Source organism: Moschus berezovskii, chromosome 16 (genome assembly GCF_049115385.1).
Source record: "Moschus berezovskii isolate FMDL1 chromosome 16, NW_MosBer_1.0, whole genome shotgun sequence".
Taxonomy (NCBI): domain Eukaryota; kingdom Metazoa; phylum Chordata; class Mammalia; order Artiodactyla; family Moschidae; genus Moschus; species Moschus berezovskii.
In genome coordinates, this window is record NC_142475.1 from 25,397,401 (window position 1) to 25,469,489 (window position 72,089).

The 72,089-nt window shown below is 37.2% G+C and overlaps 1 protein-coding gene across 2 annotated transcripts; it reads right to left on the bottom strand.

Moving 5' to 3' along the window:
• Positions 1-6,833: 6,833 nt before the first annotated feature.
• On the bottom strand, positions 6,834-60,225 carry EIF3E (eukaryotic translation initiation factor 3 subunit E). 2 transcript variants are annotated; one of them, XM_055431739.2, is made up of 14 exons: positions 60,069-60,195; positions 56,033-56,140; positions 54,421-54,535; positions 52,478-52,595; positions 48,702-48,744; positions 47,049-47,153; positions 41,004-41,129; positions 40,215-40,339; positions 26,303-26,429; positions 25,072-25,173; positions 23,666-23,775; positions 8,479-8,581; positions 8,064-8,198; positions 6,834-7,011 (listed from the first exon to the last, which is right to left on the bottom strand). In XM_055431739.2, the coding sequence occupies exons 3-14, from the start codon at positions 54,476-54,478 to the stop codon at positions 6,973-6,975; spliced, it is 1,191 nt and encodes a 396-aa protein (XP_055287714.1). In that variant the 5' UTR covers positions 54,479-54,535; positions 56,033-56,140; positions 60,069-60,195; the 3' UTR covers positions 6,834-6,972. The 2 variants fall into 2 exon arrangements, with proteins under 2 accessions (XP_055287714.1, XP_055287713.1); XM_055431738.2 differs by lacking the exon at positions 56,033-56,140 and having other exon boundaries at positions 60,069-60,225.
• Between the last annotated feature and the right edge of the window lie 11,864 nt (positions 60,226-72,089).

Below are 72,089 nucleotides of genomic sequence, written 5' to 3' on the forward strand. Positions count from 1 at the left end.
CTGGTCTGAAGGATCCCACAGGCCCTGAGGCAACAAAGCCTGTGCACCACAACTGCCGAGCCCACAATCTAGAGCCTGAGATGCAACTCCTAAAGCCTGCACGCCCCACGAGAGAAACCTCCACTCACCGCAACTACAAAGTCTGTATGCAGCATAAGCCAAGACCCCACATGGCTATTAAAATTTCTAGGGTGACTGCTAGAAAACTAGAATGCTTAGTCACCCAACTAACAGAAGATGAAAGAAAAATGGAACCTTAAGAAGGCAAGAAATGGAGGTGAAAACAGTCAAAGTGGAACATACAGAAAGTGTTATAGTAAGATGGTAGAAATAAACTCATATATTATAAGCACAAGGGGAAATAGATTTAACATTTCAGTTAACAGACACCTGACTGTCAGTCTAGTTTCATAAATCCCAGGTAAGAAGCTGGAAACACCCCATGTTCATCAACAGTTGAATGAATCAGTTATTGCATAATCAGACCAGAGAATACTACAAAGCAGTGAAAAGGAATGGACTATACATGAATTTATCAAATTAACATGGGTAAGTTTCAGTGTTGACAATGCAAGCCATAGAATACAAAGCATTTCAATTAAATATACATCAAAAATATGAAGGAAAAAATAAGTCTTTTTGTAGGGATATACAAAGAAATAACACAAAGTCATGGTAATGGTTACTTCTTAGGGCCAAAGAGGAAAATACAGTTAGTGAGGGGCTCACAGGCTCTTCAAGTTAAGAGAACCACTCAATTTCTTAAGCCAAGTAGTAGGTAGGAGATATTAGTTAATGGGTATAGATTTTATTTTTCTTTACACTTGAGATGTTAAATACAGTCTTTTGTATATTTCATATTTTAAAAAGCATATACATTTATGAATATGAAGAAACTTTTAAAAAAAACACACAAGCAACTATTTAAGTTTCTTTGACGTGTTCCCAGTGCCTGTAAAAGCTGCTGACACAAATTAGTGCCTATTATTGAATGGAAAAAAATAAACAGCACAAAAATATTAATTAGTACATCATTTGTGGTCAACATCCTACTAGGACAGTTTACCTGTTATCAAAACCTAACGTTAAATCCAGAACCAAGTAATTTGTTTTTATACATGCTTCAAATATACATTTTATCAATAAATACATTTTGGAATGTGCAAATATGACCATTAGTTATGTACAGTTTTTTCCTGATTGATACTGGTAATCCATAGTGACATCATCTTTCAAATTCAAAGGGCAGTAGTATTTGAAAAGTAAAGTAGTAAAATACGAATATTAACTTTAGGCAAAGTCAAATGGGAAGTGGTCAAACAGGAGATGACATTCTAGGAATCAGTGAACTAAAATGGATTGGAATGGGTGAATTTAACTCAGGTGACTATTGTATCTACTACTATGGGCAGGAATCCCTTAGAAGAAATGGAGTCGCCATCGTGGTCAACAAAAGAGTCCAAAATGCAGTACTTGGATGCAATCTCAAAAACGACAGAATGATCTCTGTTCGTTTCCAAAGCAAACCATTCAATATCACGGTAATCCAAGTCTATGCCCCAACCAGTAACGCTGAAGAAGGTGAAGTTGAACAGTTCTATGAAGACCTAAAGACCTTCTGGAACTAATACCCAAAAAAGATGTCCTTTTCATTATAGGGGACTGGAATGCAAAAGTAGAAAGTCAGGAAACACCTGGAGTAACAGGCAAATTTGGTCCTGGAGTACAGAATGAAGCAGGGCAAAGGCTAATAGAGTTTTGCCAAGAGAACACACTGGTCATAGCAAACACCCTTTTCCAACAACACAAGAGAAGACTCTACACATGGACATCACCAGATGATCGACACCGAAATCAGATTGATTATATTCTTTGCAGCCAAAGATGGAGAAGCTCTTTACAATCAGCAAAAACAAGACCGGGAGCTGACTGTGGCTCAGATCATGAATTCCTTATTGCCAAATTCAGACTGAAATTGAAGAAAGTGGAGAAAACCACTAGACCATTTCAGATATGACCTAAATCAAATCCCTCATGACTATACAGTGGAAGTGAGAAATAGATCTAAGGGACTAGATCCGATAGATTGCCTGATGATCTATGCATGGAGGTTCGTGACACTGTACAGGAGACAGGGACCAAGACCATCCTCAAGAAAAAGAAATGTAAAAAAGCAAAATGGGTGTCTGAGGAGGCCTTACAAATAGCTGTGAAAAGAAGGGAAGTGAAAAGCAAAGGAGAAAAGGAAAGATATACCCATTTGAATGCAGAGTTCCAAAGAACAGCAAGGAGAGGTAAGAAAGACTTCCTTAGTGATCAATGCAAAGAAATAGAGGAAAACAATAGAATGGGAAAAACTAGAGATATCTTCAAGAAAATTACGAGATACCAAGGGAACATTTCATGCAAAGATGGGCTCAATAAAGGACAGAAATGGTAGGGACCTAACAAAAGCAGAAGATATTAAGAAGAGGTGGCAAGAATACACAGAAGAACTGTACAAAAAAGATCTTCATGACCCAGATAATCACGATGGTGTGATCACTCACCTAGAACCAGACATCCTGGAATGTGAAGTCAAGTGGGTCTTAGGAAGCATCACTATGAACAAAACTAGTGGAGGTGATGGAATTCCAGTGGAGCTATTTCAAATCCTAAAAGATGATGCTGTAAAAGTGCTGCACTCAATATGCCAGTAAATTTGGAAAACTCAGCAGTGGCCACAGGATTGGAAAAGGTCAGTTTTCATTCCAATCCCAAAGAAAGGCAATGCCAAAGAATGCTCAAACTACTGCACAATTGCACTCATCTCACATGCTAGTAAAGTGATGCTTAAAATTCTTCAAGCCAGGCTTCAGCAATATGTGAACCGTGAACTTCCAGATGTTCAAGCAAGCTGGTTTTAGAAAAAGCAGAACCAGAGATCAAATTTCCAACATCTGCTGGATCATCGAAAAAGCAAGAGTCCAAAAAAAAAAAAAAAAAACATCTATTTCTGCTTTATTGACTATGCCAAAGCCTTTGACTGTGTGGATCACAATAAACTGGAAAATTCTGAGATAGTAATACCAGACCATCTGACCTGCCTCTTGAGAAACCTGTATGCAGGTCAGGAAGCAAGTTAGAACTGGGCATGGAACAACAGACTGGTTTCAAATTGGAAAAGGAGTTCATCAAGGCTGTATATTGTCACCCTGCTTATTTAACTTATATGCAGAGTACATCATGAGGAACGCTGGGCTAGAAGAAGCAAAAGCTGGAATCAAGATTGCCGGGAGAAATATCAATAACCTCAGATATGCAGATGACACCACCCTTATGGCAGAAAGTGAAGAGGAACTAAAGAGCCTCTTGATGAAAGTGAAAGAGGAGAGTGAAAAAGTTGGCTTAAAGCTCAACATTCAGAAAACTAAGATCATGGCATCAGGTCCCATCACTTCATGGCAAATAGATGGGGAAACAGGGGCCGACTTTACTTTACTGGGCTCCAAAATCACTGCAGATGGTGACTGCAGCCATGAAATTAAAAGACACTTACTCCTTGGAAGGAAAGTTATGACCAACCTAGACAGTATATAAAAGAGCAGACATTACTTTGTCAACAAAGGTCCATCTAGTCAAGGCTATGGTTTTTCCAGTGGATGGATGTGATGTGTGAATGTAAGAGTTGGACTATAAAGAAAGCTGAGCGCCGAAGAATTGATGCTTTTGAACTGTGGTGTTGGAGAAGACTCTTGAGAGTCCCTTGGACTGCAAGGAGATCCAACCAGTCCATCCTAGAGATCAGTCCTGGGTGTTCATTGGAAGGACTGATGTTGAAGCTGAAAACTCCAATACTCTGGCCACCTGATGCAAAGAACTGACTCATTTGAAAAGACCCTGATGCTGGGAGGGATTGGGGGCAGGAGGAGAAGGGGACGACAGAGGATGAGATGGTTGGATGGCATCACCGACTCAATGGATGGGTTTGGGTGTACTCCGGGAGTTGGTGATGGACAGGGAGGCCTGGTGTCTTGCGGTTCATGGGGTCGCAGTTAGACACGACTGAGTGACTGAACTGAACTTTATATAGTGTATAATCTTGAAAGAACATTTAAATATAAAAAAATCAGAGATAGTCATTAGAGTTTTATATGTTCCAATAGGTCCTTTTGTGATCCAAATAGTATCAAATTATTATATTGGTTAAAAAAAAAACAACCTCTGGTCTCATTTGGAGATGAGATAGTTTTATGAATCAAGATCCTCGTTTACAACATACTAAACATATATCCTCTAACCCTACGTAAACTTAGTGTAGGATTTATAAAGCAATGACATAAGGAGAGATAGTATGATATAACTGAAAATGTCTGTTTTCAATTCCATGTTTAACATTTACTAGGTATGACCTTGAATAAACCATCTGTGTATGTTTCCTCATCAACAACATATAAATATTAACAGCAAATTATCAATGCTTCTAGGCATGAGTGAGGCAGTCAAATGTTGGATTTCTTTCTTTCCTTGGGGTTATTTAGATATACAGGTGTTAAAAATGCCTGACACATTCTTTCCTCCCTACAGTTTTTATTGGTCCACTATGACAAATGAAGTAACTGTCAGACTTGCTTTTAATTGCTAGTGATATAATCACCTAGAAATCTTTGCCATTAACACCTTGGTTGAACAACTGACTTAAAAAGTGAGTATTAATGATGTTTTCAGAACATTTTGCCCTCGGGTCACTGGTGAAGATGGTAACACGGGTATCTTAACACCCTTCCCATTTCAATATAGCCTAACACATGCAATTTTATATAACTATTGCTCCATTTATTACAGATAAGTACTTCTGACCCAAGGAATTAGCTCCAACACGAGGTAATGAGGGTCTACTTCTATGTAGTTGCTGATATGCCACCTTTTGGTACTTTCTCTATGAACCTTGATCATTTTGTACTATAAGTGGTCCTTTAAACTTGGCATTCTCACAACAGTTATAGATGAGTCAAAAATTAGCATTTGGCTTACCCTCTTTGGGAATCCTCCTCTCTAGTTTTAGCACCTTTCTTTGCATTATACTTTAGAAGAACCAATACCACAAACCAGAGATCTTAACACAAGCACCAGATCTGACCTGTATTCTCCAAACTTAACTGTATGTTAATGGCAGCCTGATCAGGTGTCAAATAAAAGAAAAATATGCATGTATCCTTTATCTTTGTACCATTTGTTGAGAGCAGTTAACAGATACTTCTGTCATGTGACTGGGTTTTAGTTCAACAAAGTGGAAAATCAAACCACTTCTAGGTAAAGGAGGCTAACAGGGACTGTATATACTTCTTGAATATCTTATGTTTAACTGTGTGTGTATATGTGTACACACACACTTCCACATCATATTCAATAAGGTATTTATAAAATTCAGCTTACACTCCTATTTAAGTCTCTGTAGTAGCCTACTGAGTGACTAAGGAGCCACTTTAACTAAGGCATTAAGAAGTGGTAGCCTTATCTGTTAACAGCCCCAACTGAAGACAATCCATGAAATTAAAAGACGCTTACTCCTTGGAAGGAAAGTTATGACCAACCATGATAGTATATTAAAAAGCAAAGACATTACTTTGCCAACAAAGGTCCATCTAGTCAAGGCTATGGTTTTTCCCGTGGTCATGTATGGATGTGAGAGTTGGACTGTGAAGAAAGCTGATTGCCGAAGAATTGATGCTTTTGAATTGTGGTGTTGGAGAAGACTCTTGAGAGTCCCTTGGACTGCAAGGAGATCCAACCAGTCCATTCTAAAGGAGATCGATCCAGGGTGTTCATTGGAAGGACTGATGCTAAAGCTGAAACTGCAATACTTTGGCCACCTCATGCGACGAGTTGACTCACTGGAAAAGACTCTGATTCTGGTAAAGGTTGGGGGCAGGAGGAGAAGGGGACGACCGAGAATGAGATGGCTGGATGGCATCACCGACTCTGTGGACATGGGTTTGAGTGAACTCTGGGAATTGGTGATGGACAGAGAGGCCTGGCGTGCTGTGATTCATGGGGTCGCGGAGAGTCGGACACGACTAAGCAACTGAACTGAACTGAAGACAATCAAACTATTCTAAAAGAGGTACAGGTCAAACAAGTGGTACATTAAAATCATGGAATACAACTTAGAAATAAAAAGAAACAAACTACAGACATACATTGTAACTTGGACAGATCTCAAGGGGATTATGAGTAGAAAAAGCTAACCTCAACAAAAGTCACATACTGTTGCTCTAACATTCTCATAATGACAAGATTATACCTCTACTATGGCTCAGATGGTAAAGAATCTGCCTTTAATGTGGGAGACCCAGGTTCCAGGAAAATTCCCTAGAGACGGGAATGGCTATCCATTTCAGTATTCTTTTCTGGAGAATTCCATGGACAGAGGAGCCTGGCAGGCTACAGTCCATGGGGTCACAAAGAGTCGGACACGACAGAGTGACTAACACTTTCATATAACAAAATTACAGATCAAGAGAACAGATTAGTGGTTGTCAGGGGTTAGAGCTGGTTGGAGTAGGCATGACTCTTACGAGGAGACCTTCCTGATGATGATGAAAGCTCTGCATCTTGACTGTAGGGATGGTAACACAAAAAGTGATAAAATGGCACAGAGTTATTCATACCACTGGACCAATGTCAATACCCCAGTTTTGATACTGGATTATAGCAACATACAAGGAAAAAATTGGGAAAAACTATATTAGGTTGCATAAGACCTCTGCTATTTTTGCAACTTATTGGAAAACTATTGATATAATTATTTCAAAATGAAAAGTTAAAAAAAATCACACACATACACAAAAAAATAAAATGAAACTGTCAATTTTATTCAAATTCTCCAAAATTTATAGTAAATACGTTGTTTCTAAAAGGTTTCACCTTTATATAATGGTTTTATTATTTCACCTTTCTTTTAAAGGTTTTTTAATTTTTCTGTACAGTTCTTCAGTAGAAGCCAGAGTCCTGAGCTGCCCAGTTAGGAGCCTAAAATACACAAAGAGAAATCAACAGGGTGAAAAGAAATAATTTCTGAAAAGACAACTTCAAAAAAAAGTGACACTAGCATTTTTTTAGCCATACTTCTACCAATCTATTCTCTACAACTTTAACAACTTCTGCAATTACGAAATGTGAGGTGTTTCAGAACAACACAGCAAAATACCATATGATATAGTTTTTGACCAATTAGAAAGTATAACAATGACAATATCACCAATATTATAATCCAAACCAATATAACTTGACCCTTAAGCATATAGAAATAACAACTACACGATAGTTATTTTTCAGGCTCAGTTAATTCTATACTTGGATGGAACAGGCAAGGACAATAATGTTTAAAACTGAAGGACTATGCTAAGGACACAAACCTGTTAATAAAACTTCAATCAGATGAGATCCTTGAATGCAGCTCAACTATTTTATAAAAACTTTCTAACCTCCAGCGATAAGTAATCATAATGCTTGAAAAGTATTAGGGGTAGTGTGGAATCCCAAAATTTCAAGGCTAGTCAAATTCCTTTAATATCTAATATGAAGGATTTCTACCAAAAGTGGAAATCTATTTTTCTGACACTTAAATATGAATATCAGATAAAGTCAAATTTTGTAAAATCAACACTAACATAAGATCAACATTTTTGCAGAAGTAGTTCTTCAGATTTAAAGGAACACAAATTTCAAGCACTTGAAAGAGAGATAACACATGTAACTTATCATCTGCCAGTATCAAAATGATGTGTTGAAAACACTAAGGAAATGACATAAAGAAGGCACACAGGAAGGGTAAAAGAAAAAAAAAAACCCAATTGTAATAAAACTAGGAACACATAATTTAATTTTTTTTTTGTTTCCTAACTAATGCATAAAACATCTAAGAAAAATCTTTTCAGTTTAGTGATTCTTAAATAAAATTACCCCCAAATACAAAATCAGATACAACCAAAATTAATTTGTTCTCAAATGATGCCCATGTAACAATTATATTACATTATTTACTGCCAAATTTGAGACAACAGAAGATGTGTGGTTCTTACCTCTGACCTACTATTCTGATTAAGTTTCTTCTCAATATTCATGGCCAACATCTGGCTTCTAAATGAAAGGCTTTTGGTCTTTTCAATCACTTGCTGATAGGGTGAGACTGCATTGTTACCCATAACCACGTGACCCTAAAATGAGACAGAGAAAAATTGGTCCTATAACGTAAACAACCGAGTTTCTTAAGTCATGAGTATGACTTCACAACCTACATGTATGTTATTTTTATGCCCAGTACAGATGACAATATTCATCCAACAACAAAAAAACAGGAGATAGCTGCTGCCTTCAAAAAAACTATTGTACATTAAGACAAAAATTCTAGAATAAATGTCCTAACAAAAACTTTCCCCCAAAGTATAAAATAATCAGCAACTGATATATATAGTACACAGCACAGACAACACTCACTAATTTAGAATCAATCTTGGCATCCAGCCTTGCATTTCTAATCAAATTTACAATCCACCTTTCGGCTTCTTCTGGAGTCATGTTCAGTTTATCTGCCAACATGCTAATGAAAAAGAAAAAAGAAATAAAATGACATTAACTGAGTTAAAAACTTAGCTTTATATACACAGTCTCTGACCTATACTCTATATGGAAACTTTTTGTTACTTATCGGTCATCTTCTCCTAAATATTATGACTCTTAAAACTGCATTGTTCATGTTTGTGCTATTTTCTTGAGCTGTTCACAATCTAGCGCATTTCACGTAACAGATTTAAGGTTCTTGAAGGAAGGGCCCCATATTCCATATACAAATGGGAGGGCCCCATTTGTATTTACACAAATCTTTCTAGCTTCCTTAAAAGTATCTTACTTAGTAGTGCTCCACTACTAATGATCTAAGGGAGAAAAATGTTGTACGATTTGTAATGATTATAGACATTAAACCTATTACAAGGAGCATCAGTAATTAAGAATAATAAAATGCAGCACATAACTAAAATCCAGGGCTGCTGAATTTCATTTTCTTCTGCACTAAGGACACTCCCTTGAACTGTACACTATAGATACCTAAATGGCCACTGAGTTTAAGGAAAAACAGACATACATACATACAGAGAAAACACAAACGGAAGAGACGGGGAAGGAGAAAGATGACAGACATCAAGACTCTGATTTAAAGTCTTTGATGTCATCAACCAATTTGCATTTTCTAATTGATGATCAGAGGCCTCTTGAAAAAGAGGCCACTGCAGGGCTTAATTTATCAGGGTTAACACAAACACAAGCCTTCATAGCAGGTAAGTCAGTCAGTCAAATGATGAAAGAGTATCTATGTATGCATGTATAATATTTAAAAGGACGGTATACATATATGCATATACAGGTGTTTAGACACAAATATTAACTCTCCTCTTTCACCTGTCTTCAACGAAGGTATTATACACTTGCCAGGTCTTCTAATATTATCACTAGTTTAATGAAAAAACAAGAATATAAAAATTCCTAATCTGACAGCACTCCCAATTTTAAAGTATAAATTTTTAATGTACTGGAAATCATATAGCTATGTAATTACTGATGTCTTAACGCAAAAGTAATCAATCAAGTTAACAAAAATACCTTTATGGGAATAATATAATCTATGCTATCTCTATTTCATGTTTACTGACAAAGAGAAGAATTTCGTTCCAAATGTAAAAAGTTAGGCTATCATTAAAGTTACTGCTAAATCAATGAAGACAATCATTTAAAATTTATCCCTAAAATAAGCTTGAAGTTAAAAAACACCATGATGATGAGTATGAGCCAACACAACCATAAAACTCCTTGGATTTACATGTCAAGTTCTGTTCTCTTTTTATGATCAATTTTGCCTTTAAGTACACATTCTTAGCAAACAAAGAATAATCAGTCCATGACTATTACTTCAATTTCATGATCAGGTTTCAATTTATTATCTTTATCATTGTTCTCTAAGCAAAGGCTATTTTATGTTACTAAAAATAGGGAATTGTGTAATTTTACTGAAACAAGGCATTTTTTTGACTAGGAAAAATTCCTGCAGCTGGTGTTTCCTATGGCTTCTCAATAAACTCCGTGTATTTCCTACTGGTACTTGACTTATTTTAGAAATGTGTACATTTCATTTTCTTCTGCACTGCTAAAGTAAGCAATTGCCTAATACTTTTAGCTGAAGCTGCTACTCTAAAGGTAAAGAACGTATTTTCCAAAACATTATTTTATCAACTCCTGTAACAATTTCTCTTTTGTATGTCTCCTCCATTCCCCCAAAATACAACTCTTTAAAGTGAAGCCAAGATCATTTTACTCTGAAAAGCACAAATGAAACAATCTGTACTATATATATTAAAACTCCAATCTTCAAGACCTCCATATACTGCTTTAAAAAAACAGATATGTTATTCCTAGTAGCTACTAACTGGGTATAGTCAGTTTTTAAAAGATTTTTAAAACTATAAATAAGTTGTGTTTGATTCTTTTCGACTCCATGGACTGTAGCCCGCCAGGAGTGGGTAGCCATTCCCTTCTCCAGGAGATCTTCCTGATCCAGGGACCAAACCCAGGTCTCCTGCATTGCAGGCAGATTCTTTACCATCTGAGGCATTGAGAAGTCCTATCAATTACCTCCTTAACCACTGACTCTAATCAAAGTTCCCTACCAAACTACTTTCATCTTGAAAGACTCTCCTTCACACCAACCAAACTAAACCTCACTGTTCATTAACTATGACATGTTTTAAACCACTTCAGGGCCTTTGCAAATGTTGTGCCTTTTGTTTCAAAGGCTAATACACCTTTTTCTTCACTTAGTGATGTGTTACATGGGTATCAGAGAAAACAGTACCCTAACTGGCCTCCCAAGACACCTCTCCCAACCATTATATATCTGTTTGATGTTTTCACAATTCTGTTTTTTGCAGAGCATTCATAGTCTCTGGTAGCTTAGATGGTAAAGAGTCCATGTGCAACGCAGGAGACCTGGGTTTGATCCCTGGGTCAGGAAGATCCCTTGGAGAAGGGAATGGCTACATACTTCAGTATTCTTGCCTGGAGAATCCCATGGTCAGAGGAGCCTGGCAGGCTACAGTCCATGGGGTTGCAAAGAGTTGGACACAACTGAGCAGCTAACACTTTCACTTTCATAGAGCTGTAGTTGTGTAACCGAGTATCTGCTTTCATGACAGACTGTGCATATAACCCAAGAGCATGCACCACAGCTTCCCTGTTCACGTCTATATATCCAGCAATTAGCATAATGCCCAGTAGAGAGGAGGCAATCAATAAAAACTTACTGTCTGATTCCCACCCTAGTTACGACCCCAGCACAGGCTTTGTGACTGTTTCATAATATTCTAACTAATCTGCCTCTTGAGTCTCACCTTATTATTTTACATAGTTGCCAGCTTAGTCCTAAAGCCCAACTACAAGCTTATTCCTAAATTCCTTTCAAAAATATGAGTCCTTCTACCAAAACAATAAAATTCAAACTTCCAAGTTTCATGATTCTCTACAATTTAGCTACAATTGAACTTTTCAGCCTTCTTCCTCATGAATACCACAGCCCATCCAAACCAAACCAATTCTTTTTCTTTCCTGTCACTAATTCAACAAAATATGAATTGTGTTAGATGCTTGTGACAACATACAGTTTGTCTTCCACTTTTATAAAAGTTTAAAGCCATGTCTCCTGCATTGGCAGATGAATTCTTTACCACTGAGCCACCAGGGACGGCCAAAATGTGTTTTTTTAGGGAGAAATATTGACAAGTCTGGGCTTTCCTGGTGGCTCAATGGTAAAGAAACTGCCTGCAATGTAGGACACATGGGTTCAATCTCTGTGTTGGGAAGATCCCCTGGATAAGGCCATGGCAACCCACTCCAATGTTCTTGCTTGGAGAATCCCATGAACAGAGGAGCCTGGTGGGCTATAGTCCATGAAGTTGTAAAGAGTCGGACACAACTGAGTGACTAAGCACATTGACAAGTCTAGTTCTGGTTAGTGCCTAAAGTTTAATTTCTCTTTTATAGCTGTACAGTAAATAAAGAAGAAATTGAAAAAGAGGCAGAGTTAGATGATGACTTTTATAATTTCCATGCAAGATTTTTGTCTCCTGAAAAAGCTGCTAGAGAAGATCATCTTTACCCTTAACCAAGTACGTCAACGTGATACTTTAATGCATTTGTTTTGTTGGAATTGAGAGACTAAGGTGTATTCAGTAAAATGCAGAGTTCCTGTGGATGATAAAATGGAAGATTGTAATGACAGCTTGTTTTCAATGTATGAGATTTGAGGGAAATCAGATCTTTGCTCTTTATTTTTTCTTTAACACAATTTCATTAGCAGGATTTCAGTCTTTCCATGGAGAAGGGAATGGCAACCCATTCCAGTACTCTTGCCTGGAAAATCCCATGGGCGGAGGAGCCTGGTAGGCTGCAGTCCATGGGGTCGCAAAGAGTCGGACATGACTGAGCGACTTCACTTTCACTTTAAAGCTGGAGGGTTGGGGAGGAGGGGACAAGCACCTAATCCTCCAAATATATAAACTACTTTAAGCATAAGAAGGAAAAAGAGGAAGGAGCTATGTGAGTGTAAAAGGGTTTAACCAGTTCTAGTCTGGAGGTTTGGGGATAATTTATGTATGGAAATATTTAATGTCAAGTTATAAAGCGAAAGACAATTTTATTCTGTATAACTCTACTTAGAATTTTCTATTCTTTTTTCTTTACATACATATTCTAAGTCTTGTACTCCATCATGGCTGGAGCAATCTGACAACATGCATCAAGACCCACAAACGTGTGCCTGCTCTGACTCATAATCCCACTTTGAGGATTCACTGTTTTGCAATGTGCTTGTTGAACCTTTACTTATTAAATCAAGTCAAAGAAAAATCTGAAATAAGGTCTGAGAAGTATTAGTAAATTATTGATACCTTCTCAGGTTATCTAGGCTACCACTTTGTAAGAGAATGTGGCAATAATCCATTTTAAATAACAGGAAAATATACACAGTAAAAGAAATTAAATAACAGAGAGAAGTTCTCTAAGTCCACAATTCTCTTACATTTTGCTGATTTTATAAAAAAAAAAGTAAAGATTTAAAAATAAAAAATAACTATCTTATTAAAGTTTGAAGAAACAAAAACTTGCCTTTAGCTATCCTACACCATGCTTATTTTGTGTTATTTAAAATAATTCAGTTTATCAATTAAAAGACAAAATATATCAAAAGGCAGAATTTCTGGGGAAAAAAAAATCCTAATTCAATTTAAGTTTCAAACTCAAAAATAACTTCCAGATTATTCAGATAATATTAAAATCTCAACCTTGTCTGCGGGAGCTTAAAGAAGACATTTTAGGTTTAAAATCTTATATTTAAGACATGACATGATTTAAAACTCTGAGAAGAGAATATAGGTGAAATATTTCCTAATGTAAACCATACTGTTTTCTTAGGTCAATCCCCCAAGGCAATAAATATTAAAGTAAACAAATAGAATGTAATCAAACACAAGCTTTTGCATAGTAAAAGAAACTAAACAAAAGGTCAACCTACTGACTATGAAAAATACTTGCATATGATGTGATTGACAAAGATTTACATTTCCAAAATATACAAACAGCTCACATAGCTAAATAACAAAAACAAAAAAACCTAATCGAAAAAATGTGCAGAAAACCTAAACAGACATTTCTCCAAACACATACAGATAGCTAATAATTGTTAACTACTAGAGAAATGCAAGTCAAAATTATAATGACCACCAGTCAGAATGGCCACCATTAAAAGTCAACAAACAAAGGAGATGGTGTGAAGAAAAGGAACCCTCCTACACTGTTGATGGGAATGTAAATTGGTGCAACCACTGTAGAAAACAGTATGGAAGTTGCTCAAAAAACTAGAGTTGCCACATGACCCAGCAATCCCACTCCTGGAGATACAGTCAGACGAAACCATAATTCAAAAAGATACACGCGCCCCTATGTTCACAGCAGCACTATTCACAATAGCCAAGACATGGAAACAATCTAAATGTCCAAAGACAGATGAATAGATAAAGATGTGGTATATAGACACAATATAAAGCATCTGTCTACAATGCGGGAGACCTGGATTCGATCCCTGGGTTGGGAAGATCCACCGGAGAAGGAAATGGCAACCCACTCCAGTACTCTTGCCTGGAAAAACCCATGGACAGAGGAGCCTGGTAGGCTTCAGTCCATGGGGTCACAAAGAGTAGGACATGACTGAGCGACTTCACCTTCATATATACACACAATAAAATACTACTCAGCCATAAAGAAGATTGTGAAATAATGCCATCTGCTGCAACATGGATGGACTGAGAGATACACTAAGTGATTTAAGTCAGAAAAAGAAACACAAATACCATATGATACAACTTATATGTGGTATCTAAAATATGACACAAATAACTTATCTATGAAACAAACTCAAAGACATAGAGAACAGACTTGTGGTTGCCAAAAAGGAAGAGGGCTGGGGGAGGGATGGATTGGGAATATGGGATTAGTAGATGCAAACTATTAAGTAGAGAATGGATAACCAACAAGGTCCTATGAAAAAAACAGCACAGGGAACTATATTCAATATCTCATAATAACCCATAAAGTAATATGAAATGGAATACATATATATTTGTTGAATTTGTTACAATTTTATATATATATATATATAAATGAATCACTTTGTTGTACAGAAATTAACACATTATAAATCAACTATACTTCAATAAGATAATACTGGAGTGGGTTGCCGTTCCCTTCTCCAGGGGATCTTACCCACCCAGGAATTGAATCCAGGTCTCCTGCATTGGAAATGGATTCTTTACCGACTGAGCTATCAGGGAAGCCCATATATAAGTGAATCACTTTGCTGTACAGCAGAAATTAACACATTATAAATCAATTATACTTCAGTAAAATAAAGATACATTAAATATTTTGTGTAAATCCCTCATTCACACCTTTTAGTTGAAAAGCTCTCCTGCTCAAGTGACACAAGATACTGAACAGTTGTTTCTTTTTTTAATGTGGATCATTTGAATTTGTTACAATATTGCTTCCTTTTTTATGTTTTGGGTTTTTGGCCCCAAGGGATGTGGGATTTCGGCTCCCCAACTAGGGATCCATGGGGTCACGGAGAGTCGGACACGACTGAGCGACTGAACTGAACTGAACTGAACTAGGGATCAAACTTGCACTCCCTGTACTGGAAGGTGAAGTTTTAACCACTGGACTGCCAGGGAAGTCGTTGTTATGTTAAGTAAGTAACACATAAAACCCTAAATGCATGCTTAGTCATTCAGTCTCATGTCTGACTCTTTGCAACCCCATGGACTGTAGCCCACCAGGTTCCTATGTCCATGGAATTCTCCAGTCAAGAATACTGAAGTGGGTTGCCATGCCCTCCTCCAGGAGACCTTCCCAACACAGGGATTGAACCCAGGTCTCCCACACTGCAAGCAGATTCTCTACCATCTAAGCCACCAGGAAAGCCCAAAGCCCCAAACAGCCTTTCCACCAAATCTTGAGAAAAAAGAACAAAGCTGGAGGCTTCACATTCTTTGATTCCAAACTATATCAAAAAGCTATAGTAATCAAAACACTATGCTACTGGCATAAATATAGACACATAGATTAATGGAACAGAATAGAGAGCTCGAACTGAAGCATATATGGTAAATTAATTTATGACAAAGGAGGAAAGAATATACAATGGAAAAAGAACAGTCTCTATCCAACAAATGGTGCTGGGAAAACTGGACAATTAGACGCAAACAGATGAAACTGGACCAGTCCTCACGCCATATATACAAAAATTAACTCAAAATGAATTAAAGACTTGAACATTAAAACTTGGAACTATAAAACTCCTTTAAAAACACACACACACACAAGCAGTTAAGTTCTTGACATACATCATTGTGAGGATTTTTTACACCTGATACCAAAATAAATTCGAACACAAAGGTAACAAAAGAAAAAAGAAACATCAAAGTAAAAAGCCCCTGTAGAGCAAAGGAAACTATCAAGATGAAAAAGTAACCTGCCAAGTGGGAGAAAATATTGCAAACCACATATATAAGGGGTTAATATCCAAAATATAGAAAGAACACATATTAACTCAGTATCAAAAAAAAAAAAAACAAAAACAAATGATTTAAAAATGGGAAGAGGACCTGAATAAATACTTTTCCAAGGAAGACATACAGAGGGCTAAGAGGTACATGAAAACATGCTCGACATCACTAACCATCAGAGAAACACAAATCAAAACAATGAGATATCATCTCATACCTGTTAGGACGGTTATCATTAAAATGTAAGAAGTAATTATTAGCAAGAATGTGGAGAAAGGGAAACTTTTGATGCATTGCTGGTATTCAGGTGAATTGGTACAATCACTATGGAAGACACTAAGTGGATTCTTCAAACAATTCAGTATGACCAAGCTATTCCACTTAAATTTATCTGAAGGAAATGAAAATTCTAACTTGAAAAGATATAGGTAAACCCATGTTCACTGCAGCATTACTTATAATACCAAGCAACCTAAGCGCCCATCAATGGATGAATGAATAAACAAAATGTGACTGCGCACACATACAGTTATTTAACCATTAAAAAAATGAAATTGTACTATTTGCATGTTGAGGGCAGTATGCCAAATGAATTAAGCCAGACCAAAAAAAAAAAACCAAACAACAAACACCATATGATCTCACTTATAGGTGGACTCTAAAACAAAACAAAAAATGCTCATAGATACAAAGAAGAGATGGGGGTGGGTGGGACTGGATGAAAGGTCAAAAGGTACAAACTTCCAGTTACAGAATAAATAAGCCATGGAATATAATGCATAGCATGGGGACTACAAATAAGAGTAAATCTCATCACAAGAGGAAAAAATTGCAACGATGTGTGGCAATGAACGTCAACTACACCTATTAAGGTGATCATTTCACAATATACACAAATATCAAATCATTATGTTGTATACCTAAAACTGTTTTGCTATATGTTAATTATAATCTCAATTTTAAGAAAACTAGAACAAAAAGTATCATTAATATCCTTAGTAAAATTAAAAACTGTGGAACTGCATTCATAAAATAAGAACAGAATGCTATAAAAAATATTCAGAAAAAGAAGAGTGACAGAGGTCTTTCGGAAATTGAAAACTAACATCAGAGACTATTTTTAATCCACAGAAGATTTCTCTGGGAGAAAATTTCCCAGACTGTAGAAAACAAAGATAATGTGATGGAAAATAGAGAAATGATAAGAAAATTGGAAGTCTGATCAGGAGGTCTAATACCTGAATAACAGAAGTTCCAGAAAGAATAAATGGTGAACATAAAGAAGAAACTGTTAAAGAAATAATTCTAATTCAACAAAAATTACCAGATCTGGAGGCCACGAACTTCTAAATTTAGAGAGTCCAATATGAAGAATTGATCTCCTTAAAAGGAAATAAAACCAGTCAATCCTAAAGGAAGTCAACCTGAATATTCACTGAAGGACTGATGCTTAAGCTCCAACACCTGATGCCAAGAGCCAACTCATTAGAAAAGACTCTGATGCTGGGAAAGACTCAAGGCAAAAGGTGAAGAGGGTGGCAGAGGATAAGATGGTTAGAAAGCATCACTGACTCAATGGACATGAACTTGAGCAAACTCCAGGAGATAGTGGAAGACAGGGAAGTCGGGCATGCTGCAATCCATAGGGTTGCAAAGAGTCAGACACAATTTAGCGACTAACAATAACAACAAATACGAAAAATTAAAACAGACCTATACAAAGGCATATCACTGTAAAATTTCAGACAACGGGCACCAAAAAACCTCCCCCTCCCCATTGCTAGAGAGGAAAACAAAACACCTGTATAAAAGATGCTGCTGCTGAGTCGCTTCGGTCATGTCCGACTCTGTGCAACACCATAGATGGCAGCCCACCAGGCTCCCCCATCCCTGGGATTCTCCAGGCAAGAACACTGGAGTGGGTTGCCATTTCCTTCTCCAATGAGTGAAAGCGAAGTCGCTCAGTCGTATCCGACTCTTAGCAACCCCAGGGACTGTAGCCTACCAGGCTCCTCCATCCATGGGATTTTCTAGGCAGGAGTACTGGAGTGGGTTGCCATTGCCTTCTCAGGTATAAAAGATGAGGAATTAAAAAAAAAAAAAAAGTCTTCTGATTTCTATAACAAAATTCTGGAGTAGTTTTCAAATGAGCGTACCATGCCTAGCAATACCACTACTCAAGTATGAAAGTAAAATACAGAATTTCAGATGTGAAAAAAATTTACCTTCAAAGTATCGTACCTTATAAAGCCACTGAAGAATATGCTTTACCAAGTAAGATAATAAAGGAAGGCATAATATTATGTCCAAGTCCAGATTTTTTGAGGAAGATAAAACTGATAGAATTAATCAATTTTGAAAAGAGATTTATAAACTGGCAAAGACTCTGAAACAGAATTAATGAAAAAGTCATTAAGGAAAACAACAAAGCAAATGGCGGGAAAGTGGCAATTATCAATTCCAGAGAAAACAAATACCGAATACTAGATAAACATACTACAAATCTACCTTATTTGAAACAAGGTGCTAAATTAACTCAGCACTTATTTGATATTAAGTTCAGACACTAACACACAATTTATAAAAAGATTAAAGAGTTGAGAAAAAGTCCCATAAACAAGTAATAATTTCAAATACAATATGGATGGCATTTCAAATAAGTGGGAGAAAACAGCTTTTCAATAAATCATGTTGGCTATTTTGGGGACAGGGAGAGGAGCTACTTTCTATTTCCAAATAAACCCTTGATGGATTCAAACAGAAGAAATAAAGTCACAGAGGTCCTAGAAGAAAATAGGTAAACAGCATATAAACCTTTTATGAGAAAGAACTTTTAAATAAAACACAAAGTCAGTACAATAAAGGAAAAGCTTAGTAATAACTTTGACTAAATAAATATGTAAATCATTCCTGTGCATGCTCAGACACATCCAGCTCTTTGCGACCCCATGGACTAGCCCAGTAGGCTCCTCTGTCCATGGAATTTTTCAAGCAAGAATATTGGGAATGGGTTGCTATTTCCTACTTCAGGGGATCTTCCTGACCCTGTGTCTCCTGCATTGGCAAGCAGATTCTTTAATACTCTGCCACCTGGGAAGCCTTCATTCCTTTGGGGCAGAGGGGAAAAAATAGAATCCTAAGTGCTATTTTAAGGCATAGAAAAAAATAATTATTTTATCCTCTATTCAGTTTCATTAGTAAAACATATTCATAACTCTTAGCACAAAATCAGATACTTTTCTTCTTTCTGGGAAAGCATTAAGACCAGTCGTCCCAACTAAGAACATAAGGTATATAAATCTAAATCTAAATCTAGAGAACCAATTAGGCTTTCATCAACTCTAGGCTGATTGTCTATTCAATGACTAATCTTTTCGACAGTCTTCTTTTTCTGAACCCTTCCACAGTCCTTACCCTGATGTATCTTAATAAATAAAGATTTGGGGTCCAGAATTTCAGAAGCTTATCAATTACCTGTTTAATAACCTGGCTTTCCAAATTTTAGCTGATAAGCACAACTTATTTAAAAAATTACTGACTTAAGCCATTAAGTTATGGAAATCTCTGGCCTGTTTTCCACTGAAGACCGTGGTTACCTATTTTATATATACAAAGAACTCTAATCTTTTATAAGAATATCCTATGACAATTAATTAAAAAGTAAGTGTTAAGTGTAAACTGTATTTAACTGTAAGATTAGGAGGAAATAGGAGAAAGAACAGGAGAAAACTGAGAAATGAAATGCTCTGTATGACAAATGAAAATTCTCACTGAATTTACCAACATCTCATTAGTGAAAAATGACACTATATTACTTGATAATTAACACAGAAATACAATGATAATGGCTGTTAAAAATAATCTTCATCTGGAAACAAACCTTTTATCCCTAATATCAAAGTATAATTAAATATAAATTGCTATATGGTAATAAAGCCTTTAAGAAAAATATTAAGATCTAAAATGTTACTGAATAAAATAAGCAAAGTGGAATGACTTCATAACTTAAATGCAAGAGCAGTTGGCAAATACATACTTTTGTGAAAAGCCAAAACTAACCCCCATAGGGAAATTATATTAATGTATGCTCCAACATGTTTATCACACACATTCAAAATATTACTTCCATACTTTGTTTTTATCTGCAACTGAAAACTGGTCCAAGAATTATTCTAGAACAGCTTTTAAATTTCAGACACACCATATCTGATAAACTATTCGGCTATACTAAATTAAATCCCACCACAGTAATCTTTTTTGACAGATGCTGCATACTTCATGGTAAACAGATTTGTAACTTATCCTATAAATCTACAGGGCTGTGTATAAACTGATAAAAACATTCGTAATACGCATTTTTATAAAGATAAGACTATCACATGTGCCATTTAGTGAAGAATCCTATCAACAGAGACTGTTCCAAATCACAAATGGAAAGGGTTATTTAATAAACAACCAGGGCTTTATAATGCTGAACAGCATTTGATATGTGTCCACTAGGGAAGAGAAAGGAAGATAGAGACAAATCCTTCCCCCAGCCCTAAGAAAGCCCAAACGTCAAATAACTAAATTAATCAGAAGCAGAGATAGGCCAGCGTAAACTAGTAAATGGAGTGATTTGTCATAATTAGTATACGATAGAAAAGAATCTACTTAAAGATATTTAGAGAGCTATCAGGGTTCAGTGAAACTTCAATTCAAATTATTTCTCTGACTTTTCTGTATACAAATTACGTCCATGTTATTCTAATAACTCTGTATTTTTCTTCAAAATGCCTATCCTAATTATAATCTTATCTTTATTTAGTATGTTTCTTCCTCTGGATTTTAAGCTCTAAGGCTGTGTTCTCTACTTTCTATCCAGTGCCTGGCACTCATTCACTCTGTAGTATTTTCTTCTTTCAAAAGCTGTCATAGTTAAACTGCTCTTCACTAATTATATCATAATCTGTATCATATGCATTTATCCTCTTCAGAAAGAAGAGGACTACCTTGAACACTACTTTTAAAAAAGTTTTGCACATCCTTTAAATGACAAAATTACAGAAATAGCAAACAGATGAGTGGTTGCCAGGGTTCATAAGAGGCAAGAGGGAAGGGTGTATGGGTATAAAAGAGAAATCAGGAATTTGTGTTGTGTCAGAAATGTTCTATATCTGAATGTATCAACATCAATAGGGTGGTTGTGGTGTTTTATTATGGTTCACCAAATGTTACCACTGAAGGAAACTGTAAAGGGCACAGAGGATTTCTTCATTAATTCTTACATCAGAATTTTTGAGAGGAGCTCTGAAAATTACAGGTGCTGAGATCTGTCCCTTCCCATTCTGAGAATGCTTTAATTTTTTAGGGATTGGACCTGGGAAGTTTTAAACCAGATTCTCAAGTCTTGATCCCAGAGATTCTGATTCAGAAGGTCGGTGGTAAAGCCAGAAAAATCCATTCTTAAGTTTAAGTTATTGGTGGTTTTTTAAGTTCTCCAGATGATTCTGATGTATAGCTAGGTTTAAAAACCTCTGAACTAGAGAACAATAATTTTTTCTATGTACTGTTCGAATGTAAACAATAGCTAGTTTGGTCATTATCATGGATTCCAAGTCCCTGGTATCTGAGTGAAGATATGTGCTGTATTTATAAAAGCCCAACTTAGATGCTTAACATTATTTTCAGTCATATTTCTAACCCATTAAAGCAGTTCTAAAAACATGAAGAAGCCTAGGCCCCTGGACTGAGTCCTACTAGCCCCCATACTCTCCGGTACCACCCCCCAAACCTTACAATCTGAGATATCACTGCTGCACTAAGAACTGTTTATTCACAGGAAGCGGTACTTTATGCTTGTTCTCTATCCTGTTAATTCACTGCATACTAAAAATATTAAATCACTCATTTTTCAATCCATTACCCTAACAGGCTATAACTATGTGCCTAAAAAAATTTTGTGACCTGATGCAATGGTTCTCAATCTTGGATGTGCTTTGGATGTGTTCCGTAACTGGAATAGTAAAGTAGCCCTAGTTAGTGTAACACAGAAGCCCTACACGGCATAACACAGAAAACTGGATTCAGAAAGTTTGTGGTGGCTTCAGGGAGTCTATATTTGTAAGATAAAAAACAAAACTCTACAGATTCTGGACAAAAAAATTAAACATTGACTCATGGTTTTTTCCATCTTTATCCTCTGGCTCAAATGATACATTAATGACAAATTAGTCTAAATCGGCTATTTCTAAAAATATCAATTGCTCACAATGAAAAAGAAAGTATAACCAGGGTCAAGACAATGAATGTCAGAGAGCTATTAGCTCAGAATCTTGCATTAAATAAGACCTAAGCTGCTTAATGTCTCTGAGCCTTCAGTTTTTCAGCTATAAAGGGGCAGCTACAAAACAAAGGAGTTGTACTGCATCAGTGTTTCGTAAAACTGGGTTTCCAGAGTCAGTCATATGGTTCCATGGAGTCAGGAGAAAAGCCGAACAGAAGTACAGGTAAAATAAAGTGAAAGAGCTCTTCCTTTACCTGCTTGTGCATATACATAAATATGACTAATGACTGTTAGGAATTTCCATGTATTCCTTAAGGGAACTAGATTGGGAACCAGATTTTTAAAATTATATCAGTATGTCTGCTAGCTATAATAAAGTACTAAATAAGGTCAAAGCTTCAACTCCCAAAGGAAAAGACCGATGTTCACACTATAATTCTAATTCTGAATAACCACTTCAATGACAACCCACTAAAATAAGGCAAGCAAGAATGGATGACTTAGTGAAAACAAAAGGCTCTAAAGAAAAACTTTGGTGTACATACAATTCCTAAGAGGCAAACATTAACGTAGTAAGTTTTTAAACATTTAAGGAGCATTTACTGTTTGACTTCATCTGTGGTCAAGGGGCACTGCTATTTTTCAAATTCTAATACATAAAATCAGTTTCTAATAAGTTATGTAAGTTTCACAATTTTTTCCCCACAATTTCCTCACACAACAGAGAAAATTTCAACTGAAATTCTCCATAACTTTTCCATGTTTCAACATTTTAGGATGTCACAGGAGTTTACTATGAGAATTCAAATATATAATTAAATAAAATAAATTCAATTAAATGAAATAATTACCAAATGTGGTCTTTTCAACAGCATTTCCAATTTACTAAGGACTAATCCCTTAAGTGAACTCCTGTTGAAAACCATTCTAAAACTGGTCATTGCTCTTTTCTCCCTGTGTAGTGATATAATAGTATTCTTTAAAAAGGTAACTCTCTGACAATCATAATACTTCCTTGAAGTAATTTTCAAAAATCATGCCTTCTCACACATATGGAAAATAAGAATAATCTGAAGCATCACAGAATTCGAACAAAAGTTAGGATTTTTAATAAATCACTATAACATTTCCTTTTTCTACTACAGCACAGAGAAATAAAACAGAAATCCAATTAACTGGAATCCTAGTAACTGTAACTTTACAATAAATGAAAGTTTATAGGAATTTAAAAGTAGAATTAAATCAGTATTCTTACTTAATGCTGATACACTGATGGATGCGACAAAAAGTCTCAAATATGAAGAGACGGGCATTTTCAATGAAATCCTCAAGACAAGCCACCAAGAAGAAATCATTCACTAGTACCTATAAGAATAAAATATAAGAGGAAATAATTATAAGTGCCGATGAGCAATTTAAAAAATTTGTCTCAAATATGTCGTTCTTTGTTTTTTACTCATTATTCCTTTCACTACAACTCTCTCATCTAATATCACAGGTTCTACTTCATAACACTTTTTAGAACACTATATTCAAGTCTCTAAAAATGCAAATAAGAAAATGAATGCTACAAGAAAAAGAGCTAAAAACTACGTTTCCTTGTTCCACTGATGACCTGAACAACCTCAGGACAAAGTAGCTTTGTCCTGTCATTAACCTATATAAATGCTCTCTAGATAACGTATTTCCAGCTTTTTAAAGTAGATATGGACTAAAAGTATTCATACTTCTGTGATAATAAGTAGACCAGAAAGCCACAGGAGAAAAAAATTCAAAGGGTGACACCTATTTCACAGATGTATCATAATTAAGAGAATATTTTAACTTCAAGAACAGCAACCAAGTGCCCCACTGCCTGGCACGGCCTAGATACTTAGTATTACAATAAACACCAATATTTAATAATGTCACATTTGATTGCGTGTACATAAGTTGTTATACTACATATATACAAGTTGTTACAAATTTTTTTCAATGTTTGAAAATCATTTCTAAAGGTATACTTACGTAATTTTCTTTTCCTTAGACAAATAAGATCTCTTCCCCTTTCTGGGCTAGTAATTGTGTTCAAAAATGAAACCAAGAGCTAGTAACTTACAGATTTGGTAAATGCATTTAACAGGTAATTCTTAGTTTTTCAAAACTTGCAAACTAACTTACTAAGAAAAAAGACTGTAAGCCCAACTCTTTCAAATTCTCTGACAGTACCTTAGTTTCTGACAGCTAACAGAAGACACTAGTTTAAAAATTCACTCTTAGCTTGACTGCTTTACAGCAAATGTTAAAATACAATTGTAAGAAAAATTTCAAATTAGGCCTGCTTATGTAACAAGCTGGAATCACAACTGTGATATAAAACTTGATATAATCTTGTTTATGACATATAAAGCATTTCACATATTTTTATTCATTCAGGATAAGACATGAAATTATATGTGAATTTATAAAGCCTTTAATGTTTTAACCAACTGTTAACAAAAGGGATAGACACACAGTAATAACACTAAAAATGTCTTCAACCCAACACATTTCTAAACAGTCTGCCATTTTAAGATTAATAAACATTTCTGACATAATTAATAAAACCCTGTTAGATTAGTTCTTATAATACCCCCAAATTAAAGAATTACTATTAATTTGTAAGCAAAAATTTATACTTACTGATTCACATTCCCTTAGCTTTTTCTGAGCCCCATCAAAGTCAAAATTAACATATAAGCATTCAACAAATTCTGTAATTGGATCTTTATATGTGTAAGACTCCTGTAAAAGTGAAAGGTTAAGCTGGATTTGATTCAACACTGTTTAGCAGTAGACTGCCCCCAATCTTCCTATTTTCTCCTCCCTTACCATTAGTTTCTAACAAATTACCAAGTACTATCTTCTCAAAGCTCATATCCTAATTCAAGGCCACACCTTAACCTTATAATACCTCCTAAACCAAGTTCTCTAAATGGTCATCCTACAACCATTCCAAAAGCTTTCAAATTCCTCTACTGCCAGAAGTCTCCCTTTGTCAATAAACAGAGAAGAACTTCTCCAAGTAAAGTGTATTCATATTCTGATGAATAAAACTGCCTTTTTCTATCTAAATTATTCTTAGATAAAATAAATATTTAAGTTCTTTTTGAACCCACAGTTAGTTATTGTTGAGAAATTCACTAAAACCAAGCAGTAGTGCTATAGCTTTTGCACAACATGGGTACTATTAACATTATGTAAAGATCAACTACTCTGGTATTATGTAGGCAGTGCCTTCAAAAAAAACCCAGGCTCCATATCTCCTTCACTCTTTGCAGTAAGAGCAACACTAACACACAATGTGTACTAAGCATCCAACTAGCAGAGAGCAGTATTCATTCATGCCACATCTCCCATAAATATATCCTGAACTGAAAGGCAGCATATGCCCATTTGGGGCTCTTTTCTTTTCATGTATACTTTCCTCCTATTTTTTTCAAAGATTTTACCCTACCAACAGGGGTTTCCCTGATAGCTCAGTTGGTAAAGAATCCGCCTGCAATGCAGGAGACCCCGGTTCAATTTCTGGGTTGGGAAGATCCTCTGGAGAAGGGATAGGCTACCCACCCCAGTATTCTTGGGTTTCCTTTGTGGCTCGGCTGGTAAAGAATCTGCCTGCAATGTGGGAGACCTGGGTTCGATCCCTGGGTTGGAAAGATCCCCTGAAGAATTGAAAGGCTACCCACTCCAGTATTCTGGCCTGGAGAATTCCATGGACTGTATAGTCCACGGGGTTGAGAAGAGTCAGACGTGACTGAGCGACTTTCACTTTCACTTTTTTCACCGTAAGGACTAAGAGTCCTACTTCTTCAAGAAAAAGAGGTTAAAGTTTAGGCACATTTTAAAAATAAATAAAGATTTTACTTTTTACCTGCTGAATAACTTTGACCAGATCTTTTAGCACCTGCCGGCGTTTTCGAACATCTTTGTTTGTGATGACTGCTGTGGTCAAATAACGGAGAATATGTGGACACATCGTTTGAATTGCATTAAGATACCTAAATAAAAATATGAAATTTACTTAATAACTTACCCAGTTTTTCTAGATCTATAACCGTCTGTGATTTAAAGAAAACACTTGAGCAGCCCATCACACTGCACTGTTTCAGTAACCAAGGATTGTATAAAATTACAAATGAGTATTATTAGGGCCGTCTTCACCAAGAAAAAGTTTAAATGCTAAGAATGTTAGCTGGTATTTCTCAATTTGGAGTGAGATGAGAGACTCACTTAAGAGGTAAATAATTCTATTACCACTGCTGAATAAAAGGATTTTGAAAGGCCCTTATACAAGCCATCAGTCTGTTTTAAAAGATTTCATTTACCTGTAAGAACAAATGTATGAAAAGCTATGTGCAAAACACTCCTCATAATTAAGAGAATCAGGCGCTTACACAAATTAAGTTTAAAAAAATTAATTTCAGGGGATGGAAGACTGGGAACTATTCTGTTGATCAGCAGCTGACCACCCTTGGTCATTTGGTGTTTATCCAATATTTCTTCTGCTCAATTTCCTTTTCCAGCTCTCTAATTTTTATCCAGTAAGAACCTCTGAGCACCAAGTTGGAAATATTTGTCAATAAAGTCCATTTCTCTTAGTTGAATCTTCAAGCTCCAAAGTACCCATCCAGCTCTATTTCCCAGCACACCACTGACTGCCTCCTGCTTTCCTCACTTCTTAAAGCTCACTCCACACGAACTGCTCTCCCAAACACATCCCTCTGAAAGTCTAAATTCTAGCCATTCTTCAAGGTCCAGCAGAGAAACCTTATCTCCCAAGTTCTCCCAGACTATAATGTTAATAAATCTCTATACTTTGTCATATTGTAGATACCCCATAAAATGCTGTTTGAACTCATAAGAGGACCCTGCTGCTGCTGCTAAGTCGCTTCATACAATCTGATAATAACCTAACATTCAGATAAAATCTAGTTGCACTTAGTCCTCTTTAAATCCCCTCTAAACAAGGCAAGGTATAATCAACATTAACTCAAGAACAAAGCAATTTCTAAGAAAAGATAACTAAATAAATAAGCTAAAAGCTTCATTATCTGAAAAATTAAGTATGAGTTTTAGGCAGAAAACTTTAAATGCAATGTTTGTTGTTCAGTACAAATGACTGCCTAACTACTCTTACCAGAGACATGGTGTATAGGAGAGCATGACTGGTTTTCTTAATCAGATTTGAAGTAGGTAGTTTAAGTAGGCATTTATGGAACCCATTCATAGATTTATTCATAGAAGACTAAAGTTTATTTTATATGATGGTAACCCCCCCTTTTACTTATCCTTTCTCTGTATTATTGCATCATGTATAATTTCACTGTTCTTATTGGAAAATGATGTCCTTAAGAAATCATCTCTCTCTATGTGAGTATACCGGAGAAGGCAATGGCAAACCACTCCAGGACTCTTGCCTAGAAAATCCCATGGATGGAGGAGCCTGGTAGGCTGCAGTCCATGGGGTCGCTAGGGGTCAGACATGACTGAGTGACTTTACTTTCACTTTTCACTTTCACACACTGGAGAAGGAAATGGCAACCCACTCCAGTGTTCTTGCCTGGAGAATCCCAGGGAAGGGGGAGCCTGGTGGGCTTCCGTCTATGGGGTCACACAGAGTCGGACACGACTGAAGTGACTTAGCAGCAGCATGTGAGTATACAGCAGGGTTAGAAAATTATTGTGAAGGGCCAGATAATGAATATTTTAGGTTTTGCAGGTCAAGAGGCAAGACTCAGAATATTAATCAGGCACCTATAAAAAAATAAAACAAATTTCTAAAATATTTTATTATAAAAACTCAAAATATAATAGGTGACTACAAATATTTATAATTCAAGTCTACTAATAAAAATAGTAAAATTCCCTTCATATGGTAACTTTGTTTAATTGGGTTCAAATTTAGAGATCCCTATTAAAATTTATTACAAATGTTTATTTGTTAATCTGTAATGAGATTTTACATATTTAACCCGACAATGATTTTTTAATGTATGCAGGTATTACCAAACATTGATATAAATGATAAGACTTTAATTTAGCATATTTATCACTTGGGGAAGGCTTTTTTAGAATTCTGTTAAGATCTTTTGATACTGCCTTTTAGCTATCATTACATTGCAAATAAATCATTTATATTTCAATTGCACAGTTAGATGGATTTTCATACACAGAAATTTCCTTTGTACTTACAATGAGATCTAAAACTTTTTGGAAATGTAACTTGAGCTTAAAAAATGTATCTGCTACAAATCTGTGTGGGAATAAAGGTCTCATTTCTTCTTTAAACTTTTGAAAACAGGAAAGGTTAAAGCAGCTAGACATCACTTAGGATTCATACTATGTTATTCATCATCAAATGCCTGCTGTAGTTAAGTCTGCATATAAGTACTGTTCAGATTTGTAATTTTAGGTTGAACTAAGAAACATTAAGTATATAACAAAATATAACTTCCAGAGTCATTCAGGGCTTGCTCATAACGGTTGAGGGCAATTTTTTATTTAGGAAAATTTCCATCTTACTCCAACCTAGAAAAAGTCACACTAAAACTTTGCCACAAAGTCAAGATATTCTATCGTCAAACAAAAATTCAGGGACCGAGAACAGTTAAGCCCACAACAGAAAATGAAGTTCACTGCTGACGCTAATGGTTTAATAATACACCATGGATTCAGAAATCTTCCACAAAATACATGGAAATGTATAGTGCAATGGACAACTATAGGCTTTCAACACCTCACATTTTCACAAGCTTTGTAAATTTGTCCAATAAGCAATTTTCTCGCCCACAATTTGCCACCAACATTTTTAACACAGTTTAGCAGATTCCACTTCAGGTTGTACTAAATTAGTGTTTTCTTAACTCTGAAAATATTTTCAACTGTAGTTGTTCCACAGACTATTCATAAAGGTGTGTTCTTCAGACACTTCAAAGCCAACACTGATTCCTCAAACCAACAACTACTCATATTGATAAACATCTATCAACAGAATCTAAGAAATCAGTAAAAAATCATATACTTTATTTAATTGACTACTGATGTGCTCCCAATATCTTCAATTCTGAGGAACAGTTCTCAGTAGAAGGCTATAAGTTTTAAATCAATTCTTTTGTTCTGGACATGTTTATTTGGCTGCTGCAACTGAACATAACTAGTAAATGGCTTTCCTTACTTGGTTAACAAAAGAGCTGTTCAGAAACTTAACTTTGGTTGAAGCCTCATTTTCCTTAATTTTGTGAGGAAATTCTGCTGCAATATTGTTTTACATTTCCTAATCTTTCTGAGAGCTGCTTTGTAATCAGTTGGGCATATTGTAATGAGTGCTTACAGCCTGGTTATATGGATGAACACTGTACACTTTTAGTATATCTACACGGCGGCGCAGACGTGACGCGAGAGACGCCGGCCCCAGCACAACGAACCACGCAAAGAGGTGCGGCCTTGAGGAGCTACCCCACGCCTGAGGCCAGGGCCAGTGGCCGAGAGGAGCTACCCCACGTCCAACAGGCGGTGGCTGCGCGGGCGCAGGAGGGCCGAGAGGAGCTACTCCGCGTTCAAGGTCAGGAGGGGCGGCCTGGAGGAGATACCCCTCACCCAAGGTAAGGTACAGCGGCTGCACTTTGCTGGAGCGGCTGTGAAGAGATTTTCCACGACCAAGGTAAGAAAAACCCAAATAAGACGGTAGGTATTGCTAGGGGGCACCAGAGGGCGGACAGACTGATATCATAATCACAGGAAACTAGCCAATCTGATCATATGGACCACAGCCGAATGTGGTCCACTGGAGAAGGGAATGGCAAACCACTTCAGTATACTTGCCTTGAGAACCCCATGAACAGTAACAAAGGGCAAAATGATAGGATACTGAATGAGGAATTCCCCAGGTCGGTAGGTGCCCAGTATGCTACTGGAGCTCAGTGGAGAAATAACTATAGAAGGAATAAAGGGATGGAGCAAAAGCAAAACCAATACCCAGTTGTGGATGTGACCAGTGATAGAAGCAAGGTCCGGTGCTGTAAAGAGCAGTATTGCATAGGAACCTGGAATGTTAGGTCCATGAATCAAGGCAAATTGGAAGTGGTCAAACAGGAGATGGCAAGAGTGAACGTTGACATTCTAGGAATCAGTGAATTAAAATGGACTGGAATGGGTGAATTTAACTCAGACGACCATTATATCTACTACTGTGGGCAGGAATCCCTTAGAAGAAATGGAGTAGCCATCATGGTCAACAAAAGAGTCCGAAATGCAGTACTTGGATGCAATCTTAAAAATGACAGGATGATTTCTGTTCGTTTCCAAGGCAAACCATTCAATATTACAGTAATCCAGGCCTATGCCCCAACCAGTAACGCTGAAGAAGCCGAAGTTAATCAGTTCTATGAAGACCTACAAGACCTTTTAGAACTAACACCCAAAAAAGATGTCCTTTTCATTATAGGGGACTGGAATGCAAAAGTAGGAAGTCAAGAAACACCTGGAGTAACTGGCAAATTTGGCCTTGGAGCAAGGAATGAAGCAGGGCAAAGGCTAATAGAGTTTTGTCAAGAGAATGCACTGGTCATAGCAAACACCCTCTTCCAACAGCACAAGAGAAGACTCTACACATGGACATCACCAGATGGTCAACACCGAAATCAGACTGATTATATTCTTTGCAACCAAAGATGGAGAAGCTGTATACAGTTAGCGAAAACAAGACCAGGAGCTGACTGTGGCTCAGATCATGAACTCCTTATTGCGAAGTTCAGACTGAAATTGAAGAAAGTAGGGAAAACCACTAGACCATTCAGATATGACCTCAATCAAATCCCTTATGATTATACAGTGGAAGTGAGAAATAGATTTAAGGGACTAGATCTGATTGATAGAGTGCCTGATGAACTCTGGACGGAGGTTCGTGACATTGTACAGGAGACAGGGACCAAGACCATCCCCATGGAAAAGAAATGCAAAAGAGCGAAATGGCTGTCTGAGGAGGCCTTACAAATAGCTGTGAAAAGAAGAGAGGCGAAAAGCAAAGGAGAAAAGGAAAGATATAAGCATCTGAATGCAGAGTTCCAAAGAATAGCAAGGAGAGATAAGAAAGACTTCCTCAGTGATAAATGTAAAGAAATAGAGGAAAACAACAGACTAGGAAAAACAAGAGACCTCTTCAAGAAAATTAGAGATTCCAAGGGAACATTTCATGCAAAGATGGGCTCGATAAAGGACAGAAATGGTATGGACCTAACAGAAGCAGAAGATATTAAGAAGAGGTGGCAGGAATACACAGAAGAACTGTACAAAAAAGATCTTCACGACCAAGATAGTCATGATAACGTGATCACTGACCTAGAGCCAGACATCTTGGAATGTGAAGTCAAGTGGGCCTTAGAAAGCATCACTACGAACAAAGCTAGTGGAGGTGATGGAATTCCAGTTGAGCTATTTCAAGTCTTGAAAGATGATGCTGTGAAAGTGCTGCACTCAATATGCCAGCAGATTTGGAAAACTCAGCAGTGGCCACAGGACTGGAAGAGGTCAGTCTTCATTCCAATCCCAAAGAAAGGCAATGCCAAAGAATGCTCAAACTACCGCACAATTGCACTCATCTCACACGCTAGTAAAGTCATGCTCAAAATTCTCCAAGCCAGGCTTCAGCAGTATGTAAACCGTGAACTCCCAGATGTTCAAGCAGGTTTTAGAAAAGGCAGAGGCACCAGAGATCAAATTGCCAACATCCGCTGGATCATTGAGAAAGCAAGAGAGTTTCAGAAAAACATCTATTTCTGCTTTATTGACTATGCCAAAGCCTATGACTGTGTCGATCACAATAAACTGTGGAACATTCTGAAAGAGATGGGAATCCCAGACCACCTGACCTGCCTCTTGAGAAACCTGTATGCAGGTCAGGAAGCAACTGTTAGAACTGGACATGGAACAACAGACTGGTTCCAAATAGGAAAAGGTGTACGTCAAGGTTGTATATTGTCACCTTGCTTATTTAACTTATATGCAGAGTACATCATGAGGAACGCTGGGCTGGAAGAAGCACAAGCTGGAATCAAGATTGCCGGGAGAAATATCAATAACCTCAGATATGCAGATGACACTACCCTTATGGCAGAAAGTGAAGAGGAACTCAAAAGCCTCTTGATGAAAGTGAAAGAGGAGAGTGAAAAGGTTGGCTTGAAGCTCAACATTCAGAAAACAAAGATCATGGCATCTGGTCCCATCACTTCATGGGAAATAGATGGAAAAGCAGTGGAAACAGTGTCAGACTTTGTTTTTTTGGGCTCCAAAATCCTGCAGATGCTGATTCCGGGAGTTGGTGATGGACAGGGAGGCCTGGCGTGCTGTGATTCATGGGGTCGCGGAGAGTCGGACACGACTGAGCGACTGAACTGAACTGAACTGAACACTGCCAGTTCAATGCTTTGCTTTCTAATTTGAAACAAAATATTTCCACTGTATTGTGCCTTAAAATTTAAGCACATCTGAAATCCACTTTTCTCCTGTTGTTTTGACATGATGAGTATGCACTGGTAAAATGTTGCCGTGCAGTGATACACGTGACACTTGAAAAGGTCCAGGTACTAGGGCAGCATTACTGGGATTCAAAGAGCACTGAGCAGCAGTGAAGCAAGGCGAGTGCAACAATGTATGACCGTCTGTCTGAAAGCAGATATAGATTATCTCTGTATCTCTCTATATCCATCTATCTCTATACACGCACAGATCAGATAGATCAATACACATCAATGAATGTGTGTTCCAACAAAAACTTATGGACATTAAAACTGTAACTTCATAATTTTCACATCACAAAATATTATTCTTTTCATTTTTTCCCCTAACCATTTAAAATGTAAAAGTCATTCTCAGATTGCAGCCATGAGAAAAAAGGCAATGGGCCACAATTTTTAGCTCACGGTCCATAGCTTTTGGTATACAGCATTTCCACAGTACACTTCCAAACACAGCAGGGAATTCCTACCTGCTAGGGCAGAAGTGATCCTGTCTATATGGGTGTAAAGTTATCTACATTGATCATTACAAAAAGGAAGGGAGTGAGGATTAAGTGTGATTCTGGGCGAGTCATCTTAGTTTACACTCCTGTAGGATCAGTAATTATATGATTTAGTTCAAATATAAAAAAACCATAGGTATCGCTATTTAACAGCCTGCCAGTAACCACTGTGCTCTTCTGTTCTGCTTCTCTTTTTTATCATTCATCTCCTTTCTTCTTTATCAATCAAAATTTAAGTCAAATCAATTTTCATCTTCTAACTTCTCCAGGTCTCATTGCTAAGTGTCATAAATTTATAGTGTTTATTTAACACGCACAATATGTCTATATTTAGTTAAATATGTTCTTAAGCTACTTGTGTTATTTGTTTGGATTATAAACTATGTAAGAAAGCAGGCTATATACCTCCTCTGTTTTTGAAATCTAACTTAAAACTATTTTTCATTTAACTAAGAGGTTCAGTATTTATTGTGTTCTGAAATGCAATTTCAGGATGGTCAAATAAGAAAGTTTATTCTTTCTCGAGCACAACCCTGCTCTAATTGTATAATTTTATGGAAGTGTTCTTACAGTATTTTTTAATTATAAGTCAGAATGTTTAGTAACCAAAGGATAAGACAAAATAATCACCAAATAAAATTCTCCTCTCAAACATGTTTATAATCTAGTTGGGACGATAAGGCAATTTTAAGTTTTTTTTTAGAAAGACATTAATTAAACTTCAAGTATAAGGTAGGCACAATATACAGGAACCTTATGTAGGAAGTAAACCTGAGCTGGATCTTGAAAAACAGGCAGAATTTGAATTGCTACAAAAAAGAAGAGAAGGGTATTTCTAGAAAGGCTAAAAGAAATTTAAAAAGCTAGATTTAGTATAACTGCAGAGGATGGATTTTTAGAGATCATCCTAAGCTAAAGCAAGCAAAATACTTGCATAAAAATTTCTTGTCAGGAACGATTAGGAAGTTTCGGAAAAATAACGGCAGATGCTAAGTGAGGACAAATTCTGGCTGGACACAGTCTAGTTGACTGTTAACAGTAAAACTTGAAATTTCTTAGGAAATATACATTTTTTAATTTAGAAAACAAATCAAACATTCTTTTGCTAATTGAACTTTAAATCTTTTTTTAACAACTGGAGAGTAACGAGAGCATTGTATTACATATGCATTCTTCTTCCTAATAGCACCTAGGTTTGGTGGCAAAGCCTCATCTCTAATAGCCTATGAACACTGTTCCAACTTACACTTGATACCTTATCTTATATATTATATTACATTTAAAAGTTCAACATTTTTCAAATGTGTAAATCATCTCCATTTTAGATTCAGAATAAATTATGGCAGAAATGATAATGTATATGATGTAAGAGACTCAACCGGCACTGGCATCTAAACTTTCACTTCAAGGACAAAAGTATAATCAATCTTCTCAATACTTTTTGTACTTGCAAAAGCCTGAAATCACAATCTATATAAACTATCAATTTAACATATACTCAATGAACCACATTAAATTGTATTCCTGTGCTATTAGAAATTAAAAACAGAAAAATATGATACTTTCTCCATTAATACCTACTATATATCAACGACAATTGAAAAAGACATACTGACTGTAGAGACACAAATGCAAATTACACACTACTCACTAAAACCTACTCTACTTAAAGAATATGCAACCTAGGAAAATGAATGAAACAATAATCTGTCAAGCCAACTGGGTGTGTTATCACATGAAAAAGTTATAATCAGGCAAAAATGAGAATATGTCATTAAGACATTACTAATGAGGAAGAAAATATGATGGCAATCTGACCCTATGGCAAGTGAAAATGATAAGCACCATATTTTGGAGAAATTTTAAAGTTGCAATATTGAGTTGGGAGGATGAGAATGTTTAACATTTACTAATACACTGCTAATTTTATTTTCATTGCCTTTGTTTTGTTTTTCTATACTTTTAATCAAGGTTTTAAAAGTTGAACAAGTTCAAGGCTATGAACTAATTTCTGAGTGCTGCTTTGGCAGGGATTTCATAATTATCATCACTTAATCTCTTTGATTCAGTTATTTATAAAACTTTTAATAATGCCCAGTTTCACTGTGTTTTTGTCCAGGAAGCACATGCTATGAAATTTCTAGTTTTTAAAAACTTCAGATTTTTAATGGCATAAGGTATTCTTTGTTATACATGAACCCATGGAAATACAAATGAAAGCATTAAGCCTACTTACAGAATATAGCTTCATAATTAACTGTCATAATTCTAAGCTGTTATTTTAATTATATTTCTATAATTATGAACCTTTATCTCACTTGAAAATTTAAAAAACAAATCTATTTTTTGCATTGTTTTCCTTTATAAGTTTGATTTTTTATCTTCAACAAAACTTTCTGCTATCTCAACTACTACCTTTATATTTCTAGTATCTACAATAAATGATTCTACTAAGGAATTATATAAAAGCCATAAGGTTGTCAGGAATGAATCCATACTATTTCCCCTTGATTTGTATTATAGAATTTTTACGGTGGGTTTGAATATTTTTTATTTTCTTGTTTACTTTCTTTATTTAAAGATGTGTTTTTAAAATCAGCTCAATAATATTCCTCTCTGGATACACACGTAACTACAAAAACTATAGGAGAGTGAGTCTACCCATTAGTAGCGTGGAAAGCCAATTCCTAGGGATCCCTATGACAAGAAAAGCTCTCCTTATAACCCACCTGCTAGTTATCAAGATTAGAGCCAGCTATTACAGTATCCAATGTCTGAATCAGATTTGCTCATTTAGGGAAGGTTCATACTTCCACTCATGACTTCAGAGATATTAATAAATTCATAAGACAATCTTACAGGTTTATTATTCAGAAGGGAGGCAAAACACTACATGACAATTTTATTTTTAATCTCTTCTCATTTGAATACATGTCTGATTAACCTCCATAAATACTGAGAACTATATCCTTAATTCTTGAATTTGAAATTCTCATAAAACATCTTTTTTCATAAGATGCATAGACAGTTTAAAATTAAAGATAGGTAGTACTCATCACTTTAGTAAGAGAAAACTATCATATTAGGAAGACTTGAGAACTTGATAAAAAATATTAAAATCAAAAATATTTAAACCAACACTGGGGACCGGGAAAGAAAGAAGATGCGAGCAAAGTGAGAGGTAATGATCTGAAACAGAATCATAAAAAGAGAACTATAGAAAAAAGCAAATCTTGAAAAAACCCACTCAAATATTTAGGGTGACATACACACCAAAACATGTTCCTGACCTGGATCCTGGATATGTGGAAATGGATACGTTAATCTGATGGTGCTATTAAACATTCTAGTCACATAAATTAATATTCTATCCTGATTCCAAGTATTCATAAAGAAATCTTCTGTACTCCATAGCTTCTTATGTAAATATTAAACCTACAATCTGGTCAATGTTTCATGTTCTTAGTCCTCTTAGCACTTCTCATAGCAAATGAGGGCATGTTGGTTTTATACATCAGTTTTTCTGAGGCTGGTTCAGCTTTTTTCTTTGCAAATAAACCCCTAAAATACTACCAAATAAAGTTGTGGGCTTCCTATACCAAAAGTCAGAAAAAAATAAAATATCCTTGTAGTATCTTACTGTAGCACATGGTGACTTTCCTTTTTTAACCTTTTCTAAAGGAAAGTTATGACCAACCTAGATAGTATATTAAAAAGCAGAGACATTACTTTGCCAACCAAGGTCCGTCTAGTCAAGGCTATGGTTTTTCCAGTGTCATGTATGGATGTGAGAGTTGGACTGTGAAGAAAGCTGATCGCCAAAGGATTGATGTTTTGGAACTGTGGTGTTGGAGAAGACTCTTGAGAGTCCCTTGGACTGCAAAGAGATCCAACCAGTCCATTCTAAAGGAGATCAATCCTGGGTGTTCATTGGAAGGACTGATGCTGAAACTGAAACTGCAATACTTTGGCCACCTCATGCGACGAATTGACTCACTGGAAAAGACTCTGATGCTGGGAGGGATTGGGGGCGGGAGGAGAAGGGGACAACAGAGAATGAGATGGCTGGATGGCATCACCGACTCGATGGACATGAGTCTGAGTGAACTCCGGGAGTTGGTGATGGACAGGAAGGCCTGGCGTGCTGTGATTCATGGGGTCACAAAGAGTCGGACACGACTGAGTGACTGAACTGAACTGAACTGAAGAGCTTACTTAATGCAACAAATGTACTATAACTTTCCAGATTACAATCTATTATTACATCCAGCAAACAGTATGCAACTATAAAATTTTGGGGGCTTCTGGTGCCTCAGCTGGTAAAGAATCCTCCTGCAATGCAGAAGACCTGGGTTCGACCCCTGGGTTGGGAAGATCCCCTGGAGAAGGGAAAGGCTACTCACTCCAGTGTTCTGGCCTGGAGAACTCCAAGAACTGTATAGTTCCTAGGGTTGCAAAGAGTCAGACAAGACTGAGCAACTTTCAATTTTCTACAAAGAGGGTTTCTTTAAGGAGGAACAACAGCTCAGATAGAAACAATCTTTTATGCCTGCTTTAGCGACTATTGTGAATCTAAACAGCATACCTGAATGCTATAAAACATCTCTAATAAAATAAATAACTGTAAACCATGTAAGTTATAAAAAATTTTCTTTTAATTTACATTTAAAATTTAACGCTGGAATCATACAGTGTCTTCTACCTCACTTCATTCCATGTAGCTTTTGCTTTTTCAAAGAAAGATCAAAATAATTTCCTGTTACAAAAACTTCCTTGCCTGTGTTCAGTTTTAACAAACTGGACTAGTGTATCATGATACAAGGGCTTCCCTTGTGGCTCAGCTGATAAAGAAGACGCCTGCAATGAGGGAGACCTGCGTTTGATCCCTGGGTTTGGAAGATCCCCTGGAGAAGGGAAAGTTTACCCACTCCAGTATTATGGCCTGGAGAACTCCACAGACTGTATAGTCTATGGGGTCACAAAGAGTCGGACACAACTGAGTGACTTTCACTATCATGCAAATACTGACTAAATACACTAATACTGAACTTAAGGTATAATATTAATACAGAAAATAAGCCAAGCAGGTGTCTGATAAAAGTGCTTCTATTTGCCAGATTCAGGGGAACATTTAGCATTTAATGCAGAAAACACAATTTATACCATTTAAAAATGGCTCCCTGTTTCTACATTTAAAAATTACTGGCACTTCTTGGTTGGCAAATATTTTTCATCTTTATCACCACCAATAACTTAATTTCTCTTAAAGTTCAGATGTTCATGTTAACAACTAAAGAGGTCAAATATTTCACTCTTAAAAATCTTAATAAACTGAGCATTTAAAGAACATAGTTACTAATGTGATCTGTTTAGATGATTATATTTCATCAACTTACGCAAAAATATTGGTCGAGTATTAGTGCCTTATTTTTAAAACTTAGAAAATCACACAAAAAATATAGGTTGTTCAATGTTCACTGATTTTATATTAAAAGGGTATTACAGCATCAATTCCTAAACTATACTTCTGTAAACTAAATACACATTTTAGAAAAAAATTAAAATCTTAATTTGACAGACAACAATAAGGAGCAATCAAGTAAAACATATTAGGATCTCTATCTTAATTTAGGTTAAAAATAACAGAAATATGGCTCAAAGTATTTATGTGTGATTTAGCCAACAATGCAGTTAATAGGTCATACCCAGAAACAAAAGTTAATGCAATCTTGGGTTAAATTAATAAAAGCATATGTACTGATCACTGCAACTAATACTGCCACTACTTTCTATAAAGCTTAGATAATTCTAGAATAAGCTTTCAATTTGAAACATCCATATTTTTAAAAGGCTATGGATAAACTGGTGCTTATCTAAGAACAGCAGCCATAATACTAAAGAAAGTAGCAAACTACATTACTTGATAAAACCAGAGATATTTAGCTTGAAGGAAAGAAAAATAAGGAAAATTATATTCAGGTATCTGAAATATTTTCATAAAGTAAGTCTTGTTTTCTGTTGCTCCAACCAAAATATTAAGAAATAACAGGCAGAAGATTCAGAGGCTTTTATCTCAAATGGAAGAATAAATTTTAAAAAATGACTTCTACCTAATGATAAAACAGTATAGTTCACAAAGCAGTGTATTTCTTGTTACCAAAAGCTGGATGATAGAGCAAATGATATAAAAGGGATTCCTGGGATGTATTATCTTCCTTCCACATAATACAGCCTAAAGCCTTCTAATTCTGAAGCTTTCATGCAAGTATGAATTACCTGGATTCCTGTTACACAGAAGATTCTATTCAGTTCTTCTAGGATAAGACCTGAGATTCTGCAAAATACTGATGCTGGTGGCCCAGAGACCACACTTAAAGAGCACTTTAAAGGGCTCAGAATATACTTTTATCAAATAATTTACTTAAGAGTTATATGTAAGCTTTTTCCATGAACAAGCACATCTACCACATGAAAAGGGGGAAAAAAATGTGAAAACAAATTTAAATGTTAGAGAGAAGTACATTTTAAATTTTAAAAATTCCACTTGATTTCATATAATTAAAGTGAAAATTACACAGTGAGGACTTCCCTGGTGGTCCAGTGGCTAAGACTCTGTGGCTCTGATGCATGGGGACCAATTCAATCCCTGGTTGGGGAGCTAGATCCCACGTGCCATAACTAAAAGCTCCCCCATGCCACAACAAGACCCAGTGCAGCCAAATAAATAAACAAATAAATATTAAAAAAAAAATACAGTGAAATAACTTACTGTGGCTGGTAAAGGAAGAGATCAATAATGTTATCACGCCCTTTGGGGTGATTGAAGAAAACAAACAGAGACCAATGAATGAGCCATGTCCGCTGCTGAAGAGACTGAAGTGGAGAACTCACAGACTAAAGGATTAAAAAATGTATACAGAGGAAATATTAATATATGAGAAAGAGGAAAGGGAATAAATATTGCTAATATTGGAATTTTAGTTAAAATGAGAACCTTCTAAAGCATGCGCACTGTGGTCATTATGATCAAAGTCCAATCCCCTAGACTACTTTGCTCTCTACATGACCCTTGACATTCAAAATTTCCCTTTTCTCTGAGGCAAATTCAACAATGTCTACTAAGCCACTTTTACAGAGCCTCTAAGTTACACTCATTTCAGAAAACATTTTTAAAAGCAACCACTAAATTAAATACTCCATAAAAAAAGTATTAGACACTAATAGATGAAAAATGTCACCTGCATACGATTTTCAATAAAGGGTAGCACTAAGAGTATTATATCATTTCCACTGAAATAGATAAAAGAGGCATTAAAGCTCTAACAAAAATGAAAGCTGAGTTATTTTCTCTAAGAGCCAAAAGAAGTTTGACAACTTCCTTCAAGGAGATTCAGTAAAACTAATCAACCCACTGTGATTTTTAAGTCAGGTCAACATTTTAGTTTAGTCTTCCTCCCTCCCATTCTTCCTTCCTTTTAAAAGTACACAGTGCTTTTCCTATCAAGTATGAAGGATACATAGAAATTTCAGAGAATCACCTTAAAAAGGTGTAACTCACATTATTATCTATGGTCTCTTTTAGCCGGGTCAGGTCTTCCATGGCTGCATCCCAATTCTGCATTAAGATTTCAGAGGCCAGTTTTCCCCAGAGTGAACTCAAAGCATTTCTATCCGTTGCTGGAACCTATTGAAGCCATCATAATTAATTATATTCTGAATACTCTGGAGGAATAGATAATGTGTATTTTATACCCTACATATCCATCCAGCCTACTAAAAAATCTAAAGCTCTCTTCCCCAAACTGCTCTTTATTTGGATCACACTGGTTAAGCTGACTCAAACAGCTTTCATTTAACTTAATTTACTAAAAATACTCAGTCTAGATCAGAAAATAAAGAGTAACCTAAGACTAGGATACAGCACCAGTGTTTTAGCATAATCCATTTCAGATAATTTAATCAGGGTTTCCCTGGTGACTCAGATGGTGAAGAATCTGCCTGTGATGAAGGGGACCTGGGTTCAATTCCTGGGCTGGGAAGATCCCATGGAGAAGGGCATGGCAACCCACTCCAGTCTGGTGGGCTACAGTCCATGGAGTTGCAAAGAGTTGGACACGACTGAGTGACTAAGCACACAGCACAGCACATACACAATTAATCAAATTTTACAGACCTAAATCTTTGCCAAGAGTTAAGATTCAGAAGCAATTTGTTGCTAAAAATTCCTGGAGTAAAGATGTGGAAATAAAGACTTGTGAATCCCATTTACAATTTAAAAAAAAATTTCAGAACAAAAAACTTTCCAAATTATGATACAAATGGAAAAAGTCACAAAAAGAAAAGCAGGTGTATTGACTAATAACATTAATAATTATCAAAAATATACAGTGAGCAACAAAAGTTCATTTTCTTATACAATCCTAAAACCATGAAAGGAAAATAAAAATTTTTTATCCTCATTAAAAAAGAGGGCAGAAATGATGCATGGAGAGCATAACTTGTTGAAAATTATACCTCTATTCATAAAAGCTATAAATTTCACACTGCAATTTTTACCTACAAAGAGAAATGAGGGCCATGCTATCTCCTCTTGCCACTGGCGGAAGAGTATCATAAACCCAAACACCTATAAGGACTAGGCTAACAACAAAAACAAGTAAAGCCGGACTCTCAAAAAGCAAGGCAAAGAAAAGCGGATGATATAATGACTCTGAACTGTGCTAAAGCAGCAGAAGCAAGTGAGTGTACTGGAGACAGAATACCTTTTTCATTGAAGCATTCACATGGTGGTATTAATTGTAAAGTACCATTAGTACATATCATAATTACAAGTTAAATAAAATCATATGGGCAGGACTGGAAATTCAACCACCAATAATTTTGGCTCTACCACTATAAACAGCTGAACCATCTGTGCTTTAGCTTTCTCATCTATAGAATGAAGATACTATCAGAATCCACCTCAACTGCTGTATGAGTTAGATGACATAATACATGTAAAGAAGATTACATCATCATCTGACACATAATAAAAAATCAGAAAATGTGAGTCATTACCAAAACGATAATGAGAATAGAAATGATGATACAGAGTACTACAGGTTGCCTTAACTATGAGGATTAAAACCACATCTAATTCAGACTCGGCCTATATTGAGATTCTTCCTTTGATGGCAGTAACTAATTCAAATATACTGAAAGATATATAACAAACTCTTAGAACAGGCAAATAGCAGAGACTGAATTTGCAAATTAAAATTGGAAACATAATGAAACCACTGGTTCTTATTATTGTTACAATTTATGTCCACAAAAACCTCGTGTGTGAATATTCATCTTTCTTTGAAACAGACAAAACCCAGAACTAATCCAAATGTTTATTAATGAATGAACAGAAAAACAAGTATATTCCTAGAATGTAAAGAATCAAACTTCTGATATATACAGTAACACAAACGCATCTCAAAAACTTGCTAGTCAAAATATGCCAGACACAAGCTTACAAATATCATTCCTCTTAATATGAAATTCTAGAAGGCTACTCTAATAGGGATGGAAACCAATCAGTAGATGAACAAGAGATGAGGTATGACTGTAAATGGAAACAAGGGGTCCTTCTGGGGTAAAATATTCTTTATCTTGATTTGGTGGTAGCTGCACAGGTATGTACATTTTAAAACTTACTGAAATTAAAAACTTGACACAAATATCCATAAAACTATTATTCAAATTACAAAGAAAAAGATGTTTGATCCTTACAAAGAAATCTAAGTACTAATATTTCACTGAAATTTAAGATGTCATCAATTTTAAGGTGTATTAATTATTTTAGGTCAATTTAGGATACATTCCAATTTTAGATTTTAAAATGGGATGAACGATGTATGAAATACACATCTTTTACAGTGACATTATCAAGCAGAGCACATCAGATCCAAATCTTCAGTCGATTCTAAAACTCAAAATAAACAAATAAATACACTAAAAAAAAAAGGAAAAAAGATTTTAAAATCCACCAAATCATCATTACTCAAACTTTCTTGAGTCAAGGAAAAGTACCTTTAAACTGAATGACAAGTACTTAAGAGTAGGAAATTTTAAATTCTGAGTGAATCACATACACAAATATGATCACCAACAGTCTCAGCATCTTAAAATTACTTTTTATTTCAAATAGCTATTGGATGAGGGGAGGGGTTATATTCTGAAGCCAGACCAAAGACCACAGTGAGGGCAAATTCTAACAAAATAATTAAAATACAGTGCTAATAATAACTTTCAAAACAAAAAAATTTCCAAAATTCCTACCAAATCTGTTCCACCATTTCAATTTAATGAATTTCTTACAGTATTATTCAAAGAAGTTTTGCAATCAAAGAGGGTGCATTTAAGTACTAGTTGGTATTTTCTAAAAGCCACCAAACCTTTTAAAAATAAAAGTAGATTCTAGGGTCACACAGCTTTAATTTATACAACACTAACCTACAATAGGTCACTCAGAGAGTCAAATTCTAATCTCAGATCATAGTTACAATGGTTCTTTCATAGCTTATGTTTCCCTAACCATAGATTTAAAAGAATAATCAACCACTAGGAAAGAATTTAGAAATGAAAATAGGTCTTTGCAAAAAAATAAAATTAAATAACCAATAATCAAAAACACTGGCATTATTTATCCCAAATCTAATACAGGATTTTTATCTTTGCTATTAAGAAGATCTCAAACAAATACATAGAATTTATAATGGTGTCTTATCTATATCAAAAGAAAAAGTAAAATAAACCAGCTTAAAACTTGGCTTGGTTAGCCTTTATCAATATGCCAACATGAAGTAACCAACTCATGTAACTCAATTTTTCTGTGGCACAAGATGGGACAAAAACTTTAAGGTGAATTGCACCTAATTTCTGAGTATGGTCCAATCACTGTATTTTGATTATTAACGTAAAACATTAATTTTGTATCCGGACCACTGTATTCAACCACTGGAATGTCATCTGAATTCTCTCATAAGATTTGCCAGGTGATGCAAAAGCTTAAGATCAATCCAGAATTTTTTAAAGATAGGAAACCAACTGAGATCTTCATATTTTACAAAAGTAAATATAAAAACTCTGCAAACTTTTTAGGTATACACCATCTATCTGAGCCATCAGGGAGGCCCCAAACATGAATCACATGCAGAAATTTTCAGACTAAACTATACTACATAAACACAATAATACTATTAAAACTAAAATATGTAATACATGTTAGGATAAAAAGCTTTTTATAGCACTGCAGCAAGTTTTTTAATTCCCAAAAGGTTCATGCATACACTACTCTGGCTCAAGTCCATGTCATTACAGTTGGCTCTTCATACCAACCTGCTTTCAAGGGTGGATATGCTAGAAGAGTTTCAATATCTGGATTTCCAGCAGTTACCTTAAGTTTCCATGTCTTAGCAAAATGGCACATTCACTCACTGACCAGCAACAATAAATTTACTGTGCTAGAATTCTAACATGACACTAAATCTTCATTCTCAAAATTCACTCCCAGCATTAACAAATGATATGAATAACCAGCTCTTTTCATGTACCTGTAATCATATCAGGCTTCTGATTTTACAATCCTCTTCTAAGCTGTTTACATTTCCAAAGTAATCAACTTTTGCTCTCTTAAATCCTTCATAATATTAAAAGTAAAACTGATGGAATTTTCTGATAAGCCACTACAAATTTAGTATCATCCATTACCTTCAATGCACTTGCAAGCTAACCACAGCTAAACTGCAAATTAAGAATTCGTTTACAAATGAGTAAAAGAAAAAAAAATTTTTTTCAAATCAAACTCAGAAAGTGAAATCTAAACAAAGTTGTCTAAGTATTTTTTTAAAGTGTAAGATTTATTTGATTTAATAACACCAAACTCTTCCTTCCCGTGCAAAAAAAGGAAAATTGAATTTCCTAGAAAACAACCAAAGATAGCAGCCACTGAATGTTTTCTTTGTGACATGTGTGGCTAAAAGAAAAAGGTACCAGAAAACAGAGACAGAAAGGGACTGTTCCAAGGCTAGAAAACAAAAAGTCCCTGTCTTAAGAGGTCATTTCCCAACTTCTAGGATTAACTAGTTATCAGAGATGTAAGCAGTCTCTTACTAAACCAAAATAACAAATTATAATTTCTCAAATGAGAAGCTAGTTAAAACGAGAAATTTTGGAAATTTTAGAGGGCATTTATTAATATAATTACCTAAACAGAAGACAGAATGAGAAAGAAATCTGTCAGTGTGAAGCCTGATTTTTCCTTTAGCTTCACACAACTCTCTTTACCTGACAAGCAATGAAACTGCTGCTACTGCTAAGTCATTTCAGTCGTGTCCGACTCTGTGTGACCCCATAGACGGAAGCCCACCAGGCTCCCCCTTCTCTGGGATTCTCCAGGCAAGAACACTGGAGTGGGTTGCCATTTCCTTCTCCAATGCATGAAAGTGAAAAGTGAAGTCGCTCAGTCGTGTCCGACCCTTAGCGACCCCACGGACTGCAGCCTACCAGGCTCCTCCATCCATGGGATTTTCCAGGCAAGAGTACTGGAGTGGCTTGCCATTGCCTTCTCCGAAGCAATGAAACTAGAACTTGTCAAATAAGACAAAATTGCTATTATCTATCAATACCATTTAAACTCATCTACTCCCTAAAAAATGGGGGAAAAAAAATGAAACTTTATGGTCTAATACCTGAGGGGCGGAAGTAAGTAGAAAAAGTTACTATTAAGGCATAAAATCTTTTAAAACTATCATTAGAATTCCACAGCTGTTTAGAACAAGTTCAAGGAATACATGCAGCATAAAACACTGAACTAAAATTAGCAATAATAGATCTACTCACTAAAAATTAAGTAATATGCCACCCACAATGTGACAATCACTGTGCCGGGCAATATTATAACAAATCTATTACATGATTCCGTTCGTTCCGTTCCGTCACTCAGACGTGTCCGACTCTTTGCAACCCTGTGGACTGTAGCCTACCAGGCTTCTCCGTCCATGGGATTCTCCAGGCAAGAATTCTGGAGTGGGTTACCGAACTCTGCTGCTGCTGCTGCTAAGTCACTTCAGTCGTGTCCGACTCTGTGTGACTCCATAGACGGAAGCCCACCAGGCTCCCCTGTCCCTGGGATTCTCCAGGCAAGAACACTGGAGTGGGTTGCCATTTCCTTCTCCAATGTGTGAAAGTGAAAAGTGAAAGTGAAGTCGTTCAGTCATGTCCGACCCTTAGCGACCCCACGGACTGCAGCCCCCCAGGCTCCTCCATCCATGGGATTTTCTAGGCAAGAGTACTGGAGTTCCGAACTCTACTAATGTTAAAATCATACAGCTATATATAAAATGACAAATTAGTGGTTCCTACTTTTGGATTTCAAGGTAAAGTTAAATCTCCCTCCAAATTTTAAGGCCCTGACATAAGGTTTCCTGTTTCTCTTTGGCTTCTGTTGAAAGTTTATTTTTTCTTGACAATGATGGCTGAAAAGTTAATGGACAGACCCAAATCTATAGACCTGTTTTGAAGAACCAAGGCAACCTACAAAAGAGAGGGAAAAGGAAAAGAAAAGATTACTTACCAACACTCTAAAGAAGTACAGATATTCTGCTGCTCCAGAGTAATTTCCACATTCATACTGGAATTTTGCATACCTGTACAGTGTATCTAAATATTCCTGCCTGAACTAAAAAAAGAAAAAAGTTTAGGTTATCTTCTTAATTTTGAGTTTCAAGATTCAAACCATTTACTCTTTCAAATGTCCCCAGATAGCAATTCTTTCAAAAATTGATCTCTCCCCCAGTACAATAGAAAAGCACATGACCCTTAAATTAGGAATTGCTGAATTTCACATTCACAGTTCTGGCCTTGAGTTATGAACTGTAATACCTTCATTGTTGTGATACAATTACAATTACAGCTGAAGGTCTGATGTTGAATCCCGTAGCTGGTAAAGGAGCTTACACAACTATCTAGCATATGCATCCCTGTTAAGATTTTGATTATATATAATGTGTACAGTAAATTTCAGTTCTCTGCAAAAACTGGCCCCCAAATTATACCCATTTTTAGAGTTTATGATGCAAACCAAATGAAAGAGAAGAAATCTAAGAGAAAGGCTCCAAACTAGAACACTAACAAATATATCAAAACATTTTACATAGAAATTAGACAAAATAATCATGCACAGTGGTCAACATGCCTCCTGTTACAATAATTATGTGTTAAATAAAAGATAAAACTTGAATGCAAGCTAAATAATTAATTATATGCAAATGATTATATACACACTTTGAGTTAATGCAAGGGAAGGAGACTGGAAGATGACTGCTGCTGCTGCTGCTGCTAAGTCCCTTCAGTTGTGTCCTACTCTGTGCGACCCCATAGACAGCAGCCCACCAGGCTCCCTGTCCCTGGGATTCTCCAGGCAAGAACACTGGAGTGGGTTGCCATTTCCTTCTCCAACGCGTGAAAGTGAAGTCGCTCAGTCATGTCCGACTCTTAGCAACCCCATGGACCGCAGCCTATCAGGCTCCTCCTTCCATGGGATTTTCCAGGCAAGAGTACTGGAGTGGGTTGCCATTGAGCCTATAACAACATTCCTTTATCTGAGGATTTATAACGGTCCTGATAATGTCAAGGGCTACTACATTCCACAAGGCAGCCAAAGTGCTACTTAATGCTATTCCTCAAGGCATTTTAATTCAAATTTAGTGATGTTTTACCTACTCGTTAATCCATCAGAAATACAAAAAGCTGATGCTAAAGCTGAAACTGCAATACTTTGGCCACCTCATGCGACGAGTTGACTCACTGGAAAAGACTCTGATGCTGGGAAAGGTTGGGGGCGGGAGGAGAAGGGGACGACGGAGAATGAGATGGCTGGATGGCATCACGGACTCTGTGGACATGAGTTTGAGTGAACTCCGGGAGTTGGTGATGGACAGGGAGGCCTGGCGTGCTGTGATTCATGGGGTCGCGGAGAGTCGGACACGACTGAGCGACTGAACTGAACTGAACTGAACTGAACATGTTATCTAAAGGTAATTACAAGCGTATTATTTTCCAATCAAGACTAATTTTTAAAAACTAAAGCTTCAAAAACATACGTCTTATGTCTAACACATTAATCAGGAAATTACATCCTTTTCAAGCCATGAATCTAACTATTCAGCACTGTTCTTTAATTACCTTTATTACAACATGACAACTAAACAGTTTTAAGACCACTTACACCATGCTTGTCTGCCAGGTAGTCAAACAGCATCCGACCATCCCTTAACAAAAAAATTTAAAAGTTACTGTATCTCACAGGCCACAGAAAACAAGCATATTCAACTTCTATCTTATTACTCACATAAAGCCATATAATTACTTTAATATTTAACACTAAAAGTAAGACTTTCAGAAATAAACAGAACATTACATGTTTTGAACATAAGGAATTAGGAACTCAAGGAAAACTAAAGTTTAAAATTTCACTTTGAGATTTCTTAAGCCCTAATTGAAAACCATATGTTCTGACTCACCACATGATCTCAGTTTTTCAGGTAATAAAACCAGAACATTCTGATTACTCTTATAGTGACATCAGTGAGATCTATTTAGGTGGTAACCTACTGAAAATACTATTTGCTCTCTTGAGGACACATTTCTAATTAATAATATATTAGACTAGAGAAGGAAATAAATGGACGATACAAACAAGCATGAGTTAATCCTATATATTAATTTTGCCCCCCTCCACAATGTTAGTATTTTTCGTAAGGTCAGTGATTTGGCAAATTTATAAGACTAATAAATCAATGCTTAACTTACATGCTATCTATGCTACACATTCTATCAATATACAATTCATACCAACGTGTCAAAAAACCCAATTTAACTTTTCTAAAATCAGCATAACTTGAGATGCTGGCAGCCTAGTAAAAAACAAACTGGTGACAAAGACACCGAGGGACAAATGACAGGCGGCAGAGTTGCCCGCCTTCTGCACATTTTCAAGAATGAAACCATTTCTTTATGTTTACTGCAAGAATGAATACTGTTACATGTCTTTGGGAGCATAATTTTACTTGAAGGTTTAATGGGGAGGGGATATGAGCATATTATAATAATAGAAACATTTACAAAATTTTAACATAAAAAGATTAAAAAAAAAACCTCACTTACTACTTGTTGTAGATCACAGTGAAGAACTTTGTGTTACACCCTTTATATTATAAAGTACATAATCACTGTTCTCTAGCTAACTGGGTATTTCTGGGCAAGAATGAGAAGTACAGTATTTATATGTTCAATGACATTTTAAAATGGGGAATTGGTGGGGAGAGGTTATTAATGTAAAAATGAAAAGGTTATAAACTTAGATTATGATTTTAACCCACAATTCCATCCTTTCATTTATTTCCAATTTATTGTTTATTAATAAAGAGTTCTCTCTTCTGAATATTTGGTGAACAAATCTATATTATCTTATTCATGCTGCTGCTAAGTCACTTCAGTCGTGTCCGACTCTGTGTGACCCCATAGACGGAAGCCCACCAGGCTCCCCCTTCCCTGGGATTCTCCAGGCAAGAACACTGGAGTGGGTTGCCATTTCCTTCTCCCATGTGTGAAAGTGAAAAGTGAACGTGAAGTCGCTCAGTCGTGTCCGACCCTTAGCGACATCCTAATCCAATTACTTCCCAGTTGTTAAGTGACTTAAACTAAGCTTAGAATTTAAATCTTAAATTTTCTTTGTACCCTAATGTCTAGATTATTTCAGCTGTCCCTTTGTAGGCACTTACTTGGGGCTTAATTCTAAGTGTATACAAATAAACACAGACAAACAGGGAAAGCTATATACAAATATATGAAAACACAGATAATAGCTTTGTAAGATGTAACTATCTTTGTGTGTATATATGCAGTATGATATGGTACATTATAGTATGGTATAGTAATCGTATAGTACTTGCTGCTTTTCTAAAATGAAATATCTGGTAACACTTTCTCAAATCACAAATAAAAACTTAGAGCCAATCACTCTAAAAATCTGGTTCAATGATGTATCATAAGAACTCAAGGTGCAGCATGGTAAAATCCTGAACAACTTCTCAAGTGAATATATTGATAGAAAAGATTTTCCATGATGGCAATGTTCAATTTTAGTAGAAGACTTTATTTTTAAACATTTTTAATGACACAAAGGTCTGCATTTAGTAAAGTCAGAGTAAGGTAACATGCTTTCTTTGGAAACCAAACAATAAGTCTACTTCTAGCTAAGAGGAAGCCACGAATAAGAAATAACCTATCAGCTCTCCACCACCCTCCTTTGGCTGAGCATGGAAGGATATGAGAGAATGATGCAATGTGATAGAGCTCAGGATTTCCTGAACAGGTCCTCTCTAGGCACAGAGTTGCTCAACCTCAGCACTACTGACATTTTGGGTTGGGTGATTCTTTTAGGGGGAAGGGAGGATAATATCTGATGCACTGTAGGATGTACAGCAGCATTCCTGGCCTCTCTTTAGATGCTGGCAGCACCTCTCCAGTTGTGACAACTGAAAATGTCTCCAGACATTCCCAGAACTCCCTGGGAAGAGGGGTGGAGGTGCTCAGCATAATGAGATTTGGATTAACTGGTCAAGAAGTTCTAAAAACATTTAGTATTATCAGTTATAATTAAGGACTTCTTGGTCCCTACACAATAAAGATAAATGAAAATAAACAGACAAAGCGATCTTTTAGACCATTAACTTTTAGACTGAGTTACTAGATAAAGCATGAATTAATGTTTATATTAATCCAGAAAAGAGAATTTTAGAATTCAAATTAAGGAGAGGTTACCTGACGACAACAGAAACAAAAACAGAAATAAGCAAAGAGGACCTAGTCAAATTTATAAGCTTTTCTACAGCAAAAGAAACCATAAGCAAAATGAAAAGACAATCCACTGACTGGAAAAAATATTTACAAATGATGCGACCAATAAAGGCTTAATTTCCCAAAATACAAATAGCTCATAAGGGAATTCCCTGGTGGTCCAGTGCTCAGGACTTCTACTGCAGGAGAAACAGGTTTGAAATCTGGTTGGGGAATTAAGATCCTACACACCACACAATGTGGCATAAACAAACAAAAAAATACGACAGCTCATATAACTCAACAACAACAAAGCAAGCAACCCAACTGAAAAAAGGCATGAAGGTCTAAATAGACACTTCTCCAAAGAAGTCATACAGATGGCCAACAGGTATATGAAAATGTGAATGCAAATCAAAACTGCAATGAGGTACCATCTCACACCAGTGAGAATGGCCATTATTAAAAGTCTAACAATAAATGCTGGTGAGGGTGTAGGCAAACAGAAACCCTCCTACACTGTTGGTGGGAATGCAAACTGGTGCAGCCACTGTGGAAAACGGTATGGAGGCATCTCAAAAAACTAAAAACAGAGATACTATATGATCCAGCAATCTCACTCCTGAGCATATATATAAGCAAAACTGTAGTTCAAAAAGAGTCATGAACCCCTTTGTTCATAACAGTGCTATTCAGTGACCAAGTCTGTGGATAAAAATGTATATATAAACAATGGAATACTACTCAGCCATAAAATGAATGAAATAACACCATTTGTAACAACGTGATTGTACCTAAATCATATTAAGTCAAAAACAGAAAGACAAAAATATGACATCACTTGGATATGGAATCTAAAATATGACACATATGAACTACAAAACAGAAATAAACTGACAGACACAGAGAACAGACTTGTACTTGCGGGGCAGGGGGAGGAGGATTAGCAGATGGAAGCTATTATATATGTAATGGATAACCAACAAGGACCTACTGTACAGTACAAGAAACTATTTTCAATATCCTGTGAAAAAAACCATGCTGGAGAACACAAAATATACATATATATGCATAATCGAATCACTCTGTTGTACAGCAGAAATTAACACATTATAAATCAATGCAACTTCAATAAAATAATTTTTTAAAAAAGAAAGAAGCTACCTGGTTGACTGCATTTGCCTTGTAGTTTCTGGATCTTCAAACATCTTCACAATTGGTTCAGTTTCTGCTTGAAGCTGTTTCAGCTGTGCAACAACGGTTGTTCTTTTTTCTCTCAAAGCTATTAAAAATGCAAAGGAGTACTACAATGTTAAATTATACTGCTAATTATGAGGATGTCTTGGACATTTTTCAATCTATCTAAATTGTACACATATTTATTTCTCCCCAACATATTCACATGCCAGAAGCCACCAACTCAGTAATTCCCCCAGATCCAATTTCTTTCCAGCATCACAAAGTCAGAGGGAATCCTCTTCTTACTCTCAAAGAAAACTGAGGAATATACAGATACAGTCTGAAAGAAGCTGCTGAGGAACCAACTACCTAACTCTACACTTCAGAGAGTTCATTCTCAGTGTTTTATATTCACTGTCATTGCATTCTCTCAGGAGACTATCCCAGTTTCTGAACAGAGGCCCAAAAGGGTTTACATACATTATTACTACAGGTTTTCAACTAGATTGAATGGAATTTAAATCCAATCAGTAACTTCTCTTTTCACTATAAATCTAGTTTGGCAATCTCTCACAAACAATTCTATAGTTTCTTTTTACTGCATTATGAAGTCAGAGAAAACGTGCATGTAACCTATCCTGTTAGCATGTTTTAAAGTTTCAGAGAAATATTAAGTTTACTTTATCAGCACAAATTAAAATTTAAAGGGTTATGACTCTTGCAGGAAATTTTAGTATAAGTCAAAACAGTGATTATGTTTAAGGTAATAATTTCTACGTTATATATTAGAAAGTATATACTAGAAAAGTGTTTCTCACACACAAGAGGGAAACTGTGATCAAATGTTGAGAAATGTCAATTTAAATAGTGCAAACTGTTATTTCTTTACTGAAGAGTTCTTACAATCTTTTAATACTACTTGCAGTGTTTTTTTTTTTTTTTTAAAGAATATCTACTGGAGAATGAAATGGCAACCCACTCCAGTACTCTTGCCTGGAAAATCCCATGGACAGAGGAGCCTGGCAGGCTACTGTCCATGGGGTCGCTAAGAGTCTGATACGACTGAGTGACTTTACTTACTTATTACTACAGAAAACAGGGATTTAGAAAACACTATTCCACAGCAGTTCCCTAATTTGAGAGCTGATCTTTGGCAAACTTTCTCTGGCTAAATAAATCTGTGCACAAGAGTTCGCATTTCTAACAGGCTCTCCCAGGTGAGCTGAAGATGCTGGTTCTGGGGACCAAGCTTTTGAGAACCATGGCTATTTTCAGATGCATCAAGACAAAAAGGAAACTCTAAGGCATACAAGATGATAACTGAAAAAGTTAGCAAGCCAAAAAAACTACAACATTCCCAGATAATTCTAAGGAAATAATCTGATTAGTAAGTACAACTCTGATGATGCATACTATGAATTGAAAGCATTGATGACCGTGTTTTCAAGTAGATTCACACCTTTTATGAAAGAAAATACTCTTTTTGAAGACCTGTAGCCTTTATATTTGGAGAAGGCAATGACAACCCATTTCAGTACTCTTGCCTGGAAAATCCCATGGATGGAGGAGCCTGGTAGGCTGCAGTCCATGGGGTCGCTAAGAGTTGGACATGACTGAGAGACTTCACTTTCACTTTTCACTTTCACACATTAGAGAAGGAAATGGCAACCCACTCCAGTGTTCTTGCCTGGAGAATCCCAGGGATGGGGGAGCCTGGTGGGCTGCCGTCTATGGGTTCGCACAGAGTCGGCCGTGACTGAAGTGACTTAGCAGCAGCAGCCTATTTATTATCTTTCACTCAAACAACTTTTAAATCATTCAAATAATTATTAAAACTTCTGGCTAAAGTTCTTTTATAAATCACAAGATGTTTAATACACATGCCCTCAGCTCACATGTCAAACTTCAGATGTAATGACAAAACTTACCATGAGGGATATCATCAGAATAAAGGTTTTTGTACACATCCATAGCAAAGTCTACCATGTTAGTATCACTAAGAAGATCCAATTTCCCTTGTAACAACTCCTTTTCATTATATATCTGCAAAAGAAAAAAAAAAAACCAAACAACTTTCTACTGAGTAAATTGAAGTTCCCTCAAAAAAAGTAGTTAATAGTAAGATTAGTGTACCTGGAAACATACCGTAAACTGTAATATTTTTGTAAAGTATCATATACTATTAATTCATGCTCCTACAAGAAAGGCAAGCAATCAACTTACAGAGACAAAATATTTTGTTTACCTAACAACATTAAAATAAAGCAAAACCATTCTCACCAACTTCTGATCTTTTATATATCCCTACAAGTCACCTTTTAGCCTAGAAAGAACAAGGCTATGGGTAAACAAACAACCATACCAACCCCACTAAGAAGCACATGGTATAGATGACACCTTTCCACAATCAGGTAATTAGGAATCAACTCTTAAATGTTTTACCTTCTTAGTCACTCTCACATCCACAAGATGGTTACCCATTTCTCCCTGAGGTGGTCTCTCCTTTATATGCCACTTACTTTTTCTCTAGTTAAAATCCTTCATAATGCTTTCCATCCACACCCCTGAAACAAAACTAGCAGCCATTCTGTCAATCTTGTCTTAACAGGTTTTCGCTTTGGCAAAAAGTTCAACAAACATTAATTTAGCCCACAGTTCTGGGACCAAATAGATACATAAGCAAACTCACATAAACATGACGTGTACTGAGCAACATGTAAGGATTTTATATAACAGCATCCAGGGAGAGAGATGGTAATGTAATTCAAAAATGATTTTTAATCAAGTGGTCAAGATGGCAACATTTCAGCAAAAGATTTTTGTACTAAATCTAGTTTTGCCATGCAAAGAAAAATGCAGATAATTTCTACATTTTACTAGCCATGAAAAGAAAAGATAAAGGTGGTCAAATTGTACAGCCATGAGATCAAACCTGAACTTTTCGAACTACATGAAAACTCTCACAAAATAATAAGAAAAAGACAATCCAATTGAAAACGGCTGTAAGATCTTAAAAGGCACTCCACAATAGTATACCCAAATGGCCAATAAACACCAAGAAAGGTCCTCAACCTCATTAATTCCTCATTAAAAGGAAATATAAATTAAAACCACACTAAAAGCTCAATATCAGTGTTGGTGTAGATGTAGAGAAACTGAACAATTACTCTGCTGCCAGAACTACAACCTCTTTGGAAAACTGTTTTTATCTTCCAAAGCTAAAATATTCTTTAACCTAGCAATTCTACTCCTAGGCACCCAAAATAAATGGGTGTATACATTCAAAGGACATTACCAAGACTGTTCTCAGAAATGTTATTTGTAACAGCCAGTCTATCAACATTAGAATGAATAAACAGCAGTATACGCATACAATGGATTAACATCTCAAATTGAAAATGAATGAACTACTGCCACCCTAACAACTTAGATAAATCTCACAATGTTGAAAGAAGTCATACAAAGCAGTAGGTGCTGGTGAATGCTTAATTCCACTTATATAAAATTTTTAACAGCCAAACTAATCAAACTAGTGCTTACCTTTGGGAAGAGTGAGTAATGACTAAGAATGGTCAGAAGAAAGATTTTTAGGATGTTTGCAACATTTTATTTTTTGATCTGGATGGTGGTCACACATAAGTGTGCTTCCTTGGGAATAAAAAAGAATTTTATTTGCTCACTTTTCTGTACGTATGTTATACTTAGTAAAAAATTTACTTAAAAACAACAACAGTTTCCTTTCAGTTTGCCCTATGGAAACTCTAACCTTAGGTGAATACATCCTTATCCTGGCATGTCACTTCTCCTCATCACTTCATCAATAGCCTTTAATTTGTAATGTTTCTCCCAACTGTAGATCCAAAGCACTGTTGCTCTGCGTCAGACCTCAATGGCCCCTTCTTAAATCTACACCACTTATCATTCTCTCTAAATTTTATCTTATAGGCACACTTATTCTGTAAAGAAAAAATAGTAAACATTTAAAATTTTGTGAGCCAAAATGCAAAAATCAAGAATACTATATATTAAGTACCATAAGAAAGAGAAGCTACGATTTTCTTTTCGAAATTAAAAAATGTAACACAGAATAAAATTTTTTGCAACACAGTTCTACTAATGAGAAGAATAGAATTCTTTCTAGACAGGAAGAATTTCACTTAACTGGTGTACAGTTAGTGTTCTATAGTTGAGAACAGTTGCAAATGCTCATCTGTTAATTTTCTTTTTAGCTGAGACCATACAAAACAGGCAGAGAGGGCTGTATTTGGTTCACATGCTGCTGCTGCTGCTGCTAAGTCACTTCAGTCATGTCCGACTCTGTGTGACCCCATAGACGGAAGCCCACCAGGCTCCCCCGTCCCTGGGATTCTCCAGGCAAGAACACTGGAATGGGTTGCCATTTCCTTCTCCAATGTGTGAAAGTGAAAAGTGAAAGTGAAGTTGCTCAGTCGTGTCCGACCCTTAGCGACCCCACGGACTGCAGCCTACCAGGCTCCTCCATCCATGGGATTTTCTAGGCAAGAGTACTGGAGTGGCTTGCCATTGCCTTCTCCGGGTTCACATGCTACAGTCGGCCAATTCAGTCTATCACCTCTTGAAAACAACTCCTACTTATTAATACACTAAAAATCTTTCAACACGTCTTCCTACTATCATCCTCTACAAATCCAACATCTACATTGATGATTCTTCAAAAACGCAAGCCTTAAAGCTTCTTTATCCTGCAAATTATAACATCTTTTATCCAGTACCTCATCTCTAACATTTCTAACTTAATTCATCACCTCTTCTACCACTGTTTCTGAAATGCCTGATCACCCTCAACACACCTCTGTTCTAATTTTTACAGTTTTTGATTGTCACTTTCTACGTTAGTTTGCATAGTTTTGCTATTCCCAAGCTCTTCTCTTTAACGTGCGCTCAGTCGTGTCTGACTCTTTGTGGCCCCATGGACTGACTGTAGCCCACCAGGTTTTGGCTATTTTAAAGCTCTTCTCTATACTATTTATCATTTATTCCATTCATTTTCTCCAAACAAATAGAATTCAATGTCAATCTCTAGCACTGGAAAAATGTATCTCTTTTCTATGTTCTGGCTAAGGTTAACTATAAAATATTTCAGAACTATGAAATAATGTTATTCAATCAAATCTCTGCTTTTCTCAAATTAGCAATCCTTTTTCATCAATATTGAGATGGCATTTATCCACCACACATTGTCTACGCTACTCAAATAACCTTCTACTGTTTCTCTCATTCCAAGAATGACCACTTATAAATGTAAGATTTCCAACCAAAGTTGGGCTCTTGACACTCACCAATCCCTGCACTTGTCTTTGGTCAGTTTCTTCAGTCACCATTTCCATGCTTGACCTTACTCCTCAAAACCCCAACTGAATGCCTCACTCCCCTTTCATACAGGACGGCCTAGCCTCCTATATGAAAACACCATGGAGTAGCTACTCTGTACCAGAAGGCTAAATTTTTTATACGCACTAGTTCATGAATTTTTCTAACTTACCCCCTGAGGATGATGGTAGTACCAACACTTGATGCATGAGAAAAGGTTTAGTCCACCAGAGTACTGATAGAGACAGGATCCTAGTCCAGGTCTCAATTCAGTCCCCAGGCTCTTAAAACTTATCTGGCCCTCTACTTCACTTGAGAATACAGAACATCAAGCTTCAAATAAATATTCACACATTTGTTAAATAATCATGAAAAGTCTCTTTGCTGAGAACACAAGGGAGAAAACATAGTTCCTGCTCTCATGGAGCTTATACTCTCCAACATACTATAAATATATTTAATTAATACCCTCATCATCACTGAGTATCTATCCTAACCATCTAGCCTACAAAACTCAAAGACTCCCCTCCTCAAAATCCTTTTTGCGCACAGAATAGTACCTCTTCAATTTTGATAACACTCCGCTAGTACTTCTCTGACATTTATTACTCTTGGACTTATAATTACAGACCTTTCTCCACCAAAGGATATTTTTAGTGATAGATTTTATCTTGGATTTCTCATAATTCCATGGTAATCCTATACTTAACGGCTGATAAATAAATATTCCAGCATCTTCTGCCTCTCAGTTACAGCCATCTTACCAACCTTCTCTCCAAGAAAACATGTTTTGAGCTGTTATTTCCCACTGATTCTCAGTTCTGTTCAGTTTTGGTCTTGCCCAATGAAAAACTAATTTACACTTATGTATTCCTCCCTTTCATCTGTCTGCCTTGAAAAACCAAAGTGTAAAGACATTAAACAAGAAGTCTGGCTGGTTTAGAAGTAGAAAAGATATTTTTCTATTGCTTGATCTTTGGTGAATTTTCCTCAATTACCCAAAAAAGAAACAGAAGGCAAACTAAACTGTTTTATTCAAGCTCTACAATATAGACTAAGTACAACCTATAAAAGAAAAATCAAGACAGAACAAAATTTTATATGGCAAGACATTCTTGAACAGTTATTGAAAATAAACTTGGCTGTTCTCTAATTTCAACAACTATAGAGTTGTCTGTAGGTTTTTAGAAAAGGTTCATACGAATTTGAGGGTTATACCTGTCCAATTCACCATGGGAAAATTTGAAAACTTATCAGAACAATTTAATGTTTATTTGTAGGGCTTTTAAATTTTTTTGCTGTTCGGACACACAAAATCTACTCCCCAAATCTTAGAGTGCCCTAAGTAGACTCGAGTTTTAATCTGCTTCTGGAAACAGAACGCATCTATTTTTTCTGGTCAATATTCTAATTCTTTCCCCACAGCAATATCGCTTTAACTACTAAAATGCACCAATTTCCCAATAAACCAAAGTGTAACTAAGCCTAAGATTTCCAAACTTTTAGGGCTGAGACATGTTTTTAAATGAGGCCCAGAACCAAATATTTTGTTAAGGTATCTTGAATAGCGAAATGAACACTAGCAACCAATTCCAATCACTCGAAGTCCGTACATCTACACGCTGAAAACCAACTTTCAAGATAAAAATTGATGGTTTGTTATTTTTTGGGTCCCCCTTCCCATCGAACAAAACATGCGACACTTCTAGGAAGTGGCTATCTACAAAAACACTAAACTCCTCGCAAAGAACTCATAACTTTACGGAAACTAAGGGACTAGATATTTAAGGGTAAGAAAATCATTCCAAACCATCCGGCAAGGAAAAGCACAGAGCCAAAGCCACCCTTTCTACAGTGTCCGAAAAAAAAAAAATAAATTTTCTGCTTTTAGAAGCCAGCTAGTCAAGCATTACTACAGCAGAGCCAGCCAATCGTCAACTTCCGAGAGGAATGACGCGGAAGTCCCTACGGCACCGGCACCTCAAGAAGTGAAGCAGAGATCATTCCCTTTCGCCCCTGAGTTTCGTATTCTCACCTTACCCCTGCTCACGGCAGAATTCCGCGTAGGGCTGACGATAAACTACTAGCAGGTCCTTACAGCCCATCTCAAGACCAATCTCGCGGCCGTCTCACACGTGTCAGGCCTAAGGCTACCGCCACTGCTTTTTGGCCTTACCTCGCATCTCACGCACTCCCACGCCTTCTGCGCGCTCAAAAAACCCCTTACCTCTTTTACGGAGAGAAACTCAAGCAACGGAAAGACTAAATGCCGATCTAAAAAGTGCGCGATGCGAGTGGTCAAGTCGTACTCCGCCATCTTGCCAAGGAAAAGGAAAGCGTGCGCTCGCTAAAACTTTATTGATAGCGCCGACAAAGGAGCAAACAGTCCCGAACTGCGCAAGTGCAGTGGCTAAACCAGTCACAGAGAGGGGCGGGGTTCAAACGCCAGCGCTCAGAGAATAGCGCATGCGTGAGAGCGTCCCTCCCTCTTCCCTCCATCCCTCCTGGCTAGTGTGGGCCTGGGTGGAGCGCAGGCGAAATTTCTTCGAGACCAATAGGTGTCTTGAAATTGTTGTTTAGTCCCTCAGTCCTGTCCGACTCTTGCGACCCCATCGACTGCAGCCCACCAGGCTCCTCGGTCCATGGGATTTCCCAGGCAAGAATACTGGAGTGGGTTGCCATTTCCTACTCCAGGGTATCTTTCCAACCCAGGGATGGAACCCGCGTCCCCTACAAGTCTCGGCATTGCTGGCTGATCCTTTACGGCTGAGCCTCCGTTGCGATCCGTTCCATTAACAAATACTGAAAACTCAAGAATTGATTGGCTGAGGCAATGTCATTTGTATTGGAGGTGCGGTGGAGGACAAGGTACTGAGGCTCCTGCTTTCCAGAAAATCACATACAGGAAGGAACAGCTGAGTTTATATTTGGGATATAGTAATCATTTCATAAGCATTTGTTAAATTAAGGTAGGCTGGGTTTCTAGACAAAAGCAAGTGAAATAATTTGAGATTATAGTAAGAGCCATAACTTGGTGTGTGTGTGTGGGTCATCGAGTGAGGCAATGCCAGATTGGGGCTTTTAAATTAGGGAGTTTAGAGAAAATTCGGGGTTACAGTTTAGCGGAAGATGTGGTAACAGGGGCAGATGAACAAAATTAGAGCCTGAGTGAAAACATGCCAGGTGGAAGCACAGCAAAAACAACGATACAGGAAAGGACTTGGTGTTTTTCAAAAACTGAGTAGCCTATGTGACTGGAGAGTGAGATTAAAGATACGGAGAAGGGCCAGGTAATGATTAAGGTAGGGAATGTGAGCTTTATTCTAAGTACTCTCGTCTCCTTTGCTAGTTCCTTGTCATCTTTCAGGCCTCTTCATTTTGGAGTGCCTTGGTGTCTTTGACCTCTTCATTTTTCCTAGAGAGTGCTCTAGGCCATTGCCCTAAGTGATGCCATCCAACCAAAAGGCAATCTACACATTGACAACTCCCTAATTAGAGCCCCAACAAGACTAGTAGTTAACGGCCAACTCAATATAACATTGCCTCCAAAATCAAATTCCCTATGTAATTCTCTGGTCAAAACCTACTTCTTTTACACGCTTCTCCAGCTCAGTGAATGCCCACTCCATCTGTCCAGTTCTGACACAAAATCTTCGAGTCACCCTTGACTTTTCTCTTATTCTACATTGACCCCACCAACAAATCCTCTGGCTACCTTTAAAGCATGTCCTGATCAATCAGTTCACAACACCTACAAGTTTAATGCCTACTCCAAACCACCATTATTGTGATTTTTAGAATAGCCTCTTCACTAATCACCTTGCTTTCCCTCTTTTCATCCTCTGGTTTTTACTCCATACAGCAACTGAGTGACTTTTTAAAAATAACCTTTTTATTTTGTATTGGGGTATAGCTGATTAATAATGTTGTGATAGTTCCAAGTGAACAGTGAAGGAACTCATCCATATATATACATGTATCCATTCTCCCCCAAACTCTCTCCCATCCAAGCTGCCACATAATATTGAGCAGAGTTCCATGTGCTGTACAGTAGGTCCTTGTTGGTTATCCATTTTAAATTTGTACAGGCAACCGTTAGTTTGTTCTCTAAGTCTGACAAAGTGATTTTTAAAAGTCAAATTATTCTCAGAACCCTCCAGGCCTTGTAGTCTCAGAGAAAAATGTGTAAGTCTTTAAGTAGCCTGTGCATGCTAAGTTGCTTCAGTTGAGTCCAACCCTTTGTGGCCCTATGGACTGTAGCCTGCCAGGCTTCTCTGTCCATGGGATTCTCCAGGCAAGAATACTGGAGTGCTTGCCATGCCCTCCTCCAGGGGATCTTCCTGACCCAGAGATCAAACCTTCATCTCTCGCAGCTCCTGCATTGCGAGCAGATTCTTTACAACTGAGCCACTGGGGAAGCCCCTTAAACAGCCTAAAAATCCCTAAATCATCTGGCCACATTACCTCTCTTCAACTTTTCCATCTCCTCTTCTTGCTCATTCTACCCTAATCCACTACTCTACTTTCTCTCTCTAAAGATTTTCCTGTTCAGGATTTTCATATGAATGGAATACTATAATATATGACTTTTTGGATATGATTGTTCTCACTTTGCACCATGTTTTCAAGGTTTATCCAAGTTGTAGCATATATTAGAAGTTCATTCTTTTTTAGGTCTGAATAACTCCTTGGAAGGAAAGTTATGACCAACCTTGATAGTATATTAAAAAGCAGAGACATTACTTTGCCAACAAAGGTCTGTCTAGTCAAGGCTATGGTTTTTTCCGTGGTGAGAGTGGGACTGTGAAGAAAGCTGATTGCCTAAGAATTGATGCTTTTGAACTGTGGTGTTGGAGAAGACTCTTGAAAGTCCCTTGGACTGCAAGGAGATCCAACCAGTCCATTCTAAAGGAGATCAATCCTGGGTGTTCATTGGAAGGACTGATGCTGAAGCTGAAACTGCAATACTTTGGCTACCTCGTGCGACGAGTTGACTCCCTGGAAAAGACTCTGATGCTGGGAAGGGTTGGGGGCAGGAGGAGAAGGGGACGACCGAGAATGAGATGGCTGGATGGCATCACCGACTCTGTGGACATGGGTTTGAGTGAACTCTGGGAGTTGGTGATGAACAGGGAGGCCTGGCGCACTGTGATTCATGGGGTCGCGGAGAGTCGGACGTGACTGAGCGACTGAACTGAACTGAACTGAATATTCCCTTACACAGATATACCACATATTGTTTACCCATCCATCTGCCGATAGACATTTGGGTTGTTTCTACTTTTTGAGTACTATGAATAATGCTGCTATCAACATTTGTGTACACATTTTTATGTGTTCATAAGTTTCAGTTCTCTTAATATTCAGAGGTGTCATTACCGGGTTATATGGTAACTCTGTTTAGAGGAACTGTCAGAGTATGCTATCATTTTGCATATAATTTTCCACTGGAGGAAACTGAGTAAAGGATATGTGGAATCTTCATATTGTTTCTTACAACTGCTTGTGAATCTATGATCTGAGAATAAAAGTTTAATTAAAAAAATGATTCCTAGAGTTTGAGCTTAAAAAACTGAATACCTACTGGTGACAGGTGGGTGGGCGGGGGGGTGGCGGTATATGTATAGGAATATGTATGAGTGCTAAAATCAGGAATTCTGTTTCAGACAGAATAAGATCCGTCCTAGATATCCAAGTGATGCTGTCTAGTATGTAAGTGGAAATACTATTCTGGATCAGTTCATATAGTTTAATCACTTATCATGAGTAGAGCCTTGTACTAGATGTTTTCAAGGATTTGGAAGTACAACATGATCTTTGCCATAGTGTCACTTCAGTATTATCGGGAAAGCAAGGCTGAATTTCCACGAAACAGAGAATAAGTGGTAGTCTAGGATGCTGTAATACAGGGAATAGTCTTTGTAGCCTCTAAGAGTTGATAAATTATAGTTGTAATATGAAGTTTCCTGGATGACCAGAGACCAAAGTTTTAATAGAATATAGACAGGAAAATAGGGATCTTCCCAGGTGGCATTAGTGGTAGAGAACCCACCTGCCAATTCAGAAGACACATGAAATGCAGGTTCAATCCTTGGGTTGGGAAGATTCCCTGGAGGAGGGCATGGCAACCCATTCCAGTATTCTTGCCTGGAGAATTCCATGGACAGAGGAGCCTAGCGTGCTATAGTCTGATGGGTTGCAAAGAATCCCATGTGACTGAAGCAACTTAGCATGCATGCAGGAAAAGAGGACATTAAAGAGAGAAATTGTAGGAACCGAGGCTTCCACCAGAAGGGAGCTTCAACAGAGGAGGGAAGGAAGCAGGTAGAGTATGGAAACTTGTCAAAAATGAACAGTGAGCATCTTTGAGAAGCAGAGAGAAATAAGATGCACTTCAATTTGATTAACTTTTACCATATTCAAGGTACTAAGCTAGGTGTTAAAGGGAATATATAATTTGTGAGAGCTAGTCTCTGGCCACTGGAGAAGGCAATGGCAAGCCACTGCAGTACTCTTGCCTAGAAAATCCCATGGATGGAGGAGCCTGGTAGGCTGCAGTCCGTGGGGTCGCTAAGGGTCAGACATGACTGAGCAACTTCACTTTCACTTTTCACTTTCACACATTGGAGAAGGAAATGGCAACCCACTCCAGTGTTCTTGCCTGGAGAATCCAAGGGATGGGGGAGCCTGGTGGGCTTCCGTCTATGGGGTCACACAGAGTCGGACACGACTGAAGTGACTTAGCAGCAGCAGCAACAGCAGTCTCTGGCCACAGGAGCTTTCATTCTAATAAGGGGCAATTATTCATTCATTCAGTATAAATTGAATGCTTACAATATGCTGTGCACTGGTCTAGGTCCTGGGAATGTGTCAGTAAAGAAAACAAACTGCCTTCTCTAAAGAAGCTTATATTCAAATTGGGGGAGACAGATAAAAACATATTAACAAATGCATAATTTGGTGGTGATAAATGCTATGAAGAACAATATGCAAAGTAGAAGTTAGAAAATGATGGGAAGGGTTGTTGATTTATATAAAGTAGTTAGGAAGGCCTTTCTGATAAAGTAGAATTTGAAAAGAGATCTGAAGGAAGTGAGGGTGACTTGTGGCTGCCTAGAGGAGAAAAATTCCAGGTGAAGGAACATTAAGTATAAAGGTATGGAAGCACAGGTGCGATTTGTATCCTTGAGGGATAGCAAGGAGACTTGAAATTCAATAGCTGATTGAGCAAGAGGAAGTGTGGAAGAAGATGAGTTCAGAGAGGGAGGGGTGGGACAGATGACATAATGCGTTGTAGGCCACATTAAAGACTGGATTGCATTCTGAAGTAGGTGGGAAGCTATCGGAGGGTTTTGAGCAGAGAAGGCATATAATCAGAGTTATGGTTTAAATAGCATGGCTATTCAGGACTGTCATATGAATGTAATAATATAATACATGGCCTTGAGGGTTTGAAAGAGGGTAGGGGGACAAACGTATACACAGAGGGATCAGTTAAGGGACTATTGAAATAACTCAAACATGATGATGGTGGCTTAGATCAGAGTGGTAGCACTGAAAGAGTTGTGGACAGTAGTGAAATTCTGAATGTTTTCTGAATGCAGAACTAGCAAAATTTGCCAGTAGATTAGATGACAAGGGCCCAAGATAACTCTAAGGTCTTTCTAGACCTAGAAACCATTTGCTGAGGTAAGGAAGGATGTGATAGTTGCATATTTAAAGGAGAGAAATCAAGAGTTGGGCATACTATGTTTTGGATGTCTATTAGACATCTAAGTTGAAATACTGATTAGGCAGTGGTGCACATGAATCTAGAATTCAGGAGAAAGATAAGAGCTGGAGACAGAAAACTAGATGTTATACAGAAACTAGATAGTATAGAAAACACAAGACCAGGGCCAAATAGTAGAAAGCTTCTATGAGGAATGTGAAATTTATCTGTGGTCATGAGGAGCTTTAAAGTATTTTTGAGTGTGATAGTAATCATCTTATCTGTGTTTCAGGAAGTTAATTCTGACTGTTGGGTGGACAGTGAATTGGAGAGGTGAAACACAGCCAGGCTGTGGAAAATCTTCAAAACCAGACTGGGAAACTTGGATTTAACCAGGTAGGCAATGGGAGTCACTCCTGAAGTTCTTCAATAGAAAAAGACATGAAGACAGTGGTATTTTGTCCTTTAAAATTATACTGGAAGTGATTTACAAGGATTAAAGTGGTAACAAATTGGAAACTCTGCTGATTTGCCTGGCTTTTCCCTTGGAATTTTCCTTGCTGGTTCGTGAAAATATCTTGCTTCTTTTTATAAGAGAGATTCAGTGCCAAATATGGAAAATCTGACTTTCTTGCTTTAGTCTCTTCCTAGGGTTTTAGTTAGAAAGAGATATTGCAGAGGAATGACAGGCACGGCCTCACCTTGTAGGATATCAGTGGTATGATAAGACTTTCTCATACATTGATCAGATACCTTCACAATTTCCATTTGCTGATCACCATGTCAGCCTCTGGGGAAACAAAGAGAACCAATCCCAGCCCAAAAGGAGTTTACAGTTTAGTGGGGGTGACAAGCTATAAAATATAAAAGAATCAGAGCACCATGTTGAGAGAATCTATGCACAGAGTATCTGCAGGAGGAAGTGATTACACTCAGAGAAAGTTTGAGTTTCATGGGGAAGATAACACTGGGCTACCTCTTCCTGAATAGATGTTTAGCTGACTAAAAAATGGGAAAAGAATGTTTCCCGAAGAGGGAAGATCAGGCACACAGACTTGAGCTGGAGAAAAAGTGATCGGAGACTTTGAGAAGGTCTTTATGCCTAGAGGATAGCATGTGTGATGGTGAGTGGCAGAACATTCAGCTGCGTTGAGGGCTCAGGGCTGAACTGTCAAAGGCTCTACTGAGGAGTTTGAATTCTATCCTGCAAACCCTTTTTTCCTGATAAATCTTTTAGCATCTCGCTTCAATACACTGTCCTCTTTCTAGTTCAGGCTCCGATCATCACTCACACAGACAGATTATTGTGATTGTCTTCCAAAGGGTCTTCCTGTCCTGAGTCCTGCACCAATCAAGCCTGTCATCCACCCTCCTGTTTGGGTGACCTAAATGTATATCTAACCTTGTTATGGGCTGAATTGCGCCCCCCTCTCCTGAAAATCCCCATTCATGGATCACAGCCTCATTGTGATGAAGGGGCTTGTGAAACTCAATGAAACTATGAGTGACCCAAGATGGACAGGTCATAGTGGAGAGTTCTCATAAAGCGTGGTTCACTGGAGGAGGGAATGGCAAACCTCTATGGTATTCATGCTGAGAGAACCCCATGAATTATGAAAAGGCAAAAATATAGGACACCAGAAGATGAGCCCTTCCCCAGGTTAGAAGGTGTCCAATATGCTACTGGGGAAGAGCAGAGGGCAATTATCAATAGCTCCAGAAAAAAGGAAACTGATGGGCCGAAGTGGAAACAATGCTCAGTTGTGGATGTATCTGCTGGTGATCAGATGATCATTATACCTACTATTGTGAGCAAAAACCCCTTAGAAGAAATGGAGTAGCCATCATAGTCAACAGAAGAGTCTGAAATGCAGTACTTGGGTGCAACTTCAAAAATGATAGAATGATCTCAGTTCATTTCCAAGGCAAACCATTCAATCTCAGTAATCCAAATCTATGCACCAACCACTCATGCTGAAGAAGCTGAAATTGACTGATTCTAGGAAGACGCTTACTTAATTATTAAGTAATTAAATAGTTATGACCAACCTAGATAACGTATTAAAAAGCAGAGACATTACTTTGCCAACAAAGGTCCGTCTAGTCAAGGTAATGGTTTTTCCCGTGGTCATGTATGGATGTGAAAGCTGGACTGTGAAGAAAGCTGATTGCCGAAGAATTGATGCTTTTTAACTATGGTGCTGGAGAAGACTCTTGAGAGTCCCTTGGACTGCAAGGAGATCCAACCAGTCCATTCTAAAGGAGATCAATCCTGGGTGTTCATTGGAAGGACTGATGCTAAAGCTGAAACTGCAATACTTTGGCCACCTCATGCGATGAGTTGACTCACTGGAAAAGAGTTTGATACTAGGAAGGATTGGGAGTGGGAGGAGACGGGGATGACAGAGAATGAGATGGCTGGATGGCATCACCAACTCGATGGACATGAGTTTGAGTGAACTTCGGGAGTTGGTGATGGACAGGGAGGCCTGGCGTGCTGTGATTCATGGGGTCGCGCAGAGTCGGACACGACTGAGTGACTGAACTGAACTGAGGAAGACCTACAAGACTTTCTAGAACTAACACAAACACACACAAAAATGTGCTTTTCATCTTAGGGATTGGAATGCAAAAGTAGGAAGTCAAGAGATACTTGGAGTAACAGCCAAGTTTAGCCTTGGAGTAAAAAATGAAGCAGGGCGAAGGCTAACGAGAGTTTTGTCATGAGAACACATTGGTCATAGCAAACACCTTTTTCCAAACCACAAGAGACATCTCTACACACAGACATCACCAAATGGTCAATACTGAAATCAGATTAATTATATTCTTTGTAGCCAAAGATGGAGAAGCTTGATACAGTCAGTAAAAACAAGACGAGGAGCTGACTGTGGCTCAGATCATCGGCTCCTTATTGCAAAATTCAGGCTTCAATTGAATAAACTAGGGAAAACTACTAGGTCATTCAGGTATGACCTTAATAAAATCTGGTGTGATTATATGGTGGAGGTGACAAAAACATTCAAGGGATTAGATCTGGTAGACAGAGTGCCTGAAGAACTATAGACAGAGGTTCAGAACACTGTACAGGAGGCAGTGACCAAAAATATTTCAAAGAAAAAGAAATGCAAGAAGGCAAAGTGATTGGGGAGGCTTTACAAATAGCTGAGTAAAGAAGAGAACTTAAAAGCAAGGGAGAAAGGGAAAAATATACCCAACTGAATACAGAATTTCAGAGAATAGCAAGGAAATATAAGAAGACCTTCTTAAATGAACAATGAAAAGAAGTAGAGAAAAACAATAGAACTGGAAAGACTACTGATCTTTTCAAGAAAATTGGAGATATCAAGGGAACACTTCATGTAGGATGGCATGGTAAATGATAGAAATGAGAAGGACATGACAGAACCAAAAGAGATTAAGAAGAGGTGGCAAGAATACACATAACTATACAAGAAAGGTCTTAGTGACCTGGATAAACACGATGGTGTGATCACTCACCTACAGTCAGACATTCTGGAGTCTGAAGTCAAATGGGTCTGCAGTTTGGTTCAGTTCAGTCGCTCAGTCGTGTCCGACTCTTTGCGACCCCATGAATCACAGCACGCCAGGCCTCCCTGTCCATCACCAACTCCTGGAGTTCACTCAAACTCATGTCCATCGAGTCGGTGATGCCATCCAGCCATCTCATTCTCTGTCGTCCCAGTCTCCTCCTGCCCCCAATCCTTCCCAGCATCAGAGTCTTTTCCAGTGAGTCAACTCATCGCATGAGGTGGCCAAAGTATTGCAGTTTCAGCTTTAGCATCAGTCCTTCCAATGAACACCCAGGATTGATCACCTTTAGAATGGACTGGTTGGATCTCCTTGCAGTCCAAGGGACTCTCAAGAGTCTTCTCCAGCACCACAGTTCAAAAGCATCCATTCTTCGGCGATCAGGCTTCTTCACAGTCCAACTCTCACATCCATACATGACCACGGGAAAAACCATAACCTTGACTAGACGGACCTTTGTTGGGAAAGTAATGGGTCTTAGGAAGCATTAATAAGAACAAAGATAGTGGAGGTGATGGAATTCCAGCTTAGCTATTTCAAATCCTAAAAGATGATGCTGTTAAAGTGCTGCACTCAATATGTCAGCAAATTTGGAAAACTCAGCAGTGACCTCAGGACCAGAAAAGGTCAGTTTATATTCTAATCCTAAAGAAAGGCAATGCCAAAGAATGTTTAAACTACCAAACAATTGCACTCATTTTGCATGCTAGTGAGTTCACTTGCTCAGTTGTGTCCACCTCTTTGCCACCCCATGGACTGTAGCACACCAGTCTTCCCTGTCCATCACCAACTCCCACAACTTGCTCAAACTCATGTCCATTGAGTCAGTGATGTCATCAAACCATCTCATTTTCTGTCGTCCCCTTCCTCTCCTGCCTTCAATCTTTCCCAGCGTCAGGGTCTTTTCCAATGAATCAGCTCTTCCCATCAGGTGGCCAAAGTATTGGAGCTTCATCTTCAGCAACAGTCCTTCCAATGAATATTCAGGACTGATTTCTTTTGTGATTGGTTTGATCTCCTTGAGTCTAAAGGACTCTCAAGAGTCTTCTCAAACACCACAGCTCAAAAGCATCAATTCTTCAGCAATCAGCTTTCTTTATAGTCCAACTCTCACATCCATACATGACTACTGGAAAAACCATAGCTTTGACTAGATGGACTTTGCCAGCAAAGTAAAGTCTCTGCTTTTTAATATGCTGTCTAGGTTGGTCAGAGCTTTTCTTCCAAGGAGCAAGCATCTTTTAATTTCATGACTGTAATCACCATCTGCAGTGATTTTGGAGCCCCCCCCCCAAAATAAAGTCTTTCACTGTTTTCATTGTTTCCCCATATATTTGCCATGAAGTGATGGGACCAGATGCTATGATCTTAGTTTTTTAAATGTTGAGTTTTAAGCCAACTTTTTCATTCTCCTTTCTCACTTTCATCAAGTGGCTCTTTAGATCCTCTTCACTTTCTGCCAAAAGGGTGGTGTCATTGGCATATCTGATGTTATTGATATTTCTCATGGCAATCTTGATTCCAGCTTATGCTTCATCCAACCCGGTATTTCACATGATGTACTCTGCATGTAAATTAAATAAGCAGGGTGACGATATACAGGCTTAACGTATTTCTTTCCTGTTTTGGAACCAGTCTGTTGTTCCATATCCAGCTGTAAATCTTGCTTCTTGACCTGCATACAGATTTCTTAGAAGGCAGGTAAGGTGGTCTGGTCTTCCCATCTCTTGAAGAATTTTCCACAGTTTGTTGTGATCTACACAGTCAAAGGCTTTGGCATAATCAATAAAGGAGAAGTAGATGTTTTTCTGGAACTTTCTTGCTTTTTTGATGATATAACAGATGATGGCAATTTGATCTCTGGTTCCTCTGCCTTTTCTAAATCCAGTTTGAACATATGGAATTTCACAGTTCACATACTGTTGAAGCCTGGCTTGGAGAATTTTGGGCATTACTTTGCTAGTGTGAGATGAGTGCAATTGTGTGGTGTTTGAACTTTCTTTGGGATTGCCCTTTGGGATTGGAATAAAAACTGACCTTCTCCAGTCCTGTGGCAACTGCTGAGTTTTCCAGATTTGCTGGCATATTGAGTGCAGCACTTTCACAGCATCATCTTTTAGGATTTGAAATAGCTCCACTGGAATTCCATCACCTCCTCTAGCTTTGTTTGTAGTGACGCTTCCTAAGACCCACTTGACTTTGCATCCCAGGATGTCTGGCTCTAGGTAAGTGATCACGCCATTGTGATTATCTGGGTCATGAAGATCTTTTTTATATAGTTCTTCTGAATTCTTCTGTATATATTCTTGTATAGTATTCTTGCCACCTCTTCTTAATATCTTCTGCTTCTGTTAGGTCCATACCATTTCTGTCTTTTATTGAGCCCATCTTTGCATGAAATGTTCCTTTGGTATCTCTAATTTTCTTAAAGAGATATCCAGTTTTTCCCATTCTGTTGTTTTCCTCTATTTCTTTGCACTGATCACTGATGAAGGCTTTCTAATCTCTCCTTGCTATTCCTTGGAATTTTGCATTCAAATGGGTATATTTTCCTTTTCTCCTTTGCCTTTTGCATCTCTTCTTTTCTCAGCTATTTGTCAGGCCTCCTCAGACAACCATTTTGCCTTTTTGCCTTTCTTTTTCTTGGGGATGGCTTGATCACTGTGTCCTGTACAATGTCACGAACCTCCATCCATAGTTCTTCAGGCACCCTTGTCTATCAGCTGTTATCCCTTGAATGTATTTGTCACTTCCACTGTATAATTGTAAGGGATTTGATTTAGGTCATATCCGAATGGTCTTGTGGCTTTCCCTACTTTCTTCAATTTAAGTCTCAATTTGGCAATAAGGAGCTCATGATCTGAGCCACAGTCAGCTTCCGGTCTTGTTTTTGCTGATTATATAGAGCTTCTCCATCTTTGGCTACAAAGAATATAATCAGTCTGATTTCGGTATTGAACATTTGGTGATGTCCATGTGTAAAGT

Excerpts from the sequence above, each read along its gene's own strand:
- EIF3E (XM_055431738.2), bottom strand. The coding sequence starts at position 60,158 with ATGGCGGAGTACGACTTGACCACTCGCATCGCGCACTTTTTAGATCGG. Across the intron at positions 26,430-40,214 it reads CTCTTCCTTTACCAGCCACA|GTATCTTAATGCAATTCAAA; the intron begins GTAAGTTATTTC and ends ATTTTTATTTAG. Across the intron at positions 8,199-8,478 it reads CCAAGATTGATTCTAAATTA|GGTCACGTGGTTATGGGTAA; the intron begins GTGAGTGTTGTC and ends GTCTCATTTTAG.